General features: G+C 42.1%; 3 protein-coding genes and 2 non-coding genes across 19 annotated transcripts in view; 2 read left to right on the top strand and 3 right to left on the bottom strand.

Annotated features, from left to right (window-relative positions):
- The window catches only part of GPR1 (G protein-coupled receptor 1), a 49,816-nt gene extending 37,268 nt beyond the window's left edge, over positions 1-12,548 (top strand). For 7 of the 8 annotated variants that reach the window (XM_025404728.1, XM_025404725.1, XM_025404726.1 and 4 more), the window contains one exon: positions 10,605-12,548. In XM_025404728.1, the coding sequence (XP_025260513.1) occupies positions 10,633-11,700 (1,068 nt within the window). In that variant the 5' untranslated portion in view covers positions 10,605-10,632 and the 3' untranslated portion in view covers positions 11,701-12,548. Of the gene's footprint in view, positions 1-9,742; positions 9,809-10,604 lie in introns of those variants that run through there. The other variant, XM_025404731.1, reaches the window with a different exon arrangement.
- A 16,525-nt stretch (positions 12,549-29,073) lies between these two features.
- On the bottom strand, positions 29,074-32,417 carry EEF1B2 (eukaryotic translation elongation factor 1 beta 2). 3 transcript variants are annotated; one of them, XM_025405528.1, is made up of 7 exons: positions 32,326-32,417; positions 31,951-32,051; positions 31,300-31,422; positions 30,537-30,663; positions 29,906-29,972; positions 29,394-29,519; positions 29,074-29,274 (listed from the first exon to the last, which is right to left on the bottom strand). In XM_025405528.1, exons 2-7 carry the CDS (start codon positions 32,028-32,030, stop codon positions 29,120-29,122), a joined length of 678 nt encoding a protein of 225 aa, XP_025261313.1. In that variant the 5' UTR covers positions 32,031-32,051; positions 32,326-32,417; the 3' UTR covers positions 29,074-29,119. The 3 variants fall into 3 exon arrangements, 2 of the variants coding, with proteins under 2 accessions (XP_025261313.1, XP_025261312.1); XM_025405527.1 differs by having other exon boundaries at positions 31,951-32,097; positions 32,326-32,411; XR_003122225.1 differs by lacking the exon at positions 32,326-32,417 and adding an exon at positions 30,877-31,122 and having other exon boundaries at positions 29,202-29,274; positions 31,951-32,049.
- LOC112636808 lies at positions 29,650-29,779 on the bottom strand. Its single transcript, XR_003122282.1, has one exon. It is a non-coding gene; the product is annotated as a small nucleolar RNA SNORA41 (small nucleolar RNA).
- Positions 30,054-30,132, bottom strand: LOC112636806. Its single transcript, XR_003122280.1, has one exon. It is a non-coding gene; the product is annotated as a small nucleolar RNA SNORD51 (small nucleolar RNA).
- Positions 32,125-66,926, top strand: NDUFS1 (NADH:ubiquinone oxidoreductase core subunit S1). 6 transcript variants are annotated; one of them, XM_025405523.1, is made up of 19 exons: positions 32,408-32,670; positions 36,157-36,221; positions 37,294-37,385; positions 39,775-39,882; positions 40,903-40,979; positions 42,163-42,244; positions 42,336-42,466; positions 42,910-43,095; positions 45,285-45,419; positions 46,176-46,290; positions 47,482-47,627; positions 48,255-48,383; positions 51,402-51,531; positions 56,845-57,005; positions 59,867-60,021; positions 62,125-62,300; positions 63,237-63,371; positions 63,470-63,542; positions 65,773-66,926. In XM_025405523.1, the coding sequence occupies exons 2-19, from the start codon at positions 36,161-36,163 to the stop codon at positions 65,862-65,864; spliced, it is 2,184 nt and encodes a 727-aa protein (XP_025261308.1). In that variant the 5' UTR covers positions 32,408-32,670; positions 36,157-36,160; the 3' UTR covers positions 65,865-66,926. The 6 variants fall into 6 exon arrangements, with proteins under 6 accessions (XP_025261306.1, XP_025261308.1, XP_025261310.1 ...); XM_025405522.1 differs by lacking the exon at positions 32,408-32,670 and adding an exon at positions 32,823-32,914; XM_025405521.1 differs by lacking the exon at positions 36,157-36,221 and having other exon boundaries at positions 32,125-32,670.
- The last annotated feature ends 3,540 nt before the right edge of the window (positions 66,927-70,466 follow it).

Here is a 70,466-nt window from a genome sequence, read left to right as displayed (position 1 = left end):
TGAATCTGGGAGGTGGAGGTTGCAGTGAGCTGAGACTGCACCACTCCACTCCAGGCTGAATGACAGAAAGAGACTCTGTCTCAAAAATAAAAAAAAAACCTAATATCCACCTACTATCTGTCTTCATTTCTGATTACTGCCCACCACAGCCTCTTTCCATCGCCCAGGCATCCCTCCTATTTACCTCTGATCCTTCATTCACATCCTCCCATCAGCCCTCAAAAACGATTTGTATATATGCATATGTATATATGTGTGTGCATGTATATATGTATATCTTCACACGGCTAAATTGAGGAAAAATTTCCCCCATTTTCTTTTTGTGTCTCTTTTTGTCCTTTCTCTCTTATCCCACCAAAAATAAACAGGGAACTACAACACGACATGATTGATTATACAGTGTAATACGACTTTTTAATAATTTAAAGAAACATCTCTATAGGCCCTTTAAGTTGGCAGAAATGCTCAAGGTAGTAAGCTTTCTTTGTAAACACATTTTGCCTTTGAAAGCACCGATATTACTTTGAGATTGCATTATTACACAGTTCATTTTCACCCTCTAATCTCCACAGATTGGGTCTGTCAATTCCTACCTGTAAGCTGTGCTCTGCGCCAAAGTTACACTCATCCATGTTTCTAGTTCAAAGTATAACTTAGCAGACACCTCACCCACTTCTACTTCATTCTTTTTTTTATTTTATATTTTGAGATGGAGTCTCATTCTGTTGCCAGACTTGAGTGCAGTGGTATGATCTCAGCTCACTGCAACCTCCGCCTTACTGCACCGGGCTAATTTTTGTGTTTTTAGTAGAGACAGGGTTTTGCCATGTTGGCCAGCCTGGTCTCGAACTCCTGACTTCAAGTGATCTGCCCGTCTTGGCCTCCCAAAGTGCTAAGATTACAGGCATGAGCCACCAGGCTTGGCCTTCATTCTCTTTTCTGGAAAAAAATGTATTCTTATTTTCATAGAGGCAGGGTCTTCACTATGTTGCCCAGGCTGGTCTTGAACTCCTGGGCTCAAGCAGTGCCCTTGCCTCAGCCTCCAAAAGTGCTGGGATTACAGGTGTGGGCCCCTGTGCTTGGCCTACTTCATTCTCTAATCAGGGTAACTGGGTTACTGCCTAGTGAGCTATGATTCTGCCACTGCTCTCCAGTCTGGGTGACAGAGCAACACCCCTGTCTTTAAAAAAAAAAAAAAAAGGCAGCAGAAAAAAAGGCAGCAGAGTCTTACCAGCAGCACCTCTTTAACCTACCATAGTCAACTGCAAAACCTCCTTCATGTTAAGTCTTCATGGCTAAAAAGGGGATTTCCTAAATACCTCCCTAACCATTGCTGGGGTAAGAGTTCCTCCTCATAAGGCCAGCTTCTTTCCCTTTCTGTCCCCTCTAAGGGAAGCTCCCCTCTGCCTCCTCCAGTGAGCTTCTGAAGCCATAACCATTGTGAGAAATAGCTCCTACCTCAAAGACTTCTTATAACATCTTGTCACAGGAGGTGAGCACTGCCAGGGCTCCACCACAGTGTTCAAAGGCAGGGCCTAGAGAAGTTATATTAGTTAGGATACAGGTTCAGCTGCTTTAACAAAAGCCCATTCCAGCTGGGCGCAGTGGCTCAGGCCTGTAATCGCAGCACTTTGGGAGGCTGAGATGGGCGGATCATGAGGTCAGGAGATTGAGACCATCCTAGCTAACACAGTGAAACCCTGTCTCTACTAAAAATATAAAAAATTAGGTGGGCGTGGTGGTGGGCACCTGTAGTCCCTGCTACTCTGGAGGCTGAGGCAGGAGAATGGAATGAACCTGGGAGGCGGAGCTTGCAGTGAGCTGAGATTCGGCCACTGTACTCCAGCCTGGGTGACAGAGCGAGACTCCGTCTCAAAAAAAAAAAAAAAAGCCTGTTCCACAGACCCACTCAGTTTTGTAAGAAAAAAATAAATAGCCCAAAAGGATTCCAGGAGAATATTTTCACTTAGTAATCTAAAGGAAGTGGTCCAGAAAAGTAGGGCAGCTCTGTTCCATGAGGTCACCCAGGGGTCCAAACTTCTATAAATGAAAAACCATGTTTTCTTCATTTATATGGTGCAAGGTGGCTCATCACTGCATCTATATTCTAGCCCACGAGAAGAGGAGGAAAGGGGATGCAGAAGTCCTTGGACTCTGGTACAGAAGGCTCCAATGTCAGGGGTTATATTTGACTTCAAGAAAACTGTTGGTTCTATCTTCAAAATATACCTAGAATCTAATCATTTCCCATCACCTTCACTGCTACCACCTATTCCAAGCCACTGTCATCTCTGGCCAGGATTATTGCAATAATTTTCCATCTGGTCTGCCTATTTCTTACTTGTTTGCCCCACCATTATACCTAATAGTCTATTCTCAACAGAGCAGAAAGAGGGATCTTTCTATAATAAAAATCAGATTGCTTTTTCCCTTTGCAAAAATCCTTCAAAGGCTGACAAGCATCTATATGATGTAACCTCCTACGTTCTTGTTGAATTTTTTCCTTCTCATCTTCCTCTTGCTTGGTTTTCTCATTCTATCCTAGACAGACGGGCATCCTTATTGCTTCTAGAATATGTTAGACACACTTCTGCCATAGCAAGAGTGCCTGGAACACTCTTGCTGGAAATATCCACGACTAATTCCCTCACCTCCATCAAGCCTTTGCTGTTCTTTTCTCAACGAGTCCTTCTCAGACCACCTTATTGAAAATTAAAACCAGGCTGGGTGCAATGGCTCAAGCCTGTAATCCTAGCATTTGGGATGCTGAGGTAGGCAGATTACTTGAAGTCAGGAGTTTGAGACCAGCCTGGCCAACATGATGAAACCCATCTGTACTAAAAATATGAAAATTAGCTGGCTGTGGTGGCTCATGCCTGTAACCCCAGCTACTCGGAGGCCGAGGCAGGAGAATCACTGGAACCCAGGATGCGAAGGCTGCAGTGAGTTGAGATCATGCCACTGCACTCCAGCCTAGGCAACAGAGTAAGAATCTGTCTTAAAGAAAAGAAAGAAAGAAAGAAAGAAAGTTAAAACCACCTTCTAGTCCCTTTATCCTGTTCAATTTTTTCATCTTTCTATAGCACTTACCGTATTTTAATATACTATGTAATTTTAATTACTTTTTTACTGTCTATCCCTACCTGATAAATATAAAATCTAAGAGGGAAGAAATAGTTGTCTTATTTAGTGAAGTATCTCAGTAGAGTAGTGCCTGAACAATGTGAGCACACCAAATATTGACTGAATGAATGAGTGATCGGGATTCAAAAATGGTGGTTGCCACTCCTGAGTTAGTCTTATGGGTTGTATGGTAACTCTCCTCCCCCACCAAAAAAAGATATGTTGAAGTCCTAACCCCCATTATTTGAAATGGGGTCTAGGTTGGGCACAGTGGCTTATGCCTGTAATCCCAGCACTTTGGGAGGCTGAGGCAGCCAGATCACGAGGTCAGGAGTTCGAGACCAGCCTGGCCAACATAGTGAAACCCCATCTCTACTAAAAATATAAAAATTAGCCAGATGTGGTGGCGCACACCTATAGTCCCAGCTACTCAGGAGGCTGAGGCAGGAGAATCGCTTGAACCCAGGAGATGGAGGTTGCAGTGAGCCAAGATCATGCCACTGCACTCCAGCCTAGGCAACAAGAGTGAAACCCTGTCTAAAAAAATAAAAAATTAAAAAATATATAAAAATTTTAAAAAAGAGGGAGAGAGAAATGGGGTCTTTACAGAGGCAATAGAATAGAAAATAGAATGAGGTAAGGGTGGGCCCTAATCCAAAATGACTGCTGTCTTTATATAAAGGGGAGATTTAGACACAGAGTCACACAGGGAGAATGCTATGTGAAGATGTAGGCAGAGATCGGTGTAACATGTGTCCAAGCCAAGGAAAGCCAATGTTTGCCAGCAAACCACAAGAAGCTAGGCAAGAGGCATGGAAAAGATTTTCCAGGACAGCCCTCAGAAGGAAACAACCTTGATTTCAGACTTAGCCTCCAGACTGTGAGACAATACATTTCTGTTGTCTTAGGCCAAGCAGTTTCTGGTGCTTTGTTACTGCAGCCCTAGGAAATGAATACATTTAGTCTCTAGATATTTGGAAAGGTCTAAATGAGGTCTGGAAACTTACTTAGATCGGGAAGTACCTGAAAACTGTAAAGCAATAGCCAAACATAGTATAATAGGTAAACAAGAGTATGTCTTCAAAAGTTAACTGTGTCCACTCAAGGATTCAGTAGGACAGTTGCTAAGTTCTGCCTTCTCTCTTTTCTCCACTCTATCCCTACCCCTCACCATCACCATCACACAAAAACATCTGCTGTAAGTCTTGGGGGAATTCCTAAGCTCCTGTTTCCCATAAAAGATTCAGGTGAGCATCAACCAGCTGTTCTTGAAGCTTTTTCTCCAAGCCTGAACTACACCTTAAATCTAATGTATTCATCTGCTTCCTGGAAGATTAGAACCTCTCTGGTGCAGGGCTTTCTGTTTGAAGGTGTTCTGTTCAGATAGATCACTCATCCTCAAGGTATACGCACACACATGTAAACATACCACTATCCCACCCTCCAACCCCCTTCCCCAACAGAATGCAGAAGAAGATGTTTGCCTTCAACAGGCCCTGAGATGATCACACTGTCCCAGCAGGGTCAGTAATGACATTGGAAGGGGAGGCTCCTGACTTTTGGTGAGGATAGTGGTTAGAAGCTATTAGGGGTCTTCCATGGGCTTTTCTTTGTTTGGGGAATGAGATTCTGTTTAGGGTTTTATAAGGTGATTCAGACCACCCCATAGGCCATATGGCTTCTGAATTGCTAATAGCCTAAAGGAACAGATCATAGGTACCTGGAAGGTAAGGATGTCCTAGTACACAGAAAAGACAAAGTTTTAGACTAAGCTGGCAAGGATCTGACACTGGGGAGAGTCAGTCACCAGAAGGAGTGAGTGAGAGGGCAGAGCGAGATCCCAGGCCTGAAAGAACAGGGCACCACCACAGGAGCCAATTCTTGCTCACTGGAGTGGGACCCGCGAAGGAAGGGATTTGGTGTCGAGGAATAAGCCAAGATCCTGGTGATAGAACTGTGGGTTGGCCGGGCGCGGTGGCTCACTCCTGTAATCCCAGCACTTTGGGAGGCCGAGGCGGGTGGGTCACGAAGTCAGGAGTTCAAGACCAGCCTGGCCAAGATGGTGAAACTCTGTCTCTGCTAAAAATACAAAAAAAAAAAAAATTAGGCGGGCGCGGTGGCAGTTGTAATCCCAACTACTCGGGAGGCTGAGGCAGGAGAATCGCTTGAACTCGGGGGGCGATGGTTGCAGTGAGCCCAGATCACGCCACTGCACTCCAGCCTGGGTGACAGAGTGAGACTCCATCTCAAAAAAAAAAAAAAAAACAAAAAAAAAACAACCAGAACTGTGGATCAAGGTTACAGAGAGTCTGGCAGTGACACTGACGTAGGGGTGAACTCACAAAATCTCACTTAAAGTTTTAAAATTATCTTTGGTTTGGAATGGGAGCCAATCATTTATTAAGCATCTGTTAATCACCTGTGATATATTAAGATATACAAGGCACTGGGGGTACAGCAATGACAGTCCTTATTCTCAAAGAGTTCACAGTCTATTAGGGGAGAAATTAAAAATAAATTAATGGCAACATAATGTGTTAAGTGTGATAAGACAAGTATGACAGAAGAGGGGAATGCTGTCGTGGTTAAGAGCTCAGGCCATGGGTCCAACAGATCTGACTTTAGATCCTGACTCTGCAATTGCAGGTTGTGTGATCTTGAGTAAGTTACTAAGCTGCTATAAGCTTCAGTGTTGTTTCTTATAAATGAGACCAATAATAGTACAGTTGACCCTTGAACAACATGGGTTTCAACTGTGCAGATTCACTTAGGCATAGATTTTTTCCCTCTGCCCCTACCACCCCAAGACAGCAAGACCCACCCATCCTCTTCCTCATCTTCAACCTACTTGTTGTGAAGATGATGAGGATGAAGCCCTTTATGATGGTCTACTTGCACTTAATGATTAGTAAATACATGTTTTCTTCCTTGTGATTTCCTTTTTTTTTTTTTTTTTAATTGAGATAGAGTTTTGCTGTTGTTGCCCAGGCTGGAGTGCAATGGTACGATCTCGGCTCACTACAACCTCTACCTCCCAGGTTCAAGCAATTCTCCTGTCTCAGCCTCCCAAGCAGCTGGGATTACAGGCATGTACCACCATACTCAGCTAATTTTGTATGTTTAGTAGAGACAGGGTTTCATCATGTTGGTTAGGCTGGTCTCGAGCTTCTGACCTCAGGTGATCCACCCACCTCGGCCTCCCAAAGTGCTGGGATTATAGGCAAGAGCCACTGCTCTTAGCCCTTATGATTTCCTAATAACATTTTCTTTTCTCTAGCTTACTTTGTTGCAAGAATACAGTATATAATACATAAAACATACAAAATATGTGTTAATTGATGCTTTATGTCATTAGTAAGGCTTTTGATCAACAGAAGGCTATTAATAGTTAGGTTTTGGGGGAGTCAAAAGTTATATGCAAGTCAAGTTTGGTGGTGTGTTCCCGTAGTCTCAGCTACTGAGGAGGCTGAGTCAGGAAGAACCCTTGAGCTCAGGAATTTGAGTTCAGCCTGGGCAACATAGTGATACTCGTTTCTAAAAAAAAAGAAATAGGACCAGGCGTGGTGGCTCACGCCTGTAATTCCAGCCCTTTGGGAGGCTGAGATGGGCAGATTACTTGAGGTCAGGAGTTCAAGACCAGCCTGGCCAAGAAGGTGAAACCCCATCTCTACTATAAATATAAAAATTAGTAAGGCGCGGTGGCAGACATCTGTAATCCCAGCTACTAGGGAGGCTGAGGCAGGAGAATCACTTGAACCCGGGAGGCGGAGGTTACAGTGAGCTGAGATTGTGCCACTGCACTCCAGCTTGGGCAACAGGGCAAGACACTGTCTCCAAATAATAATAATAATAATAATAATAATAATAATAAATTATTAATAATAATTTATTATTATTATTATTATTATTATAGGCTGGGCACAGTGACTCACTCCTATAATTCCAGCACTTTGGGAGGCTAAGGCAAGAGAATCACTTAAGGCCAAGAGTTCAAGACCAGCCTGGGCAACATAACAAGACCCCATCTCTACAAAAATAAAAATATCAGCCAGGCATGGTGGTGTACTTCTGTAGTCCCAGCTACTTGGGAGGTTGAGGTGGGAGAATCACTTGAGCCTCAGAGTTTGAGGCTGCATTGAGCTATGATTGTGTCCCTGCACTCTGACCTGGGTGACAGCGGGAGACTATGTCTCAATAACGATGAAAAGCTTTATGTAAATTTTTTTACTGTGTGTGGGGTCAGCGCCTCTAGGTACCCCCCATGTTTTTCAAGGGTCACCTGTAGTTACCTACAATGTAAGATCTTTTTTTTTTTTTAAGAGACAGTTTCTCACTTTGTCGCCCAGGCTTGTCTCAAACTCCTAGGCTCAAGCAATCCTCCTGTCTTAGCCTCTCAAAGCACTGGGATTACAAGTGTATGTAGGATTCTTATGAGGATCAAATTAGATCATGCATGTCTGGCATCTAGTGAATTCGCAATAACATTGACTATTATTTTATTGTAAATTGTTTTAATAATAATAATAATTATTATTATTATTATTATCTGCAGGAATGTAAGTCAGAAAATTTTCTAAGAAAGGTGGCATTTGAATTGAATATTGAAGAACAAAAAGTTGCTGGGTTAGGGTTGGGAGGAAGGGAATAAATTGCTTTTGTTTTTTAATTATGCCCTGCTAGATTTCTCAGAAGGTTTTAGGTAGGATGATGAATTCAGTGATAGTCAAATTGAATTTGAGATGACTGTGAGCAACACAGGATGTTTTGACCTCTTTATACTATAATCTAAAATTTTATATATTTGCCTCATGTATGATTGTAGCTCCATGAAATGAATATAACTATTAATCTTTCTTCTGCTTGATCTTCAATACTGCAGATATAAATAGCACAAAATAAAATGGAAGAAGACAGAGTTGCACACAGTACACTTTTGTGCTGATTGAAAAACTGACATTCAAGTCTTCTTAACCCAGAAAATTGGCCTTGATGAGAAAAAAGGCAGAGGGGCTGGGTGGGGTGGCTTATTACTGTAATCGCAGCACTTTTGGAGGCCGAGGTGGGTGGATCACGAGGTCAAGAGATTGAGACCATCCTGGACAACATGGTGAAACCCTGTCTCTACTAAAAATACCTGGAGGCTGAGGCAGGAGAATCGCTTGAACCCGGGAGGTGGAGGTTGCAATGAGCCGAGATGGCATCACTGCACTCCAGCCTGGCAACAAGCAAGACTCTGTCTCAACAAAAAAAAAAAAAAAAAAAAAAAAAGGCCGCATGCAGTGGCTCATGCCTGTAATCCCAGCACTTTGAGAGGCAGAGGCGGGCGAATCACCTGAAGTTGGGAGTTCGACACCAGCCTGACCAACATGGAGAAACCGCGTCTCTACTAAAAATACAAGAATTAGCCGGGCATGGTGCCACATGCCTGTAATTCCAGCTACTCAGGAGGCTGAGGCAGGAGAATTGCTTGAACTTGGGAGGCGAGGTTGAGGTGAGCCGAGATCACGCCATTGCGCTCCAGCTTGGTCAACAAGAGCAAAACTCCGTCTCAAAAAAACAAAACAAAACAAAACAAAAACGGGCGGGGGGTGGGCACAAAATAAAACTTACTTTGGTAGAAATTCTAAGAGACAAAATTTGGTATGGGCAAAAATTAAAACTGATTAATAAATACAATCTTTGGCCGGACACTCTGGCTTACACCTGTAATCCCAGCACTTTGGGAGGCTGAGATGGGTGGATCACTTGAGATCAGGAGTTCGAGACCAGCCTGGTCAACATGGTGAAACCCTGTCTCTACCAAAAATACAAAAATTAGCCAGGAATGGTAGCAGGCATCTGTAATCCCAACTACTCAGGAGGCTGAAGCAGGAGAATTGCTTGAGCCCAGGAAGCAGAGGCTACAGTGAGCCGAGATCACGCCATGCACTCCAGCCTCGGTAACAGGAGGTTGTCTCAAAAAAAAAAAATAAATAAATAAAAAACAGGAGGCTGTCTCAAAAAAAAAAAAATCTAATCTTTGTCATAAATTATTATAGAAAAGAATTATTTCAATAAGGTAAAATTTTAAATAAAGCTTAATTGCATTCTGTAGAATTATATCTATCTATCTATCTATATATATATATATATAGAAATTAAGTGGTCATAATCAAATTTACTCCAAAAGCCACCTTTTGGATGAGAAGCCATCTATATTGATATAATTCTGATTACTATGTTTGCTTTCACAAACATGGACTCAAAACATCCTTGGATGCAAAATCTCAGGTCAAAATCTCCAGTGACCTGCAGGTAGATTGATTAGGAAGTAGTTGGAACTGTTTATCTAGAGTTTAAGTAGTCAGGGCAACAACAAATCCAGATTTTTCAGGAAAATTTTTTGTTTTGAGGTGGGGTCCTGCTCTGTTACCCAGGCTGGAGTGCAGTGGCTTGATCATAGCTCACTGCAGCCTCAAACTCCTGGGCTTATGCAATCCTCTTGCCTCAGCCTCCTGAGTTGGGACTACAGTATGAGCCACCAGACGTGGTTATTTAAAAAAAAATTTTTTTGTAGAGACAGATTTTTGCTATATTTTCCAGGCTGGTCTCGAGTGATCTCCCTGCCTCAGCCTCCCAAAGTGCTGGGATTACAGGTGTGAGTCACTGTGCCTGGCTGAAATACAGATTGTGAAGTTATCACTCTGTAAGTATTAATCTGTTTTCTTTTGCATTTGTCTGTAAGTATTAATCACTCTGTAAGTATTAATCTTACAGAGTGAAGTTATCACTCTGTAAATATTAATCTGTTTTCTTTTGTATTAATCTGTTTTCTTTTGCATAAAATCATAATGCATATAGGAATCTAATAAATGCTTGTTGAATGTTAGATTCTCTCTAGTCAGCCCTACAAGCATTACAAACAGAAGAATTATAACTGTAGTCTGTCATTTTAATTTACCAATTACTAAATAATTTACAGAAATGAACTGTCATGCTGGGAGAATGATAATCAGAGTGAAACTGAGGCTCACCAAGACTTGAACATATGAGTATAACCACAAGTCCTATCAAAAAATATACTGTGTTTGCTGGGCATAGTTGCTCATGCCTGTAATCCCAGCACTTTGGGAGGCTGAGGTAGAAGGATCACTTGAGCCCAGGAGTTCAAGACCAGCCTGGGCAACATAGTGAGACCTTGTCTCTAAAAAAATTTTAAAATTGGCTGGGCATGGTCGTGAGCACCTGTGGTCCTAGTTACTGGGGAAGCTGAGGTAGGAGGCACTTGAGCCTAGGAGGTCAAGGCTGCAGTGAGCCAAAATCATGCCATTGCACTCCAGCTTGGGCAACAGAGTGAGACCCTGTCCCAAAAAAAGGAAAAAAAAATACTATGTCTAGTCCATAACCTGAAATATTTTTATCTTCATGTTCCTTATCATTCACTGAACTTTTATTTTTCTTTAAACATTTTTTTTTCTTTCTTTTCAAATTTGCTTCTACAGATTTCTTCATTCTCCATTTAGCAAGGTCATGGAAGATTTGGAGGAAACATTATTTGAAGAATTTGAAAACTATTCCTATGCCCTAGACTATTACTCTCTGGAGTCTGATTTGGAGGAAAAAGTCCAGCTGGGAGTTGTTCACTGGGTCTCCCTGGTGTTATATTGTTTATCTTTTGTCCTGGGAATTCCAGGAAATGCCATTGTTATTTGGTTCATGGGGTTCAAGTGGAAGAAGACAGTCAGCACTCTGTGGTTCCTCAATCTAGCCATTGCGGATTTCATCTTTCTTCTCTTTCTGCCCCTGTACATCTCCTATGTGGTCATGAATTTCCACTGGCCCTTTGGCATCTGGCTGTGCAAAGCCAATTCCTTCACTGCCCAGTTGAACATGTTTGCCAGTGTTTTTTTCCTGACGGTGATCAGCCTGGACCACTATATCCACTTGATCCATCCTGTCTTATCTCATCGGCATCGAACCCTCAAGAACTCTCTGATTGTCATTATATTCATCTGGCTTTTGGCTTCTCTAATTGGCGGTCCTGCCCTATACTTCCGGGACACCGTGGAGTTCAATAATCATACTCTTTGCTATAACAATTTTCAGAAGCATGATCCTGACCTCACTGTGATCAGGCACCATGTTCTGACCTGGGTGAAATTTATTGTCGGCTATCTCTTCCCTTTGCTAACAATGAGTATTTGCTACTTGTGTCTCATCTTCAAGGTGAAGAAGCGAAGCATCCTGATCTCCAGTAGGCATTTCTGGACAATTCTGGCTGTGGTTGTGGCCTTTGTGGTTTGCTGGACTCCTTATCACCTGTTTAGCATTTGGGAGCTCACCATTCACCACAATAGCTATTCCCACCACGTGATGCAGGCTGGAATCCCTCTCTCCACTGGTTTGGCATTCCTCAATAGTTGCTTGAACCCCATCCTTTATGTCCTAATTAGTAAGAAGTTCCAAGCTCGCTTCCAGTCCTCAGTTGCTGAGATACTCAAGTACACACTGTGGGAAGTCAGCTGTTCTGGCACAGTGAGTGAACAGCTCAGGAACTCAGAAACCAAGAATCTGTGTCTCCTGGAAACAGCCCAATAAGTTATTACTTTTCCACAAATCAGGATATGGCTTTTTATGTGGGTCCTCTGACTGATGCTTTCAGATTAAAATTGTTTCCAAGATAGAGAGCTGACTCTACTTTTATTGTTATTGTTTCTGGTCACTATATAGGCATCACATTTTTGTGTGGATATGAAACTTAGGAAGGATCCTCTTGACTCCTTGTGATGTGGCAATAAAAATATTTTTAAAAAACTGAAAATACTTAGGAAGGATCCACATAATTTTTTCTGCAACTTAAATGAAATGCATCATTCTTGCTAATTATACCATGGTGAATTAATCACTTTTGAAGCAGTATCAGTTATTTTTTAAATAATAACTTTTCTAAAGCCTTAAGTCTTAATATTGAATATATGATTGGCCGGGCACGGTGGCTCACACCTGTAATCTCAGCACTTTGGGAGGGCAAGGCGGGCAGATCACTTGAGGTTGGGGGTTTGAGACCAGCCTGACCAACATGGAGAAACCCCGTCTCTACTAAAAATACAAAATTAGCCGGTCATGGTGGCACATGCCCGTAATCCCAGCTACTCGGGAGGCTGAGGCAGGAGAATCACTTGAACCTGGGAGACAGAGGTTGTGGTCAGCCGATATCATACCACTGCACTCTAGCCTGGGCAACAAGAGCAAAACTCTATCTCAAAAATAAATAAATATATGATTAACGAATTTTTAAAACATTACAATGTTTTCTTAAATTCATTTTAATTTTGTACAAATAACCTACAAGACACATTTTTAAAATGCAACATGTGTACTTAATTTCTTTATGTAATCTATGTATATACATTTATGAATTAAAGTAATTGTTGGTGATCTTAAAACATCTGTTTTAGTTAATGATTTGGGAGTTTTTTCTTCTTTCTCCCTCTCTCTCTCTCTTTGTTTTTTATAGTAGGAACAGCCTTTATTGGTTGCGATGGGAAGTGGAAGAGGAGGGGATATGACAGCTCGTGTTCCTGAGACGGTGTCCACAGATACTGTTGCTACACTCCAAAAACCCAGTTAACTAATGATGCTTAATAAACTCCTCCCAACCCTAGTTCTTAAAACAATTTATACTTGTGATATTATTCTCACAATTCTGAGGGTCAGGAATTCAAAGAAGTCAGAAGGGAGGTTCATCTCTCTCTGCTTTGCAATATCTGGAGCATCAGCTGGACTGAGATGATGCAAATCATAGCTGGAAGCTGCCTAAGACATCCCCTTCACTCCCTCCCTCTCCCCTCCCAACACAGCTATTCCACCATGGCACTTCAGGGTAGCCAGACTTCTTATGTGGCAATTCAGGGCTCCAAGAGGCCAAGGTGGACATTTCTAGTCCTCTTAAAGGCTATGACTGGTACAGGTACAGTATTACTTCTACTGTATTGTATTGGTCAAAGCAGGCATAGACCAGCTCAGGTTTAAGGGGAAGAGACACAGATCCCCACCTCTCAACAAGAAGAATGTCAAAAAAAAAATTACACTCCTCTTTAATCCTCTACAGTATCATTATAAACAGAAATGCTTTCAGAAAATTCTGTGTATCAGGTACCTATCAATGGTAGATTGAATAAAGAAAGTGTGGTACATCATGGACTGCTACACAGCCACAAAAAATGTCCTTTGCAGCAACATGGATGGAACTGGAGGCCATTACCCTAAGTAAATTAGTGCAGGAACAGAAAACCAAATACTGCATGTTCTCACTTGTAAGTGGGAGCTAAGGCTGGGCTTAGTGGCTAATGCCTGTAATCTCAGCACTTTGGGAGGCCGAGGTGGGCGGATCACCCGAGGTCAGGAGTTCAAGACCAGCCTGGTCAACAAGGTGAAACCCCATCTCTACTAAAAATACAAAATTTAGCCAGGTGCTAATCCCAGCTACTCGGGAGGCTGAGGCAGGAGAATCACTTGAACCTGGGAGGCGGAGATTGCAGTGAACCGAGATCACACCACTGCATTCCAGCCTGGGCAACAGAGTAAGATTCTGTTTCAAAAAAAAAAAAAAGGTCAGGTTCAGTGGCTCCCACTTGTAATTCCAGCACTTTGGGAGGCCGAGGGAGGGGAGATCACAAGATCAAGAATCAAGATCAGCCTGACCAACATGGTGAAACCCCGTCTCTACTAAAAATACAAAAAATTAGCTGGGCATGGTGGCACATGCCTGTAATCCCAGCTACTCAGGAGGCTAGGCAGAAGAATCACTTGAACCCGGGAGGTGGAGGTTGCAGTGAGCTGAGATCACACCACTGCACCAGAGTGAGACTCCATCTCAAAAAACAAAACAAACAAACAAAAAACCTGTTGCGTACTGTGCTCACTACCAGGGTGACAGGATTAATACTTCAAACCTCAGCATCATACAATATTCCCATGTAACGAATCTGCACATGTACCCCCCTAACTAAAATAAAAGTTGAAATTTTAAAAAAAGGGAATGGGTATGTAAACGTGTATAAACTAAGCGTATATATGAAAACACTGACATTCAGATGGCAAGCAGATTAGTCTAATTTCAGAATGATTTCAGAAAAATCATGGACATGTTGATATATTTCCACCTTCTATTCCTATATTTATATAGACACCACTGTAAGATCAATAAAGCATACCTTTAGGTCAGTGACCTCTTCATGGTGCAAATCTGTTGAATTTTAGACTACACATCCTTTCCAAATTATTTTTTCCCTAAGGTATATAAGCCCTGGGTCTTGGGGGTAATGGTGCAGGGATCCACCATCTTGTCTCACCACCATCCAAGACACAGATATGGCTTCTGTTCGTAAGTCTCTATCAGATGTTTCTTTCTGAGAAACTGGATATGTCAGCCTCTTTAGCCTCTCAGCTTCCTCAGACTTTGATGGTTGGTTTGCATAGACCTGCACAGCGTGGAATGGGTTTAGAAAGTGAGATTAAACCTGCATTAAAAATCCTAAAATAAGGTAGAAAATAATAAGTGCCATAACAGAGCCAAGGAGAAGTGCAGATTGTTCAGAGGAAAGAGATTGCATCCAACTGTGGAGGTGAAGAAACACTGGAAATCTATATCCTTGTCTTTGAGGTTTCCCAAAGATCCGCCTCTTATTCCAGTCACTGCTAGAGTCTGTCTTGTCTGACTCTGCTATTTGCTACAAGTATAAAACCATTTTTCAGTTTCTACAATTTCTCAATTTTCTTTTGAAAATTATGAAGGGAGCAGTCTTTTTGCCTGCCCCCATCCACAAAAGATGTGGCTTGCTCCTCCTTAACTTCCACCATGATTGTGAGGCCTCCCCAGTTATGTGGAACTGTGAGTCCAATTCAACCTCTTTCTTTTGTAAATTGCCCAGTCTCAGGTATGTCTTTATCAGCAGCGCAAAAACAGACAAATACAGTAAATTGGCACCAGTAGAGTGGGTCACTGCTGAAAAGGTACCTGAAAATGTGGAAGCGACATTGGAACTGGGTAACAGGCAGGGGTTGGAACAGTTTGGAGGGCTCAGAAGAAGACAGGAGAATGTGGGAAAGCTTGGAACTTCGTAGAGACTTGTTGAATGGCTTTGACAAAAATGCTGATAGTGATATGAACAATAAGGTCCAGGCTGAGGTGGTCTCAGCTGGAGATGAGGAACTTGTTGGGAACTGTAGCAAAGATGACTCTTGTTATGTTTTAGCAAAGAAACTGGTGGCATTTTGCCCCGCCCTAGAGATTTGTGAAACTTTGAACTTGAGAGAGAGGATTTAGGGTATCTGACTTGTAGCAGTCCGTTTTCAGGCTGCTGATGAACACATACCCATGACTGGGCAATTTACAAAAGAAAGAGATTTAATGGACTTATAGTTCCACTTGGCTGGGGAGGCCTCACAATCATGGTGGAAGGCGAAAGGCACGTCTCACATGGGGCAGGTGAGAGAAGAGAGCTTGCACAGGGAAACTCTCCTTTTTAAAACCGTCAGATCTTGTAAGACTTACTCGCGATCGTGAGAATAGCACGGGAAAGACCTGCCCCATGATTCCATTACCTCCTATTGGGTCCCTCCCACAACACATGAAAATTCAAGATGAGATTTGGGTGGGGACACAGCCAAACCATATCATTCCACCCCTGGCTCCTCCCAAATTTCATGTCCTCACATTTCAAACCCAATCATGCCTTCCTAACAGTCCTCCAAAGTCTCATTTGAGCATTAACTCAAAAGTCCACAGTCCAGGTCGGGCGCAGTGGCTCACACCTGTAATCCCAGCACTTTGGGAGGCCGAGGTGGGTGGATCACCTGAGATCAGGAGTTCGAAACCAGCCTGACCAACATGGAGAAACCCCGTCTCTACTACAAATACAAAATTAGCAGGGCATAGTGGCAATGTTCCAAAATGATCTCCTTTGACTCCATGTCTCACATCCAGGTCATGCTGATGCAAGAGGTAGTAGGTTACCATAGTCTTGGGCAGCTCCGCCTCTGTGGCTTTGCAGGGTACAGCTTCCCTCCTGGCTGCCTTCATAGGCTGACATTGAGTGCCTGAAGCTTTTCCAGGCGGAGGGTGTAAGCTGTCAGTGGATCTACCATTCTGGGGTCTGGAGGACAATGGCCCTCTTCTCACAGCTCCACTAGGCGACCTCAGTAGAAACTCTGTGTGGGGGCTCCCACTCCACATTTCCCTTCTGCACTACCCTGGCAGAGGTTCTCCATGAGAACCCTGCCCCTCCGCCTGGTTATCCAGGTGTTTCCATACATCTGAAATCTAGGCAGAGGTTCCCAAACTTCAATTCTTGATGTCTGTGCACTCGAAGGCTCAACACCATGTGGAAGCTGCCAAGGCTTGAGGCTTAAACCCTCTGAAGCCATGGCCCAAGCTCTACATTGGCCTCTTTCAGCCATGGCTGGAGCAGCTGGGACACAAGGCACCAAGTCCCTAGGCTGCACACAGCTCAGGGACCCTGGGCCCATCCCACGAAACCACTTTTTCTTCCTAGGTCTCCAGGCTTGTGATGGGAGGGGCTGCCATGAAGACCTCTGATGTGCCCTGGAGACATTTTCCCTTTGTCTGTTGTCTTGGTGATTAACATTCGGCTCCCTGTTACTTATGCAAATGTCTGCAGCTGGCTTGAATTTCTCCTCAGAAAATGGGATTTTCTTTTCTATTACATTGTCAGGCTGCAAATTTTCCAAACTTTTATGCTCTGCTTCCCTTATAAAACTGAATGCCTTTAACAGCACCCAAGTCACCTCTTGAATACTTTGCTGCTTAGAAATTTATTCCACCAGATACCCTAAATCATGAGTAAAACATACCCATGACTGCATATCATGAGAACAGCATGAGAAAGACCTGCCCCCATGATTCAATTACCTCCTGCCAGGTCCCTCCCACAACACATGGAAATTCAAGATGAGATTTGGATGGGGACACAGCCAAACCATATCATGGCAGAAGAAATTTCTTTTTCTTTTTTTTTTTTTGAGACAGAGTCTCACTCTGTCGCCTAGGCTGGATTGCAGTGGCATGATACAGAAGAAATTTCTAAGCAGCAAAGCATTCAAGGGGTGACCTGGGTGCTATTAAAGGCATTCAGTTTTACAAGGGATACAGAGCATAAAAGTTTGGAAAATTTGCAGCCTGACAATGCGATAGAAAAAGAAATCTCATTTTCTGAGGAGAAATCCAAGCTGGCTGCAGAAATTTACATAAGTAATGAGGAACCAAATGTTAATCACCAAGACAATGGGGAAAATGTCTCTAGGACATGTCAGAAAAACCTTTGAAGCAGCACCTCCCATCATAGGCCTGGAGGCATAGGAGGAAAAAGTGGTTTCATGGGCCGGGCCCGGGGTCTCCATACTGTGTGCAACATAGGGATTTGGTGCATTGCATCCCAGTCACTCCAGCCATGGTCGAAAGGGTCCAGCGTAGAGCTTGGGCCATGGCTTCAGAGGGTTCAAGCCACAAGCCTTGGCAGCTTCCATGTAGTGTTGAGCCTGTGAGTAGACAGACATCAATAATTGAGGTTTGAGAACCTCCACCTAGATTTCAGAAAATGTATGGAAATGCCTGAATACGCAGGCAGAAGTTTCCTGTAGCAGCAGAGGCAGGGTCCTCATGCAGAACCTCTGCTAGGGCAGTGCAGAAGGGAAATGTGGGGTGGGAGACCCCACACAGAGTCCCTACTGAGGCACCACCTAGTGGAGCTGTGAGAAGAGGGCCACTGTCCTCTAGACCCCAGAAAGGTAGATCACTGACAGCTTGCACCATGCACCTGGAAAAGCTGCAGACACTCAATGCCAGCCTGTGAAGGCAGCCAGGAGGGAGGATGTACCCTGCAAAGCCACAGGGGTGGAGCTGCCCAAGACTATGAGAACTTACTGCCTCTTGCATCAGCATGACCTGGATGTGAGACATGGAGTCAAAGGACATCATTTTGGAGCTTTAAGATTTGACTGCCCTGTGGATTCTGGACTTGCATGAGGCCTGTAGCCCCAAATTGTTTTGGCCAATTTCTCCCATTTGGAACAGCTATATTTACTTAATGCCTGTATCCCCATTGTATCTAGGAGGTGACTAACTTGCTTTTGATTTTGTAGGCTCATAGGCAGAAGTGACTTGCCTTGTCTCAGATAAGACTTTGGACTCTAGACTTTTGAGTTAATGCTGAAATGAGTTGAGACTTTGGGATACTGTTGGGAAGGCATGATTGGTTTTGAAATGTGAATATATAAGATTTGGAAGGGGCCAGGAGTGGAATGATATAGTCTGACTCTGTGACCCCATCCAAATCTCATCTTGTACCTCCCATAATTTCCATGTGTTGTGGAAGGGATCTGGTGGGAGATGACTGAATCACGGGGGTGGGTCTTTCTTGTACTGTTCTTGTGATAGTGAATGGGTCTCACGAGATCTGATGGTTTTAAAAGTGGTAGTTTCTCTGCACAAGAGAAACTCTTTTTGCCTGCCACCATTCACATAAGATGTGACTTGAGGCTGGGTGCAATGGCTCATGCCTGTAATCCTAGCACTTTGGGAGGCTGAGGCGGGTGGATCACGAGGTCAGGAGATCAAGACCATCTTGGCTAACACAGTGACACTCCATCTCTACTAAAAATACAAAAAATTAGCCAATCGTGGTGGCACGTGCCTGTAATCCCAGCTCCTCTGGAGGCTGAGGCGGGAGAATCGCTTGAACCTGGGAGGCGGAGGTTGCAGTGAGCTGAGATCACCCCACTGCACTCCAGCCTGGGTGACAGAGCAAGACTCCGTCTCAAAAAAGAAAAAAAAAAAGTGACTTGCTCCTCCTTACCTTCCACCATGAGTGAGGCCTCCCCAGCCATGTGGAACTGCAAGTCCAATTAAACCTCTTTTTTTTTGTAAATTGCTGAGTCTTGGGTATGTCTTCATCAGCAAATGGACTGATACACACAGTGTTATTTCTTGAATCAGTAACTTTTTTTTTTTTTTTTGTGGTGATGAAGTCTTGCTCTGTTGCCCAGACTGGAGTGCAGCGGCATGATCCTGGCTCACTGCAACCTCCGCCTCCTGGGTTCAAGCGATTCTCCTGCCTCAGCCTCCCGAGTAGCTGGGACTAAAGACGCGTGCCACTATGCCTGGATAATTTTTTGTATTTTTGGTAGAGACGGGGTTTCACCGTGTTAGCCAGGATGGTCTCCATCTCCTGACCTTGTGATACTCCCGCCTCGGCCTCCTAAAGTGCTGGGATTACAGCCATGAGCCATTGTGCCTGGCTGAATCAGTAACTTTAAAAATACATATATTTTCTTAGCTTCTTGTGAATGCTAACATTAGACCATGTAGTGGCTATGTTTTTAACTGTTAACCTCACGTGACAATCAAATCTGGCTTCAGACATTATTCAAAAAAAAAAAAAAATTGTGGCATCGCTCATCATTTCCTAAACATCTGTCATTCCCAAACTTCATGGTTTCTGCCATATCCAAAATAGGTGAAGGAAAAACAGGAAGAAAAAGGTCCATTTTGGTCAGGCTCAGTGGCTCACGCCTGTAATCCCAGCACTTTGGGAGGCCGAGGCAGGCAGATCACAAGGTCAGGAGATCCAGACCATCCTGGCTAACACGGTGAAACCCCGTTTGTACTAAAAACACAAAAAATTAGCCGGGCGTGGTGGCGGGCACCTGTAGTCCCAGCTACTCGGGAGGCTGAGGCAGGAGAATGGCGTGAACCCTGGAGGCGGAGCTTGCAGTGAGCCGAGATCGCGCCACTGCACTCCAGCCTGGGCGACAGAGCAAGACTGTCTCAAAAAAAAAAAAAAAAGTCCATTTTGAGCTTCCAGCCCTTTGTGCAGGCTTTAACCCTGCCTCCTCCACCACCAGCGTTTGAAATATTCCACTCTGGGGTTCCCAGGATCAGGAGAAAAGAAGATCCAAAAAAGCTTAGAATTATGTCAACTTATCCTTAGTTTGGGTAAAAGGAGAGACTCTCAAGGCCGTAGATGAAAGAGGAAGACTGAGGAGGAGGAAGGGAACTAAGCAACCAGAAGCAGAAGGGAATTATGCAGCAGGGGGTCTTCTGAAGGTAACACTCCAGGGACGTGCTTCCCAACCTTCATCAGAGCCACTTTTCCCATTAGACACTATGGGCACAGCACACACTATGGGCCTGTGGGCTTTCTAAGGACCTAAGAAAATGTTTGGGCTGGGCGCGGTGGCTCATGCTTGTAATAACAGCACTTTGGGAGGCCTAGGTGGGCAGATCACCTGAGGTCAGGAGTTTGAGACTAGCCTGGCCAACATGGTGAAACCCCGTCTCTACTAAAAATACAAAAAATTAGCCCGACATGGTGGTGTGCACCTGTAGTCCCAGCTAACCTCAGGAGGCTGAGACACGAGAATCGCTTGACCCTGGGAGGCGGAGGTTGTAGTGAGCTGAGCTGGTACCACTACACTACAGCCTGGGCGACATAGTGAGACTCTGCCTCCAAAAAAAAAAAAAAGAAAATGTTTGAGACCTTAAAAAATGTATTGGGATTGACATGTGTCTGCAGTCCCAGCTACTTGGGAGGCTGAGGCAGAAAGATCCCTTAAGCCCAGGAGTTTGAGTCTGCAGTGAGCTATGATTTTACCACTGCACTCCAGTCTGGGTGATAGAGCAAGACCCTGTCTCTAAAAAATTTTTAAAAAAACTAAACTATATATATGTGTGTGTGTGTGTATATATATATATATATATAGGCTCTAGAATACAAAAAGAAAACTTGAGAGTCAAAACTAATAAATCCTTAATCACATTTATAAAATATACCTTTATGTCAATTAATCAAACGAAGTACTTCATAATTACATAAAAATGTTTCAGTGTTTGATCTGAGCAGTGGAGCTTCCAAAAAGAAAAATGTCTTGCTACAAAAGTCTCAGAGGAATTCTGAATCCATTTGAGAATCTAATGAAAGTTATAGTTTGTTTCCCCAGAAAAATGCTTTTAAATAAACTTCAGGGAGTCCCTAGACCCCAGTTTAAGAACCCTAGTTTAGGTGGTTTTTGAAATAGCTAATAGTTGGGATATAACATGAATCCACCAGTGGAAAGTAGCAAATAGTGTAGGCACTTCTCAGCAGAAACAGGAGTTAATTTTTCAAATTCTCAGTTTAAGGAAAGATCCAAAGAGTAACATAAAACCCCAAGCTTGGACACAGGCTTGGGGACTCCAAGCCTCTTCCCTGGTGGTTGGAATCAGGTTATCGGTGAGGGAGGGAAAGGGATCTCCAGAGATCTAATGAAGAACAGGATGACTGACTGTTTATAGGACAGAGGGGCTGGAGAAGAGGCATACTTTCTACTGGGGCATAGAACTGATGAGACAGACTTGCCTCCCTCTCAATGAAAGGAAGTGCTTTGAAATAGAGGGTGAGTCCCAGGACCACAGAAGCAGGATATCTGGATTTGAGTTATGACTTAAACACATTCTAGTCCTGTGACCTTGGCTAAATTAATTCCAAGTTCTAGACCTCCATTTCCCCCATCTGGAAAATGGGGATAGGGTTACTGTGAAAATTAAATGAGTTAATGCAGGTAAAGCATTTAGAACAGTGTTTTAGCTCTAGAAATACTTGATAGATATACTAGCTGGGTTTGTTGTTATTGTGGTTTTTTTTTTCAAAGACAGAATTTCACTCTTGATGCCCAGGCTGGAGTGCAGTGGCGCGATTTCTGCTCACTGCAACCTCTGCCTCCCAGGTTCAAGCAATTCACCTTCCTCAGCCTCCCAAGTAGCTGGGATTACAGGCGCCTGCCACCATGCCTAGCTAATTTTTCTATTTTTAGTAGAGATGGGGTTTCACCATGTTGACCAGGCTGGTCTTGAACTCCTAACCTCAAGTGATCCACCTGCCTTGGCTTACCAAAGTGCTGGGATTACAGGCATGAGCCACTGTTCCCTGCGGGTGTTTTGTTTGTTTGTTTGTTTGCTTGTTTGTTTGAGACAGGGTGTTACTTTGTTGCCCAGGTTGGAATGCAGTGGTGTGATAATAGCTCACTGCAGCCTTGAGCTCCCGGGCTTAAGCAATCCTTGAGGCTTTTTTCTCTGCCTCAGCTTCCAGAGTAATAGCTGGTATTATACTTATTAAATGAAATGCCTGGCACCTTCTGACATAGTAACTGCTCAATAAATGTTAGATCACTTCCTCCTCTTGAATGACTGTAACAAGCTCACCAGAAGAATAAGGAAACCACACAAATAACTCTAAAACAAGAGTTATTATAAGTGCTACAAAAGAAGTATTATGTGCTAGCAAGCTGCAAGGGGTAGGGAAGGAGAGGAATGAAAGGCTTTTTGAAAGAGGTATCTGAAGGACATCTTGAAGAGTGCCAACAATGTTAACAAGTGCAGGTGAGAAAGGAGGATAGTTCAGGTAGGTGACACAGCAATAGCAAATGTTCAGAGATTGGAAACCATGGACTATGTTCAGAAAAAAGAGACTAGTCCCATTTTATAGGGACAGAGTGAGGATAGAAGATTCTGCCTGGCACAGTGGTTCATCATGTCTATAATCCTAGCACTTTGAGAGGCCAAGGTGGGAGGATTGCTTGAGGCCAAGAGTTTGAGACCAGCCTGGGCAACATAGTGAGACCTTGTCTCTACTAAAAATAAAAAAAATTAGCCAGGTGTGGTGGCACACACCTGTAATCCCAGCTACTTGGGAGGCTGAGGTAGGAGGATTGCTTGAGCCCAGGGTGTCAAAGCTGCAGTGAGACATGATCGTGCCACTACACTCCAGCCTGGGCAACAGAGTGAGATCCTGTCTCAAAAAAAAAAAAAAAAAAAAAAAGGCCAGGCATGGTGGCTCACACCTATAATCCCAGCACTCTGGAGGCTGAGGCAGATGGATCAACTTGAGGCCAGGAGTTGGCCAGCCTGGCCAACATGGCGAAACCCCATCTCTACTAAAAACACAAAAAATTAGCCAAGCGTGGTGGCGCATGCCTGTAATGCCAGCTAATTGGGAGGCTGAGGCACAAAAATTGCTTGAGCCTGGGAGGCAGAGGTTGCAGTGAGCCGAGATTGCACCACTGCACTCCAGTCTCAGCCACAGAGTGAGGCTCTGTCTCTAAATAAATAAATAAATAAATAAATAAGATTTACAAACTAGTGTCAGGTTTGAATAACTCTTCAGTACTCTTACATATGGGCAGTACTGTTCTTTGGGATGCATATTGAGAAGTCTATTTTGCTTTTATTTTTATTCTACCGAAAGCTATTCAGGCCTGCTAATAATATTCCAAATAACAGACCCTCAGTTAAGGACATTTCCTGGGCCGGGCGCGGTGGCTCACGCCTGTAATCCCAGCACTTTGGGAGGCTGAAGTAGGTGGATCACTTGAGGTCAGGAGTTCGAGACCAGCCTGGCCAACATGACGAAACCCCGTACTCTACTAAAAGTACAAAAATTAGCTGGGTGTGGTGGCGGGTGCCTGTAATCCCACCTACTCCGGAGGCTAAGGCAGAAGAATAGCTTGAACAAGGGAGGCAGAGGTTGCAGTGAGCCAAGATTGCGCCACTGTATTCCAGCCCGGGTGATAAAAGCAAGACTCTGTCTCAAAACGAAAAAAAAAAAAAGACATTTCCTGAATGCAACCATTATGATTCATACAGTGTATGTAATGAGAATGTCTATCAGTCTCAATTTTCACAAGGTTAAGTTTACTCTTATGTGATATTTTCTTATCCCTCACCTTAATTGAGAATATGAAACAAGGATTACACTGATGAAATAGGATTAAACTGTCTAAAAGCAGGGATGAAGAACCTTCCGTATTCTGTCACCAATACATCATCTGGCCTATGAAGACCCTGGTTTATGTTCCTCCTCTATCACTTACTTGTGACTTTGTATATTTACTGACTAATCATGGACAAATAATCTTTCAGAGTTCCATTTCCTCATCTGTAAATGGTGATAACAGTGTCTGCCTGGTTTATCTCAGGCTTATAAAGTAGGGTTGAAATTAGAAAATGTATATGAGGCACAGTTTTTATTCCACAAACAATTGCCATTGCCAAATTGCATTTGTTTGGAAAAAATTATACATATATTCTCAAACACTATTGTAACTCTTTTGTATTTATGCCTTTGTCCATAAGCATATCTTTTCATACTAATAGTCCATGAAATATCAAGCATTTCTCAATGTTGCTATAGACTTACTTTAAAAAAATAAAAAGTTTAGGCTGGCCGTGGTGGCTCACACCTGTAATCCCTGCACTTTGGGAGGCCGAGGTGGGTGGATCACTTGAGGTGAGGAGTTCAAGACCAGCCTGGCCAACATGGCGAAACTCCATCTCTACTAAAAATACAAAAATTAGCTGGGCATTGTGGCACACGCGTGTAATCCCGGCTACTTGGGAGGCTGAGGCAGGGGAATCACTTGAACCTGGAAGGTGGAGGTTGCAATGAGCTGACATCGCTCCATGGCACTCCAGCCTGGGCAACAGAGCGGGACTCCATCTCAAAAAAATAAAGTTTATAAAATATTTCATTGAATACATATGCCATAATTTAGACATTTCCATCTGTGAGAATTATAAGTCATTTGATCTCCTTGCTTTCGTTCACATCACCCCCAGATCAAAGCTGTCTTAATGTTAATATTCTCTGGTTTGGAAACCTCATATAACATGCCAGTCTGTAATTCAAATGTGTCTACAGGCTGGCCGCATCCTATCTTAAGATTCCAAACACACACTGCAAAATCTCATGAATTTGTCTAATTCCTTCCCAGATCTTTATATCCGATTCTTCCAAAAAACTTTTCATCAATTCTAGCCTTCTCTGACCTTCTGAACTTTTAGATTATTTGCTTAATCCGCAAACAAATGACTTTTATTTTTTAACAATTTTATGTTTGAATTGCCTGCCTATACTAATTTTCTTCTCTTCTTTTGTGTTTTTTTGTTTCATCTAACAAAGCAATATGGAAGGAATCAGTTTTGAGTTCCCACAGTGTGCCCAGCCCTCTGCTAGGGATGCTGAACATGAAAAATATTGTTTCAGGCTGGACACGGTGGCTCACACCTGTAATCCCAGTACTTTGGAAGGCCAAGGTGGAAAGATCACTTGAGTCCGGAAGTTCAAAGCCTGGGCAACATAGCAAGACCCCATCTCTAAAAAAATTTTTTTTTAATTAACTGGGTATGGCGGCATGTGCCTGTAGTCCCAGCTACTCAGGAGGCTGAGGTAGAATTGCTTAAGCCTAGGAGTTCAAGGCTGCAGTGAGCTGTGATCGTGCCACTGCACTCCAGCCTGGATGACAGATTCAGGAGACCCTGTTTCAAAAAAACAAAAAAAAAAGAAAAGAAAAACTTTCATAGTCATTATAATCATTTATGGGGAATGCAGAAAAAAAAGTAGGCTCTTTTTTATCTTTACTTCCTTCCATTCTAAAGCCAGAAACAGGAAAAGAAAAAAAAAAAAAAAAAAGGTCTGTCTCTTTGTAACCCAGTGCCTTCTGAGCTATTGGTTTAAAACAAGTTCACGGACTGGGCACAGTAGCTCACGCCTGTAATCCCAGCACTTTGGGAGGCCGAGGAGGGCGGATCACGAGGTCAGGAGTTCGAGATCAGCCTGGCCAACATGGTGAAACCCCATCAAACTAAAAATACAAAAAATTAGCTGGACATACTGCCGGGAGCCTGTAATCCCAGCTACTCGGGAGGCTGAGGCAAGAGAATCGCTTGAACCCGGGAGGCAGAGGTTGCAGTGAACTGAGATTGCGCCACTGCACTCCAGCCCAGGCAACAGAGTGAGACTCCACCTCAAAAAAACAAAACAAAACAAAACAATTCATTCAGTATATTGGCTCTCAAGAAAATGAGTATCAGGGTTTTCTACTGCAGCACTGCCCATAATAACAAAACATTAAAAGCAACCTAAGGATCCAATCAACAAGAGACTGTCTAAATGAACTATGAGAAAGTGAATTATGAAGTGAGAACATGAATTATGCATCTATTAAATAATGATGTACTATTAATGGGATATCCAAGGCATAATCTCCAAGGTGTTCATTTTCTTTTCTGGTTTTTTTTTTTTTTTTATTTTTAGTACAGACAGGGTTTCACCATGTTGGCCAGGCTGGTCTCGAACTCCTGACCTCGTGATCCACCCGCCTCTGGGATTACAGGCATGAGCCACTGAGCCTGGCCATTTTGTTTTTTTTTTCTTTGAGACAGAGTGCAGTGGTGAGATCTCAGTTCACTACAACCTCCGCCTCCTAGGTTCAGGTGATTCTCCTGCCTCAGCCTCCCAAGTGGCTGGGACTACAGGTGCGGACCACCATGCCCAGCTAATTTTTGTATTTTTAGTAGAGACAGGGTTTCACCATGTTGGCCAGGATTGTCTAGATCTCTTGACCTCATGATCTGCCCACCTTGGCCTCCGGAAGTGTTGGGATTACAGACGTGAGCCACCGCGCCCGGCCCCAAGGTGTTCATTTTCCTAAGGAAAATGAAAGGTGTAGAAGTCTATGTGGTATGTTACAATTAGTCTATGCATAAGCTTATGGTAGCTCTGGAAAGACCTAAGAACCTGATAATACTGCTTTGATGGAGTGGAACTGGAGGCCTAGGGGACAGGAGAGACTTCACTGTATTCGCTCTTGAATTTTGAACTGTTGGTATATTACCTATTTTTTTTTCTTTTGAGATGGAGTCTCGCTTCTGTCACCCAGGCTGGAGTGCAGTGGCGCGATCTCAGCTCACTGCAACCTCTGCGTCCTGGGTTCAAGCGATTCTCCTGCCTCAGCCTCCCAAATAGCTGGGACTACAGGCGCATGCCACCACACCTGGCAAATTTTTTGTATTTTTAGTGGAGACAGAGTTCCACTGTGTTATCCAGGATGGCCTAGATCTCCTGACCTCGTGATCCACCCGCCTCGGCCTCCCAAAGTGCCGGGAATACAAGTGTGAGCCACCGCTTCCAGCCATCTATTTTTTAAATATGAAGTTAAAAGATAATCATCAAAATATTTTTTATTCAAGGGTATGGAATCAAGATTTCAAAATGGTATGCTTCATCATTCATCACTGTAGGATTCTGAAGACATCTGTGGTTTGAAATGACCATTCTAAATTTTTTGACTACCTTTAAACAAATTATCTGCTGATACTTAACATTTTGGCCAAGCTATTTGGAACTCACCCCCTTCACCATGTCAATAATTGCAAATTCGTATTACCATTCACTTCAGTTTATTCACGGTTTGCGGTTTTTTTGGTATTTTTTTTTAAGGCGTTTTCAGAATTTCCAGGCTCTCTGGTTTTCCCTAAAATGTAGTGTTGCCCTCTGCTGGCTCTCATGATAATGACAACCTGAAAATGTCTCCCATGATTTTAGGCTGCTGGTTGGAGATATTGCTTAGAGATATTATTCAATGTATATATCTGTTAAATAAATCTTCCTTATAATATAGTTTCCCACAGTCATGGCAGTCAAAACATAAAATCAGACCGAGAGGAAATAGCACCATCTAGTTCTACTAAAAAATTGACCTAGGGGCCAGGCATGGTGGCTTATGCCTGTAATCCCAGCACTTTGGGAGGGCGAAGTGGGTGGATCACCTGAGGTCAGGAGTTCGAGACCAGCCTGACCAAAATGGTGAAACCCCATCTCTAATAAAAATATAAAAATTAGCCGGGCGTGGTGGCATATGCCTGTAATTCCAGCTACTCAGCGGGCTGAGTCAGGAGAATTGCTTGAACCTGGGAGGCGGAGGTTGCAGTGAGCCAAGATTGTGCCACTGCACTCCAGCCCGGGCGACAGAGCGAGACTTCGGTCCCCCCCAAAAAAAAAAAAAAAAATTGACCTAAAATTTTTTGATCATTTGAGATCAGCAATTCCCAAACACTGCTTTTGTAAAACTACTATTAAAAAAACAAAAAACAAACAAACAAAAAAACTATCAAATGTTAGCCAGACCTCAAATTCCCTGTCAAGATGAAGCTGTTTCCAATACTTGACTATCACTTTACTCAACATACTACCCTCATCCCAGTATTTACCTGCTGCATGAGGACCAATCAGATTTCCAAATCCAAGTAAAATATTCCACCTCCACAACCCAGCACCTATGAATCTTCACAGCAAAGTCGTTTTCCTGGGAAGCCTGGGAACCAGTTACCTTTATAATCCTCCTTCCAGGACACAGTGCTATACTCCAAATCACATTCCCAACACTTAAAAGATGGTTTATTTACAACATGAGTCATCATTTTAAATTTGTAACCTGTTAAGTAGTTACAATTCATGCCAAATTCTGGGAAGCCCTCCCTCCTCTGGGTTAGGTATTTTCTAGTAGCATCACACATCTCACATCTTCCAGTTCCCAATGCAAAGATGACAGGTTACAACAAATCACATCATCAGGCATTGCTAAGGACATCACAAATGGGTAAAGCTGCACTAGTTTTTTTTTCTTTTGACAGGACCTTGCTGTCAAAAGAGCCTTTTGGTTCTTTTGGTCTTTGGACCTTGCTCCACCCAGGCTGCAGTGCAGTCGCACAACCTTGGCTCACTGCAGTTCCAACCTCCTGGGCTCAAGCAATCCTCCCACCTCAATCTGCCAAATAGCTGGGAATACAGGGGTGCACCACCAAGCCCAGCTAATTTTTGTATTTTTTTGTAGGGGCAGGATCTCTCCTCATTGCCCAGGCTGGTATTAGCCTCCTGGTATCGATCCACCCACTTCAGCCTCCCAAATTGCTGGGATTACAGGCATGAACCACCACACCTGGCCTGCACTACAATTTTCTAACAACAAAGCCGAACCAAATTTTTATTATTTAGGAATCACATATTCATTTAATTCCTTCCCTCAAAATGAAAGGAATATATACACCACCCTCCTATGTAACATACTCAAGAGCCAAAGGTAATCTTTCAAGCTTTTATTTAAATGCCATGATCCAGGATGGATTTTAGATCTTGTTGAAAGCAGCCACATCCATGGACTGCACATAGTCCTCAAAAGCAGTGATCTGCTCCTCCAGCATATCTGTTCCAACTTTATCATCTTCAACCACACACTGTATTTGAAGTTTCTTAATGCCGTATCCCACTGGAACTAGTTTAGCTAAAAAGAGCATTAAGAAAAACCTTAGTTAGAAAAGTCGTAGAGGAAGGTTGAAGCTGTATACAAATTCCAGATGTCAGTTTCAAAAAAAAAAAAAAAAAGGCAAAGCCTAAACTCACATGAGCCCCAGACTAAGCCGTCTGCTTGAATGCTTCTGACGCACTCCTCTAATTTTGCCATATCTGTCTCATCATCCCAAGGTTTCACATCTAGTAAGATGGAAGACTTGGCAACAAGTGCAGGTTCTAAAAAAATAAACAGCATTATTCAAATAATGAACTGTATTTTTTTACCCTACTCCAAGACACAAACAAATCACCTCAATTTGTTTTGAGATTGACTATCTCCTTAGCCAAACAAAACTACAGATACATCTTGTGTCTGTCACACATATGCCCACTTTCTGTTTTGCTAAGAAAGAGGTGTTTGTGTTAACAGTTTCTTTCCCACAGAGGAATGCCACAACTGCTACCATAAGAACAGCTGCAGACCAGTAGCTGTGGAAGAACTTCTACAGGAGGTTTTAAAATATTGACCTGTTCAAGGAATGTGGAGGAAATTACTTAAAGGTCAAGCTTTGAAAAAGATTACTTACATTATCATGAAATGAAGTTAAAAACAAATGACCTACTTTTGGCTTTCTTTGATTCATATTGTGCAAGACGTTCTTCTCTTAGCCTCTTTGCTTCTTCACTTTCCTGTAAAGAAAAAAAAATTAATCCACTTCAGAAAGCCGGTTGTCCTCTGCTTAAAGCTAGTGGGGTCATCACAAAAAAGACTGGCTTAATCAGAAAAAAGCAAATCCATCACGAACTCAGCCGAAAGATGGTGATTTGATTTTATTCATCATGCAACCAGTCAGAATTTGAAAAAGGCATATAAGTTAAAGCCAGGATTCAAATCCAGGTAATTTGGCTTAACCACATTGATAAAATTGCTGATCGATGTATTCTTTTTTTTTTTTTGAGACGGAGTCTTGCTCTGTCGCCCAGGCTGGAGTGCAGTGGCATGATCTCAGCTTACTGCAACCTCCGCCTCCCAGGTTCAAGCAATTCTCTGCCTTAGCCTCCTGAGTAGCTGGGATTACAGACACCCGCCACATTTTTAAAAATTTTTAGAACAGACAGGGTTTCACCATCTTGGTCAGGCTGGTCTTGAACTCCTGACCTCGTGATCCACCCGCCTCAGCCTCCCAACATGCTAGGATTACAGGCATGAGCCACCGTGTCTGGCCGATATATTCTTTATAGAAGATGCCATACCTCCTCATCATCAGATCCAAAGAGATCAATATCATCATCATCTTTACTATCTGTAGCTCCACTTCCTGTAGTGTCTTCCACATCAGCAGGACCATACTTGCCCAAAGCTTTCTTCACTCCTGGCAGGCTTGAAAAACATTTAAATTCAACCACTATTGAGCTAGTATAACATACTTTTCCAGACAATACAAAATAACTTGTTTTAATCACTACTTATCACTAGATCCCTTTTGCAATAATAATTTACCCTTTCACATGCTCCCAGGTAAACACTATCATATGTTCAACTCCTCACCCGACAAGCATTAGTACCATGTGAGACATTATTTTCAATACTCACTATGATTTACTCTTTCAGTATGAACATTTCTGTTTGAGATTTCATTAAGTATGCTCAGTTCCATTCTTAGTGAACTGGAGTCCACTTCCCCAAACTTCCACCCTTGTTGGCAGTTTCAGAAGAATGGCCAAGGACTGAATGAATGAGCCACCCTCTCACCCCAGAGGTGGGCCCCCCAGGTCAAGGTCGAGGCACATTGGCAGGGCAGTGTGGGGAAAAGTTGAATTGCTGCTGTCCATGTTCTACCTGTTCTGTGAAAAAATGGAGGGCTTCAGTCTCTTGGCCTTCTCAGGTTACAGAAAAATTTAGCTTACAATACCCCAACAAAACTAAAGTAGCCTGGGTCTAGTTTTGTCATGTGAACATCCTGATAAAGCTTCGAGAGTAGTCTTATTCTTCAGCTACATACAAAGATGATTTTACCTGGCCTTTTCCTTTTCGTAGGACTTGATGTGATTATACCAACGTAGGGCATGACACAAGTCAGCAGGCGGTGGCCCGGACACGGCTTCAAATACTGCCACATCTGCTTGTGATGGCACATACCTGCCAATGACACAGAGACATTCACACACACCTTTGAAAAACAAACGCCAGCGAATAAATAATCAGTGCCTATGCATCACATTAATTAGTGGGCACTAACTCCGGTAGGGTTGCTTTAATGCTTTTCTTTTCTTATTATCTCCTTAAAATCAAACCATATGTTTGGGTCACCGCGCTATCCTGAGAAATGTCTGCCACTTAGTAGACCTCAAATACTGCAATCTCTAACGTTGCTCTATCTACAACCTAACATGTATTAACTGGGCAGCGATGCGGAAACACCTGGCTGAATTAAGTGTAAATAAAGCACATTTTAACCTTCCTTTGCTCGTGAGCCGCTCCCCGGAGGCCGGGCTCGCACCACACGAGGGCCTTGGGAGATGGCCACGGGGCGCTTTCCCGTCATCCTCGAAAGGGCCCTGGGGCCCGGTCTCCCTCCCTCCAGCGGCAGCCGACACGCTGCGCCACGTGGCCCCGGCCCCGGTCCCAGAAACCTCCCCACCACCCCGACACTGCCGGTCTGCTCACCCCTCGATGTAGCTCTTGTCCGCCAGGTAATCGTTGAGCACCTGGAGTCCGGCGGGGCTTTTCAGGTCTCCGAAACCCATGGTGTCGGCTGTACCCGAGAGCTGGGAAGCAGCAGAAAGAGAGCGCACAAGTTGTGGGCGCCCCGCGCTTAAGAGAGGAAAAAGGGCCCGCAGAAGCCGGAAAATTCCTTATATAGAGACGGAGGCGTTTCCCTCCACCACGCCGGACCGAAGGTTAAAGGTCAAAGTACGTTAGCATTCCCACTTCTCCACGTACGAATTGGGGGCCCTGAATTAAACGGCTCACAAATTGTCCCTGGACCTTTCGTTGCGTTTGGAAATAAATTAATAAAACGGGCATGTCTTAAGTTCGTACCTCCACGGCTCCCGAAGATGACGGGAACCGCCCCTAGAAGCGCCGGAGATGACCGAAGACGCTCGGCCTCGAGGCTGCCGGCCACTTCCGGCGGAACTGCGGGTCCAAGTTGTCCTTCCCGCCTCCGGGCTGGGCCGACCTCAGCTCCGCCCTCTGGTCGGCTGACGGAAATTGCCGACAAACTTATCGAATGCAAGGATTCTAGTCCCTCCGGGCTTTCCGTTCTCCAGGCCCGGCTGACAGAGTTAGCTGAGGCCGCCATATTGAGTAAGCGACCCGGCCTCCAAGGGGGTAGTTGTGGTCCAGACAGTTTAGCAGAACAGCCTCCGCGGCTCCGGGGAGAAGGTGAGGTCTTGTATGGATGGGAAGGGTGAGGTGCATGGGTCAGAGGCTTATTTATTGACGGGACTGTTTCCTTTGGCCCACGCGACTTAGTCTTCTCTTGTCCTTGACTGGGAGCCGCCTCCCGCCCCACCGCCTCGGAAGCCCCTGAGAGCCGGCAAGTGGGGGCTTTTAGCCACGGTCTCTGGTCTGATGGAGCAGAAAGGAAGATGAGGATCAGGGGGCCCTCGGGAGCGCTGGCCCGAATGCGGGCTTGTAGGTGACCTTCCCTCTGCAGGGAAAATTCAGGACATTCTCCTCTCAGAGGAGGCCGTTTTATTCCCCGGGAGAGGACCAGTGTCCGATGACTTAAGCCTTAATACTGAGCCTTTCCCCCCAGATTTTTACACGCCTGGTACAGTACATGATTGTTTGGTCGCTGTTGTGTTAGCAGTGGCTCACGCTTCTGTTGTCCTTATTTGTTTTGTCCATTGACCACGTTGGACAGAATTTTTTAATTCCTTTCACTAACGGGAAATTGAGAAAAATGACTTTTTGAAAAGTTAGCTCAGGGTTGCATTGCGAATAACAAAATATTGTTTACAAGTTATTGGGATCTATGCTTGTACTGTGAGGTCTTGGATCAGACACAACTTCACACACGAATTGACAGTATAGAAGTGTAACAATAACTTTTTGATGAATAAACAGGTTATTTTTGTTTTGCGGAATATTCTTGTTTTCACCGACTTAACGCTGCCAGAGCACCTGCACTTTTTAAATCCGGGAAAGTGGTCCCTACAAATTAACGACCAGAAATTAGAGATTCAGTTCACTTAACAGTTACTGAACGTTTACTACGAGCCAGAAATGAGTCCGTAAAGAAGAATAAAATGGGTGATATTCTGGGGAATCGTCAGGAAATGTTAGGCTGGTCAATGAAACTGAGAAAAGGCTTCGAAGCCAAGATTTGAAGGATAAGGAGGGGCCAGGGAAGAACATTTCAGTCCGAGGTCACTGCCAGTGGCAAGAGGGGAGGGGCTGTGTCGGAATAGTGTGGAAGCCTGGTGACCTGTTAAGAAGATATTGAAATACTCCAGGCAAGGAGTGATGGTGGATTGGGATAGGGTGGTACCTTGGAAGGCAGGAAGTAGATGGATGAATCCATGTTGGAGAACGTGGAATAGTATAGTCCCTATACGGAAAAGTATCCAGTCTACTTTTAGAAATGACATTTTAGTCATTAACATTTTTCCATCTAAAGATATAATTATTTCTATTGCTACTTGGTATATCAATGTTCAAAGCACATATCGAAGTGTTGCAAATCTGTATTTCTTACGTTGGACTATGCCTTGATGCTGGATGTCAACAGCCTAGTTCTAGTTGATTTCCTATCCAAAGTGAGTACTATTTTTATATCGTATTGGAGATAAGAAAGTATTAAAGTTTTAAAATTGTTGATTTCAAATCTGTCAGTGCTCTAATGGAGTAAGTTTAGGTTTACATTTATGCCATGAGTAGTTTTTAGTAGGACAGATGCTACTCTAGTTCTAGAACTTGGTGATAAGACTATTTGGTGGTTATTTTCATAAGGATACTGTGCTAGGTCTTCAAAAAAGGGAAATGTCTAAATGTCCTCAAGGAGCTTAGAGTCTGGTAGGTACTAAAATTGGTTACTAACCTACAGTTCAGTAAGTAGAACAATAAAAATATATACACAGTGTGTACTGCTACTAAAGAAAAAGAGCTCAAAGAAACTGATTGTCAGACGGGCGCGGTGGCTCATGCCTGTAATCCCAACACTTTGGGAGGTCGACGCGGGTGGATGACCTGAGGTCAGGAGTTCGAGATCAGTCTGACCAACATGGCGAAACCCCGTCTCTACTGAAAATACAAAAATTAGCCGGGCGTGGTGGCAGGCACGTGTAATCCCAGCCAGCTACTCAGGAGGCTGAGACAGGAGAATCTGCTTGAACCTGGGAGGCGGAGGTTGCAGTGAGCCGAGATCACGCCACTGCACTCCTGGGTAACAGAGTGAGGCTGCGTGACAGCAAGACTCCATCTCAAAAATGGATAAATAGGCTGGGCATGTTGGCTCATGCCTGTAATCCCAGCACTTTGGGAGCCTGAACCGGGCGGATAATGAGGTCAGGAGATGGAGACCATCATGGTTAACACGGTGAAACCCTGTCTTTACTAAAAATACAGAAAATTAGCCTGGCATGGTGGCACACACCTGTCCCAGCTACTCAGGAGGCCAAGGCAGGAGAATCGCTTGAACCTGGGAAGCAGAGGTTGCAGTGAGCTGAGATCGCACCACTGCACTCTAGCCTGGGCAACAGAGCAGAACTCCATCTCAATAAATAAGTAAATAAAATAAATAAATAATAAAAATACAAAAATTAGCCTGGCGTGGTCGTGCATGCCTGTAGTCTCAGCTACTCTGGAGGCTGAGGCAGGAGAATTGCTTTAACCTGGGCGGTGGAGGTTGCAGTGAGCCAAGATCGCACCAGTGCACTCCAGTCTGGGCAACAGGGTGAGACTCCATCTTAAAAACAAACAAACAAACAAACAAAAAATAAATTTTGGTAACTTTTCTGTTTTGTGTGTCTTTAAGTCTTGGTGTTTATATAATCCACCCCCATTTATTTCAATAATTCAGCAAGCCTTTTAGAGCAGTGTCTCAACTTCAGCACTGTTGACACTTTGGATAATTATCTTTATTGTGGGGACTGTCCTGTACATTGTAGAATAGCCGGCACCCTGTCCTCTACCCACTAGATGTCAGTAACTTCCCCTCGTTTGTGACTACAGTGTGTTCAGACATTGCTAAATATTCCCTGGGGAGCAAATGTCCTCAGGTGAGAGCCATTGTTTAAGAGCTTACTCTGTGCCAGCCTGGTGGATAGGTACGAAGATAGAAAAATTCAAGGAATTAATGCAGTGAGGGCAGAATGGGCTTATAAACACATAATTGGAAATCTGTAAGGTAAGTGTACTAGAAAATAGCAATCAAGACACCTCAAAGGCTTTTGGGCTGGTGAGCTATCTCAGAATATCTCATGAGTATTTAGTAGACAGCTATGCTTAGAACATGAAATGATAGAATGGGTATTGGTAGGAAATGAAAGCAGAAAAGATGACTTTATTTTACATAACCATTAATGATAAGCTCGCTGTTAGTCTTGCAGTTTATTTTACTGTGTGGTAGTGCTTTAAGTTTGATCCTTTCTATGTAATTTTTTTAAATGGCAAAACTGCTCTCTGCATAGAATTAGAAAGTCCAAATGTATACAATAGCTGCTGCTGGTTAGTTCTTTGGCATTGTACAAGTCAGTGTCTCTGAGACAGAGAATTCTCATCTACAGACTTGGAGGGAAAATATCAGAACCTATGAGTATTCAATGACATAATGTATGTGAAATAATTTAAAGCCATAAAACATTACCAAACAGTTGGTGATTGTTTTTTCCCCTACAATGATATAATTCTTTGTTTTATTTTTAGCAATATGTTGAGGATACCTGTAAGAAAGGCCTTAGTAGGCCTTTCTAAATCTCCTAAAGGATGTGGTGAGTAGTTTTTTAAATTTGTATTTGTGGATATTAGACCTTATTTTTGTAAATTTATAAGTCTGTGGAATAGTTTATCAAAGACCTAAACCCATACTTTTTAAAAATAAAAATAGCAACAGGCTGGGTGTGGTGGCTCATGCCTGTAATCCCAGCATTTTGGGAGGCTGAGGCAGGTGGATTGCTTGAAGCCAGGAATTCAAAATCAGCCTGGCCAACGTGGTGAAACCCCATCTCTAGTAAAAATATAAAAATCAGCTGGGCATGGTGGCGCACACCTGTAATCCCAGCTACTCGGGAGGCTGAGGCTCAAGAATTGCTTAAACCCGGGAGGTGGAGGTTGCATAGAGCCAAGATCGCGCCACTGCACTCCAGCCTGGGAGGCAGATCGAGACTCCATCTCAAAAAAAAAAAAAAAAAAGAAACAAATTATCTAAGTTGAATAATTTTCAAAATATAATTTTACTTTGAACAGCTTATGGGAATTATCATGGAATAGAAAGTATTAGGAACTACACACATCAGTGCCAAAATGGAAAAATCACATTGTTTTTGAAAATTGATCTTCCCATGAACATATTTTCAGTGGCATTAACAGTTTCAGTTTAAAGTTGGGTGCGGTGGCTCATGCCTGTAATCCCAGCACTTTGGGAGGCCAAGGCGGGAGGATTACTTGACGTCAGGAGTTTGAGACCAGCCTGGCCAATATGGTGAAACCCTGTCTCTACTAAAAATACAAAAATTAGCAGGCATTGTGGTGAGTGCCTGTAATCCCAGCTACTTCGGAGGCTGAGGCAGGAGAATCAGTTGAACCAGGGAGGTGGAGGTTGCAGTGAGCCAAGATTGTGCCACTGCCCTCCAGCCTGGGTGACAGAGCGAGACTCCCTCTCAAAAAAAAGAAGCAGTTTAAACTACTATCAAAAGTAGACAACCATTGGTTTGCATCCAGAGCAATACAGAGGAATAACAAGGAATGAAAAATTTAGGTTTGTAGTTAGAGTTAATTCATCCGTTATCATCTGCTATAATAAACTGTTAATTTGTTTTTCACTTCAATATCTTTGATGGTCAGTTCGAACAACTGCCACAGCAGCAAGCAACTTGATTGAAGTATTTGTTGATGGTCAGTCTGTCATGGTGGAACCGGGAACGACCGTCCTCCAAGTAGGCATACATTCTAACTATTTTGTGTGTGTGTTCTGATTTTTTAAAAAATACTAATTTATTTCCTTTATACTGATTATTAGTAAATAATTCCTTAAAATAACTATACATAGCAAAGTTATATTAAAATTATTTCATTTTATATCTTGGCACTTCAAAGTGAACTATCATTTATTTGTCTGTGACATTTTTAGTGAATTATGGTAGTTCTTTTGTTTCACTTCTACATTCCAAATGAATACCCATTAAGAAATTTGAAGGCCGAGCGCGGTGGCTCATGGCTATAATCCTAGCACTTTGGGAGACTGAGGCAGGCGGATCATTCAGGAGTTCTAGACCAGCCTGGCCAGCATGGTGAAATCCCGTCTCTACTAAAAATACAAAAAATTAGTTGCGCATCATGGCGCGCGCCTGTAATCCCAGCTACTCGGGAGGCTGAGGCGGGAGAATCGCTTGAACCCAGGAGGCGGAGGTTACAGTGAGCTGAGAGTGTGCCACTGCACTCCAGCCTCGGCAACAGAGCAAGACTCTCTCTCAAAAAAAAGAAATTTGAAGTAACTTAAATTGGTTACTATAGGTAAGTTTGTGAAAATATATCCTTCATTTGTTTTGGGCCTGCTTGATGCTTTTCATTTTCATATAACCTTTCTGTGATTAGTAATATTCATAGGAATATATCCTACAAAGCAGGTAAACGGAGGGTAGCATGTGCTTAAATTCATGCTCTAAATATTTCTTCATATTCCTCCAGAAATAATAAATTGGTCATAGAGAAGTGATGCTTCACTCCCATTTGTAAGTTGTCACAGATCTAAATGTTCTTTTTTCATTTTAGCAGTCATTTCTAGACTGTCTGCCAGTCACAGACATGAAAGCACAAAATATGATATATAATAAATGTATGTTCAAGGTACAGCAAAAAGTTGTGGCAGGGATAGGAGGTAGTAGAAAGAGATGTTGGGTGCCTCAGGTCATCCCTGAGGAGTATTAAAGGATGAATAGGTGTGTTCATATGTTTACAAGAAGGACATGCTTGCATTTCTTATGGTAAAAGTTAAGGCAGATAACTTGTCATGTTTTGAAAACTTCAGATAGTTTAATATTGATGAAACATAAGGTCTAAGTAGAAGATGAGATCACAGGAAGTCAAGTTATTGAGGAAGGGAAGGTCCAGTCATGAAATACAGTATCTGCTGTGCAGAAGAGTTTATATTTTGATCCATCAGGAGTTCTGTTGCCTATTTAAGCAGGGTGACAGTGACTGTAGAGGATGATCGTTTGGAGAATAGCAAGCCTGGAATAAGAGACAAGGAAAAAGCATTTTGTATTATTGGGACAGGATACTATGAAAAGCCCTAAAATAGATAGTGGCTATGAGAATGAAAGCAAGAGAGTAGATTCAAGGGAGAATGACATGTAGACAGGCCTTCAGGAATGATGAAGACCCGAGGAATTTTTTCCCCTGTTGTACAGAACTTCCCAATATTACTTTAACGGTGAGGAAAAAAAACCCCACAAAGTTTCAGTAGAGACACAGAGACAGATAGTTCTTTAGAATTCAAAGAGACCAGAGGAATTTTTGTGGTTTTCTGCATTTGTTAGGTTATTTTGGAGTGTATAGAGCGGAGAGAAATCATTGGAATTTAAGCTGTCTGTGGAACATACACATGCAAAGTCCTGTAAATCTGAAGCTTGGAGAAGTGCAGAACTAACACGGCTGCAGATGAAGGTTTGGACATAATCATCATAAGGAATGTCAGCTAGGATGAAGGCTGGGACACTGTCTGTCTTGTTCACTACTGTACCTGCATCCTGCACAAAGGAAACACTCAACACATTTTTGCTAACCAGTTTAAACATTGGAAATTGATGACATTGCTTTAGAACGAAGGCTGAGGATGGAGGAATTAACTCTAGAGGAAATTTGAACATAGTTATAACCTTCAGCCCAGTGGGAGGTGAGTCCTGGTTGAGATATAGGAGCCAAAGACAGATAGCCAGCTAGATAGTGTGTAGTGAAATCTCTAATCCAAAGGATGGGAGCTAGGCAAAGAAGAAGTCCAGGTATGAAACCACTGGGACAGAGTTTGAGGGGACATTGTGGACAATGGTTCAGAACGGATATGGGAAGTCAGGTCTTCAGCACAGTGGAAGGATACTTTATCCAGTTTCTTCCACATAAGGTGAAGTCATGCCAAGGATCCTGAGATCCTCTGAGGCAGCTTCAGAGGAGACAGGTTAGAATGAAAGGCAAAGAAAGGGACTGAAATAAGAATGAATTAAGATTATTATAGATAGTAGTAATAAGATGCCGTATGTGTGTGTTTCAGCAATAACAGCAGTGATGTCAGGTTATTCTCATGCATTTTTTTTTTTTTTTTACTTCTAGGCTTGTGAGAAGGTTGGCATGCAGATCCCTCGATTCTGTTATCATGAAAGGTTGTCTGTTGCTGGAAACTGCAGGATGTGCCTTGTTGAAATTGAGAAAGCCCCCAAGGTACTTGATACCTAAAATTCTACACCATGCTGTAGAAGATAGAAAACTTTCAATCTTGCAGCAAACTTTATTTAGAATTAATATTGTAGTGGAGAACCTAGCCCTCTTTACTTCTATCTATAAATTTAATTATTTTGTACAATTGACTCTCTTCATTTCAAAACTGGGAACACATAGATGGAAGTGCTTTATAAACACATGTGCCATATAATTGTAACATATCTAGAAATTAAAGGTGATTTATAACTGTCATTATTTCCGGATGGCTGTATAATATAAAACCAGGATGTAGAGTTGCCAAGTAGCACATTAAAAGTGCTGATGCCCTGCTATTTTTAGTAGAGAAAAGGGTTGCAGGGAAGAAGTTCACTTTCAGTAGTTTAATTTCATTTTGGTTATGCAATTTTTTTTTTTTCTTGAGACGGAATCTTGCTCTGTCACCCAGGCTGGAGTGCAGTGGCCGGATCTCAGCTCACTGCAAGCTCCGCCTCCCGGGTTTACGCCATTCTCCTGCCTCAGCCTCCTGAGTAGCTGGGACTACAGGCGCCCGCCACCTCGCCCGGCTAGTTTTTTTTGTATTTTTAGTAGAAACGGGGTTTCACCATGTTAGCCAGGGTGGTCTTGATCTCCTGACCTCGTGATCCGCCCGTCTCAGCCTCCCAAAGTGCTGAGATTACAGGCTTGAGCCACCACACCCGGCCGGTGTATGCAATTTTTTTATTCAATAGTGTCTGCTAGTCAAAGCAGTTTTTTGGTGTTCTGTTTCAGAGCAGAATAAAAAATTGCATTGACTATTAGAATAAACTTAAAAACCAGGATGTTTTATTTCTGGGATAAATGCAAAGTACCAGGTCATAGTATTATGAATAAAAATTCAGTTTTAAAAAATACCTTGTTCTTTGCCTGTTATCAAATATATAATTTAATGTTTTTATATAATTTAACATTTTTATATATTGAGTTGCTTATAATTACAAATAAATACAAATACACACTTTTTTTTTTTCATTGAAATCCCAGGTTGTAGCTGCTTGTGCCATGCCAGTAATGAAGGGCTGGAATATCCTAACAAACTCAGAAAAATCCAAGAAAGCCAGGTACTTTATTGTTATTCAACGTAGTACCCTTTCATAAAGCAGAAAGTTACACATTTTGGTATTTGGACCTTCCCATAGATTAAGAATTTAATATCAAACTCTGAAGAAGTTGGTGTGCTCAGCTTCTAGGAGCAGTAGAAGTGAGTACTACATAGTAGAGGAGGTCCAGTCAGGAGTTTATGGTATTGAGCCTTAGGATCAGCATTAAAAATCCTCGTTTAGTAACTTGCTCAACTTATGATGAAGGGTTAATCTGGACTTATTAAGCTATTGCTATATTGTACCGGGACTGCTTGTGTTTGGTTTTGTTTTGAATTAATGTGAATATTTTCTGAGGACCATTCAGCAACTTTTGATCATTCGGTGTTGTTAAAAGTTACAATTTTCTTTATTTTTTGCAATGAGGTCTCACTATATTGTCCAGGCTGGTCTCGAACTCCTGGCCTTAAGTGATCATCCTGCCTCAACCTCCCTCCCATAGTGCTGGGATTACAGACATGAGCTACCAAACCTGACCAAAAATCATAATTTTCTGTGTTCTCTAGTTATACTTTATTCTAGGCTCCTCTAAGCATTTGCCAGATTGTGTATTTAATACTACCAGAATGATACTCAGGAGGATCACTTGAGCCCAGAAGCTCAAGGCCAGCCTGTGCAACATAGCAAGACCCCGTCGCTTAAAAAAATATTACCAGAATGATAGATAGTTGGCATTTCTGATACTAAATGTAAAATTACTATTAATTGTATAAAAAAAAAATACATCTAGGTAGGTTGTTTAAATGGCCTATAGGTGGTCCTGGCAAAGTGGCTCACGCCTGCAATTCTAGCACTTTGGGATGCCAGGGCAGGAGGATCACTTGAGGTCAGAAGTTCGAGACTAGCCTGACCAACATGATGAAACCCTGCCTCTATAGAAAATTCAAAAATTAGCCAGGTGGGTTGGTGGGCACCTGTAATCCTAGATACTTGGGAGACTGAGGCAAGAGAATCACTTAAACCCGAGAGGCAGAGACTGGAGGCTGCAGTGAGCCAAGATCGTGCTATTGCACTCCAGCCTGAGCAACAGAGGGAGACACCATTTCAAAAAAAAGTAAAGTCTGTAGGTCATTTTGAGTGACAGCAGTTTATGTCAGTGTGTGTATATTTGAGAGTCGTTTTATATGTTACAACTTTCATACAGGGAAGGTGTGATGGAGTTCTTATTAGCAAATCACCCACTGGACTGTCCTATTTGTGACCAGGGAGGTGAATGTGATCTGCAGGTATGTAGTAGAATTCTGTCAATCTTTTTGGTTGTCTCAGATTTTAATTTTACTAGCAGCATTCGATTGACTCTTTAATAATCTACTTAAGGACCAGTCCATGATGTTTGGAAATGATAGGAGTCGATTTTTAGAGGGGAAGCGTGCTGTGGAAGACAAGAACATTGGGCCATTGGTAAAGACCATCATGACAAGATGTATACAGTGTACTCGCTGCATCAGGTAACTTTTTTTCCTTTTTTCTTCTATTATAGAATATAATTGTATACTTAATAGTCATAATTTGATGAATAATAACATTGGAAAGAATGGCTACTTTTGTTGGGTGGGAGAAGAGGGATGCTGTATTTGATATACCAATAAAATAAGTTCACTTTCATTTAGTACCAACTTCAGGTGGATTTAAAAATTAAAATATATAAGCATTTGCTTTCACTCATAACTTGCTGAGTTGTACACATATGATTTGTACAAGTTTCTGCATGTGAGTTACACCTCAATTAAATGTAAACATTTCATTATTTTTTATTCTAGGACTGTGCTAACCTTTGAAAATATACTCATTTCTTTTTAGTGTTTTGGAAGTCATCTCTTTGTGATCATGAATAAGAAAGGAAATAATTTGACTGGACTTAACCATTGATGGCACATTTTTTATCTTGTAGGTTTGCAAGTGAGATTGCAGGAGTAGATGATTTGGGAACAACAGGCAGAGGAAATGATATGCAAGTTGGCACATACATTGAAAAGATGTTCATGTCTGAACTGTCTGGGAATATCATTGATATCTGCCCTGTAGGTGCCCTAACCTCTAAGCCCTATGCCTTTACTGCCCGGCCTTGGGAAACAAGGTATCTTTGTATTTTATGACAATTTGTTTTTTGTCCTTAATTCATTGCTATTCAGAAGGTTCATTTTCTTCCTGAGTTTCAGTTGTTTTGGTCTGTTGACTTTTTGTTTAAGTAAAACCCTTTAAATAGAAGGTAAGTAGTTAGAATGGATCGAACCTGTGCAAATTAACTGTAGTTTTCTTGGAAATTAATTCTAAAGTACTCAACCACAAAATTATTTTTTTATGTGTTCTTCCAAGGAGTTTAATAGTGTTGATATTTTAAATTTATAGTCTCCCATGTTGTTGTTTATTAAGTTTTCAACTATGAGGAATGTCATGTTCTTTAACCAGTTTCTGCTGATAGACATTTAGCTTGTATATTTCTTTATGATTACAAATCTGTAAAAAACATTGCTGTTTATAAATTTCTGTGTATATCTCTCATTCTCCTGATTAAACCGAGAAATGGAGTAGATAGATGCAAGAGGTGTGAATATTTTTAAGGTTCTTAAAGCATAACAAATTATCTTTCCATTTTAAACTTTATGTTTTTCAACTTTGGGATTTGGGTTTTTGTTTCCATATAATTTCTGTGTCCTTACTGAGAATCTCTACTTGCTAATTCGTGGTTGTCATACATCCCTTCCAGTTTTTAAACATTATTTTCTTTGGTTCTTTGAACGTATTTTAATATTCTTGGTTTTATTTTTAAGTGAGGCTTCTGGGGGCCGGGCGCGGTGGCTCAAGCCTGTAATCCCAGCACTTTGGGAGGCCGAAACGGGTGGATCACGAGGTCAGGAGATCGAGACCATCCTGGCTAACATGGTGAAACCCCGTCTCTATTAAAAAATACAAAAAACTAGCCTGGCAAGGTAGCGGGCGCCTGTAGTCCCAGCTACTCGGGAGGCTGAGGCAGGAGAACGGCGTGAACCCGGGAAGCGGAGCTTGCAGTGAGCTGAGATCCGGCCACTGCACTCCAGCCTGGGTCACAGAGCGAGACTCCGTCTCAAAAAAAAAAAAAAAAAAAAAAAAAAGTGAGGCTTCTTAGGAGTTCCCCTGTGTCTACATAGTTTAGTAATCAGGTATAATTATACTTCAGACACCTCGACCTAATACGAGTTAGTTCTTTGCCAGTGAATCTGTATGTGGATGGAGGAGCATATTCAAAGTTCAGGCTGTTTTCAAGTCTGCCCAGCTATTACTTTGCACTGGGCCCTATGGGTCTCAGTGTTATCCAGGAGTTTGTGAATAGATTGAGCCGTCTCTGGTTTCACCTGCACATGTGGCAGCCGCTGCTAGGAATGCTGGCCGCAATTACCACTACAAACTTAGGCTAGTAAAATCTTGGCTATCCTCAGCTACAATGACCTCCAAAGCGTCACCTCCACAGACAAGTTTGCCTGTTGCTCCAAATTAAGTGAGTTGTCTCCATCTGTACCAAAGAAGTTCTCGTCTTCACAGCCTGCCCCAGCCTCGAAGAAATTCCATTTTGAGGGGGTAGAGAGGAGCATAGGAGCAGCACTGAGCCCAGCCACCAGTTTTTCAGTGCATAAAAGCTTAACACATTCTTGTATGCATTTACATTTCTAAACTGCTGAAATGGTGGGTTTTGCCATTTTTGTCCAGCTTTACTTTTGCTTTTCAGTGGGAAGGTTTTTTGAGCTCCTTAACCTCCCATAGACAGAAATCCTGCCCCTCTTTTTGAATCGTCCCAGATTTGGCTAGTTGGAGCCCCTTCAAACTAGCTTCTGTGTCAGATAATAGTTTTAAAGCCTTCCTTACTGTGCCAGGAATTTACGTGTTCAAATATGGGTGTGCCAGGAGCAGTGGCTCACGCCTATAATTCCAGCATTTTAGGAGGCCAAGGTGGAGGATTGTTTGAGACCAGGAGTTCAAGACCAGCCTGGTCAACATAATGAGACACTGCCTCTACAAAAAATTTTTAAAATGTGGTGAGAGGATAGTTTGAGCCCAGGAGTTCTAGGCTGCAGTGATCATGCCACTCTAGCCTGGGCAACAGAGTGAGACCCCATGGCAAAAAAAAAGTGGGGGGGGGGTTCTTTTATTTAATTGCAATTCCTCTGAGCTTCATTTTTTAAAGTAATTCAGAAAGGGAATTAGTTGTAAAATTTGTTTTTGGTAAACCAGGTAACAGAAACTTTCTTTATTCTCAAAAGCACCATAGTAAACACCATATATGTTTCTCAGAAAGACAGAATCCATTGATGTAATGGATGCAGTTGGAAGTAATATTGTGGTTAGCACAAGAACTGGAGAAGTGATGAGGATTTTGCCACGTATGCATGAGGACATCAATGAAGAGTGGATCTCTGATAAAACCAGGTATATGCTATATTGTTTTCCTTAACTTTTGCAGTTTATTTAAAGGAAATTTTATGATAATTTTAAAGAATTATCTTTTATATTTGCAAATTAGTTACTGAATATAGACTACTGGAATCTGAGCTGCTTATATAACATAATACTGACTTTAATAGTCCTAGGTCAATCCCTGGATATTGTGTTTACTCTGAGAAAGATACTTTTCCATCCCACATGGAGAAATTGAAGTAGATCGATACATTCTCAACTTATTTCACTTTATTCCTTAGAGAAAAGAAGCTAGGCTGGGCGTGGTGACTCACACCTGTAATCCCAGCACTTTGGGAGGCCAAGGCGGGATGATTGCTTGAGAAAGAAGCTAAATATAAGAGTTTGCACAATGTAATTTTGACAAAATATTTAGAGATACTCATGTTTTGTAAACAAAAATGATTTGCCTTTTTTAGCTGTCAGATTTTTTTGTGTTGTAATTTTAAGATTGTTCAGTTAGCTAAAAGTATAAGAAACCAAACTTTTTTTGTATGTATTTAAGGGAAGAAATCAAACTTTCAGATGGTATTTTAGTTTTAGGTGAAGTTCTTAAAATCTATTAGTTCATCTCTAAAAATATCTAAAATAATTACTTCCATCTAGGTGTTTAGATATTTGACACTTTAACCAGTACTATATTTGAATAACATTTCTCGTTGATTTAACTTGAAAATTATAGTTACTTCTTTAGCAAGATTCCACAATCATGTAATTTCTGTTTTCTAGATTTGCCTATGATGGGCTAAAACGTCAAAGACTTACCGAGCCGATGATCAGAAATGAAAAAGGGCTTTTAACCTATACGTCTTGGGAGGATGCACTCTCTCGTGTAGCTGGAATGGTAAAAATTGAAATAAATAGTGTTAAATAGTGTTTGTGATTATCAAGAAACATCTTTGCCATGAAGAGGGGGGATGTATGTTTCTTCCCTTTTTTCCTTTTGCCAAGATTATGATTTAATCTTCCATTTTACAGACATCTGTTGAGGACATATGCTAGATATTATGCTAGATTAAGGGATATAAAGACCACGGACATGTCATTCCTGCATCCTACAATCTTGTACTGGAGAAAGTTGCACAATTCAGCAATTATTATATGCAGCTATGAGTAATTATATAGGGAGTAGTATTGAGTGAGAGCATGTAGGAGGAATGCCTAACTAGGACAGGCAAATCAAGATGACTTCCTTGGAGGTTGCAGTGAGCCGAGACCGCACCACTGCACTCCAGTCTGAGTGACACAGCGAGACTCCATCTCAAAAAAAAAAAAAAAAAAAAAAAAAAAAGATGCCTTCCTACAGAAGGTGATTCTTAAAGAATCTGAGAATTAATATGAGCTTGCCAGAGTACGAGTGGAGGGAATAGTTTTCTTGTTAGAGAAAGACAACATAAAGCACTAGAGGGAAAGGCAGATACTTCAGAGGAGGTTGCATTTAAGGTAACTATAGTTCCACTTCAGACCTCATTTTGAGGTGCCTTTGTTCCTAAATGTAAAACAGCTTTGTTCCAAGCTGATGTTATTAGCTGTGGTCCCACATGACACCTCTGCAGCTTTTCACTTTAGATTAATTAATAATTGTTGTACAACTTTTTTTGTTTTTTTGAGGTGGAGTTTCACTGTTGTCGCCCAGGCTGAAGTGCAGTGGCGTGATCTCGATCTTGGTCACTGCAGCCTCTGCCTCCGTGGTTCAAGCAGTTCTCCTGCCTCAGCCTCCAGAGTAGCTGGGAATACAGGCATATGCCACCACGCCTAGCTAATTTTTGTATTATTGGTAGAGATGGGGTTTTACCATGTTGGCCAGGCTGGTCTCGAACTCCTAACTGCAGGTGATCCCCCCATTTCAGCCTCCCAAAGTGCTGGGATTACAGGCATGAGCCACCGTGCCTGGCCGTGTTGTAAACCTTTTTAATCAGAAGTCTGTTAATTTTTTCTATACTTGAAAACAATTACCATTTTATTTTCTGAACATTTCACTGTGGTCTTTGCTGCATATAGGTTTCTTGATGATGCCCTTTTCATCTGTTTCTAGTTGCAGAGTTTTCAAGGCAAAGATGTGGCAGCAATTGCAGGTGGTTTGGTGGATGCTGAAGCCCTAGTAGCTCTCAAAGATTTACTTAATAGAGTGGACTCTGACACCTTATGCACTGAAGAGGTCTTCCCCACTGCAGGAGCTGGGTGAGAAATACGAAGCTAGGATCTAGGCTTTTCTTTCTTCTTTTAGTTAGAAGTTATGTATAACATGTGACAATCTGGATTCTCCAACATATCCCCCAGTTTATTTTCACATATAGACCAAGATCAAACCAGAAGTTGTAGGAAATAGAGGAATCCATTTATCACTAAGTATCTCAGGCCGGGCATGGTGGCTCATGCATGTAATCCCAGCACTCTGGGAGGCTGAGGCAGGCAGATCGCCTGAGTGCAGGAGTTCGAGACCAGCCTGGCCAACATGGCGAAACCCCGTCTCTACTAAAAGTACGAAAAAATTAGCCGGGCGTGGTGGTGTGCGCCTGTAATCCCAGCTACTCGGGAGGCTGAGGCAGGAGAATCGCTTGAATCTGGGAGGTGGAGGTTGCAGTGAACCAAGATCACACCACTGCATTCCAGAGTAGGCGACAGAGTAAGACTCTGTCTAAAAAAAAAAAAAAAAAAAAAAAGTATCTGAAATGTTTATTTAATTTAGAAATACTTCATAAAATCTTTTGTTTGGAAATGCAATGGGTTTGATGATAGACTATTTCATGGATTCTCTGTATGTATTAATTTTAAAGTAAATTTGCATTTTATATATTGTATTTCTAGCACAGATTTGCGTTCCAATTATCTTCTTAATACTACAATTGCTGGTGTGGAAGAGGCAGATGTTGTACTTCTGGTTGGTACAAATCCACGTTTTGAGGCACCACTGTTTAATGCTAGAATTCGAAAGAGGTTGGTAATAGTATTTATTCAAGGTTTAAAAATATTTACGTAATTTTTTTGTTTTATATGTGAAAAATGACATCTTCCTAATAGGTTAGTTAGTGGTAGTGAGACTCCAAAAGATAACTGGAAGACAATTTTTTTTTTTTTTTTTTTGGAGAGGGATGGAGTCTCACTGTCACCCAGGTTGGAAGTGCAGTGGCGCGATCTCGGCTCTGCAAGCTCCACCTCGAGACAGGGTTTCACCATGTTAGCCAAGATGGTCTTGTTCTCCTGACCTCGTGATCCGCTCACCTTGACCTCCCAAAGTGCTGGGATTACAGGTGTGAGCCACTGTGCCCAGTCTTTTTTTTTTTTTTTTAAATTTTAAAAATTTTTTAGAGATGGTGCCTTGCCATGTTGCCAGGCTAGTCTCGAACTCCTGGGTTCAGGCCATCCTCCCACCTTGGCCTCCCAAAGTACTGGGATTACAGGTGTGAAGTGCCACGCCCAGTTTCTGCGATGTCTAATAGGTCCATTTTCTCCTCTCCTTACCAGTTTTTAAATTTATTTTGTTAGCTTTTTATTTTGAAATAATTCAAGACGCTTGAGATGGTCTTTGTATACATTTTGTATATTGTTCACGTAGATTAACTAATGTTAACGTCTTGCCATGTTTGTATTATGATTCTCAGTGTCTGTGTGTGTGTATATATAGTGTGTGTGTGTGTGTATACATACACTACATATGTATATATATAGATATGTGTGAATCTAATTTTCTGAGTCATTTGGAAGTTTCTCGTGGACATAGTGCCCTTTTATACCTAAATTCTCAGTGTGGATTTCTTGAGAACAAGGAGCATTCTCTTAAATAATGAAGAAATTTAGGCTGGGCGCAGTGGCTCACACCTGTAATCCCACCACTTGGGAGGCCGAGGCAGGCGGATCACCTGAGGTTGGGAGTTTGAGACCAACCTGACCAACATGGAGAAACCCATCTCTACTAAAAATACAAAATTAGCCGGGCGTGGTGACGCATGCCTGTAATCCCAGCTGCTCAGGAGGCCGAGGCAGAAGAATTGCTTGAACCTGGGAGGCGAAAGTTATGGCGAGCCAAGATTGCGCCATTGTACTCCAGCCGGGGCAACAAGAGCAAAACTCCATCTCAAAAGAAATAAATTTAGTTTTTTCGGTTTTTGAGATCTCGATCTCGGGTCACTGCATCCTCTGCCTCCTGGGTTCAAGCAATTTTCCTGCTTCAGCTTCCCGAGTAGCTGGGAATACAGGCGTATGCCAACATGCTCAGCTAGTATTTGTATTAGGGGTCTTGCTCTGTCACAGAGGCTAAGGTATATTAGCATGATTGCAGCTCACTGCAGCCTTAACCTCCTGGGCTCAAATGATGCTCCTACCACAACCTCCTGAGTAGCTGGGACTGCAGGCATGTACCAACATGCCCAGCTAATTTTTTAAAATACCTTTTGTAGAGATGGGATCTGCCTATGTTGCCCAGGCTGGTCTTGAACTCCTGAGCTCAAGTGTTCCTCCTGCCTCGGCCTCTGAAAATGCTGGGAGTAATAGACATAAGCCACTGCATCCAGCCAGAAATTTAGTTTTGATACAGTATTATTTCATAAGTCACTGTTTATATTTAAATTTCTTTTTTTTTTCATAATTTCTTTCATAGCAGTTTTTTTCTTTCCTCAGGATCCATTCTGGAGTCATATATGACAATTAGTTTTAATTTTTTTTATTAGTTTACAATTAGTTTCATGACTCTTCTGGTCCCTTTTTTGACTTTTTTCTTTTTTTTTAAGAACACAAACCAGTTATTTTGTAGCATGCTTTCTGTCTTTTAAATTTACATCTTAGAGATAAAGAGGGTAGCCATATAGTTTTTGTCTGAACTAGGGGAGTGAAAGAGGGAATTAATAATTATATCAGGATAACAGGTAAAAACAGCACTATCTCAGAGAAACCAGACTATATAGTTACTGCACTTACAATTTTTTTGAAGAACTGGAGCTATAGTTCCCTGCTGTAGAGAATAAATCTGAATAACATAGTATATTTTCATGAATTATGAAAATGTTTAAATATCCTTAATGGATAATTAAGAGATAATTGACCTTGCCATGTAAATACTGCAAAATAAAAATTACAGATTAATTCTAAAATTAAAATTTTTTTTTAGACTGGGTGCAGTGGCTCACATCTATAATCCCAGCCTTTGGGAAGCTGAGGCAGGTGGATCATCTGAGGTCAGGAGTTCAAGACCAGCCTGGCCAACATGGTGAAAGCTTGCCTTCCACTAAAAATACAAAAATTAGCTGGGCCTAGTGGCAGGCACCTGTAATCCCAGCTACTCAGGAGGCTGAGGCAGGAAAATTGCTTGAACTCGGGAGGCAGAGGTTTGCAGTGAGCTGAGATCGCGCCATAGCACTCCAGCCTGGGCGACAGAGTGAGACTTTGTCTCTCAAAAAGAAAAATAAATAAATAACTTTTATAGCTGGCTTAATAGCTTTTTTTTTTTTTTTTTTTTTTTTTTTTGAGATGGAGTTTTGCTCTTGTTGCCCAGGCTGGAGTGCAGTGGCCCAATCTCAGCTCACTGCAACCTCTGCCTCCTGGGTTCAAGAGATTCTCCTGCCTCAGCCTCCCAAGTAGCTGGGACTACAGGCATGTGCCACCACGCCCAGCTAATACTGTATTTTTAGAAGAGACAGGGTTTCACCATGTTGGTCAGGCTGGTTTCGAACTCCTGACCTCAAGTAATCCACCCGCCTCAGCCTCCTAAAGTGTTGGGATTACAAGTGTGAGCCACTGTGCCTGGTCTAGATAGCATTTCTACACAGCAAATTAATGCATTGAATTGCCTTGGCATGCATTTTTGTAACACTGTTTTGAAAGGTACATAGTAGATCATATCTGTTAAATGTATTGTCTGTGCTTTTAACATTTTGTAAACAGATGTATCACTTAGGATCAATGAGACCAGCAACTGCTTAGCTTAGTTGTTTACTTCTAAAAATGTTGTTTTTATTTCAGCTGGCTGCATAATGACTTAAAAGTGGCCCTTATAGGCAGTCCAGTGGACCTCACTTACAGATATGACCACCTGGGAGACTCCCCCAAAATTCTTCAAGACATTGCTTCGGGAAGTCATCCATTTAGCCAGGTGCTCTCAACTTATATGTATCTACTCTTGTTGATTTATTATTATTATTATTTAAACAACTGTTTTTGTAATAATCCTATGTGAGTGTTTTGGTGTTTTTTTTTTTGAGACAGAATCTCGCTCTGTCGCCCAGGCTGGAGTGTGGTGGTGCGATCTCGGCTCACTGCAAGCTCCGCCTCCCAGGTTCACGCCATTCTCCTGCCTCAGCCTCCCGAGTAGCTGGGACTACAGGCGCCCGCCACTGCGCCCAGCTAATTTTTTGTATTTTTAGTAGAGATGGGGTTTCACCATGTTAGCCAGGATGGTCTCGATCTCCTGACCTCGTGATCTGCCCGTCTCGGCCTCCCAAAGTGCTGGGATTACAGGTGTGAGCCACCGCGCCCGGCTTATGTGAGTGTTAAAACGTACACCAGGCTGGGCGCAGTGGCTCACGCCTGTAATCCCAGCTCTTTGGGAGTCCAAGGCAGGCGGATCACCTGAGGTCAGGAGTTCAAGACCAGACTGGGCAACATGGTGAAACCCTGTCTCTACTAAAATACAGAAAAAAGTTAGCCGGGCGTGTCGGCATGCGCCTGTAGTACCAGCTACTTGGGAGGCTGAAGCAGGAGAATTGCTTGAACCCAGGAGGCGGAGGTTGCAGTGAGCCAAGATCGCGCCACTGCACTTCAGCCTGGGAGACAGAATGAGACTCCGTCCCACCCCCCAAAAAACTTATACCAATACAGAAAAGAACATGAGGAAGAAAGTATAACATTACCTAAAATCCCACTACCCCAAAACAGGTATTGATAAAGCATAATCATCTCTCCGTTTATACAGAGAGCAAAGCAAGATGGCTGAATAGTCAAACAAAAATGAGATCATACTGTACATGCAGTTTTTATTTACCAGAGTTTAATTTTCTTGAAATTAGCTGAAAAGAAATCAAAGCAAAACTGGAAGAATTGCACTTTTAACTTCAATTAAATCTTTCTTTACTACAAAAGGAGTTATTCCTTAACATTTTACCAGTCCTTCAATTTTCATTTCTGAGGTAATGTTTTTTTCATTTGAGTTCTTTCTTTAATTCATTTTGTTGTCGCCTTTATTGTTTTGCTTTTCCCAAAGGTGGCTCATGGGTGCCTGTATTCCTTGAGTTCTTGCTTGCTTGAGAATGTTTGTTCCTGAAGAGACAGCTTACCAGGATGTGAAATTCCAGGGTCAGACTTTTTTTTCCCCCCTTTCTGAGTTTTATAGGTCAGTGAAGAAGCATGTAAACTTTATTCCTCCGCCCTGCCCCATACCCTGTCCTGATTATCTTCTTTGTTTTTTTCGTTGGTGGGGAGATGAAGTCTTGCTCTGTCACCCAGGCTGGAGTGCAGTGGCATGATCTTGGCTCATTTCAACCTCTGCCTCCCCGGTTCATTCTCCTGCCTCAGCCTCCCGAGTAGCTGGGACTACAGGCATGCACCACCACACCTGGCTAATTTTTGTATTTTTAGTAGAGATGGGGTTTCACCATATTGGCCAGGCCGGTCTCCAACTCCTAACTTTGTGATCCACCCACCTCAGCCTCCCAAAGTGCTGGGGTTCTGATTATCATTCTTGAAATTCAGTAACTTCAACAAAATATGTCTTAAAGGTGAAGACCTCACTGTGAGACTATAAGACAGAATGTACTTTCAGTCTAAAGATACAAGGTTCTCTTTATTTTAGAATATATGTGTAGTGGTGGAGGTGATTAAAAAACTAAGGAGCTGGCCGGGCATGGTGGCTTACATCTGTAGTCCCAGCACTTTGGGAGGCCGAGGCAGGTGGATCACCCGAGGTTGGGAGTTTGAGACCAGCCTGACCAACATGGAGAAACCCAGTCTCTATTAAAAATACATAATTAGCTGGGCGTGGTGGCGCATGCCTGTAATCCCAGCTACTCAGGAGGCTGAGGCAGAGGAATCCCTTGAACCTGGGAGGCGGAGGTTGTGGTGAGCCGAGATTGCGCCATTGCACTCCAGCCTGGGCAACAGGAGCGAAACTCTGTCTCAAAAAAAAACACAAAAAAACAAAACTAAATTGTTTCTGGCCAGGTGCGGTGGCTCACGCCTATAATCCTAACACTTGGGGAGGCCGAGGTGGGCAGATCACCTGACGTCAGGAGTTTGAGACCAGCCTGGCCGACATGGCGAAACCCCATCTCTACTAAAAATACAAAAATTAGCTGTGTGTGGTGGTGGGTGCCTGTAATCCCAGCTTCTCGGGAGGCTGAGGCTGGAGAATTGCTTGAACCCAGGAGACAGAGGTTGNCCCGGCCTTTTTTTTTTTTTTTTTTTGAGACAGAGTCTCACTCTGTCACCCAGGCTGGAGTGCACTGGCCGGATCTCAGCTCACTGAGCTCCGCCTCCCGGGTTCACGCCATTCTCCTGCCTCAGCCTCCCGAGTAGCTGGGACTACGGGCGCCCGTCACCACGCCTGGCTAATTTTTCGATGTGGGCCGGGCGCGGTGGCTCACGCCTGTAATCTCAGCGCTTTGGGAGGCCGAGACGGGCGGATCGCGAGGTCAGGAGATTGAGACCATCCTGGCCAACATGGTGAAACCCCCGTCTCTACTAAAAAATAAAAAAAAATTAGCTGGGCGTAGTGGCGGGCGCCTGTAGTCCCAGCTACTCGGGAGGCTGAGGCAGGAGAATGGTGTGAACCCGGCAGGCAGAGCTTGCAGTGAGCCAAGATCGTGCCACTGCACTCCAGCTCGGGCGACTGAGCGAGACTCTGTCTCAAAAAAAAAAAAAACAAAAAAGGCCGGGCGCGGTGGCTCAAGCCTGTAATCCCAGCACTTTGGGAGGCCGAGACGGGTGGATCACGAGGTCAGGAGATCAAGACCATCCTGGCTAACACAGTGAAACCCCGTCTCTACTAAAAAATACGAAAAACCAGCCGGGCGATGTGGCGGACGCCTGTAGTCCCAGCTACTCGGGAGGCTGAGGCAGGAGAATGGCGTGAACCCGGGAGGCGGAGCTTACAGTGAGCTGAGATCCGGCCACTGCACTCCAGCCTGGGCGACAGAGCCAGACTCCGTCTCAAAAAAAAAAAAAAACAAACAAAAAAGAACTCTTAATGTGGTGGCTCACGCCTGTAATCCCAGCACTTTGGGAGCCCAAGGCAGGCAAATCACCTGAAGTCAGGAGCAAGACCAGCCTGGGCAACACGGTGAAACCCTGTCTCCACTAAAAAATACAAAAAAAAAAAACGAACTAGCTGGGCATGGTGGCACGTGCCAGTAATCCCAGCTACTCGGGAGGCTGAGGCAAAATAATAGCTTGAACCTGGGAGGTGGAGGCTACAGTGAACTGAGATCATGCCACTGTGCTCCAGCCTGGGCAACAGAGTAAGTGTCTGTCTAAAAAGAAAAAAAAAAAGAACTCTTAACAATGCAGATGTTGAATCTTCTTTTCTATATATATATTTTTAAGGTCTCACTCTATTGCCTAGGCTGTAGTGCAATGGCAGAATTGTAGCTGACTGTAGCCTTAAACTCCTGGGCTTAAGCAGTCCTCCCACCTAAGCCTCCCCTGTAGCTGGGTCTGCATGCCTACACCACCGTGCCCAGCTAATTTTTATATTTTTTTGTATAGATGGGGCTTATTGTGATGCCCAGTCTGGCCTCAAACTCCTGGCCTCAAGTGATTCTCCCACCTCAGCCTCCTAAAGTGTTGGGATTACAAGCATGAGCCAACCTTGCCTGGCTTTTCGTATCTGTGTTTTTTTTCTTTTTCCATTTATTTTGTATCCTGTACCCTGTCTTTCCTGTCCCTGTATTTAATCATGTTTTCTTTCTTTTCCTTTCTTTTTGTTTTTTGTTTTTTTGTTTTTTGTTTTTGAGATGGTCTGGCTATCACCCATGCTGGAGTGCAATGGTGCTGTCTTGGCTCACTGCAGCCGCCTCTGGGACCACAGGTGCACACCACCATGCCTGGCCAATTTTTTGTAGAGACGAGGTTTTGCCACGTTGCCCAGGCTGCACTTGAACCCATGGACTCAAGTCATCCACCCACTTTGTCCTCCCAAAGTGTTGCGATTACAAGCGTGAGCCACTGCACCTGGCCTATTTAGTTTTTTATTGTTTCTGGACTGGTATTTATCTCTATTATTTGTTTCTCTTCCAGTTCTTTCCTGAATTCGGTGATGAAAATCTCCTTACGATATAATATTCTCTATAGTGTTGCTTCTTTGAGTTTTTAAGTGAGAAAGAGTGTGTTATATTTCAGTATCTTTGAGACTATTAAAAACTATTTCTCTCAACTATTCACATTTCCTTGGCAAGTTCCTATTAATGTATTCCTCTTTATAATATCTCAGCATAATTTCCATGCTGATTCTTTGTGGCCAGCTATTTACTGAAGAGTGACACAAAGGATGAGTGGGAAAATGAGATGTGTATTCTATAACTCTACACGTTTTGTTTTGTTTCGTCAACAGTCTCACTCTGTTGCCCAGGCTGGAGCACAATGGCACAATCTTGGCTCACTACAGCCTCCGTCTCCCAGGTTCAAGCAATTATCGTGCCTCAGCCTCCTGAGTAGCTGGGGCTACAGGTACATACCACCGCACCTGGTAAATTTTTTTGTATTTTTAGTAGAGACGGGGTTTCGCCATGTTGGCCAGGCTGGTCTCAAACTCCTGTCCTCAAGTGATCCACCCACCTCAGCCTCCCAAAGTGTTGGGATTACAGGCGTGAACCACCGCACCCAACCTATAACTTTACATCTTATTTGCCATCTTCTGTGAAATCTGTAGTTTCCTTTACTCTTGGGATGCATTCTCCCAGTTTTTGTCGTTCAGAGTTACTGTGGTTTAAAACAAAGGCTTAAAATTGTAGGTATTTAACATTGTGCTCTAGTGATCATTGCTTTCCCTGCCTCCTCCTCCCTGTCTGTGGCATGGTAAGTAGATGGAAGATAGTAGACGTGATATTAAGCATGGTTTTTCCTATTCTTTAATACCATCTGAATCTCTGAAGAGAAGTTCCCCAATTTTTCTGGAACCTGCCCATAGTTATTCTGACCACAGGATAATTTGCTAAGCTTTTTATTTTGAATAATTACTTTTAGAAAACATGTCTTAGCTGATACTCAGGCATTTCACAGTAGCATTGGCAAGATGCTTTGGATTAAACTAAATCTGGTTGTATATGTGTGTCTATATGTTGGGCTAGCAAATTGAAAACCTTCATGTTAGACCTAAGAATTAGGACAACGTATATTGTTGAGGCAAATGTGGTTAGATGTTCAGCTTACTTGTAATATTTTAAAATCAAAGTTTTTTTTTTTTTTTTTTTAATAGGTTCTAAAGGAAGCTAAAAAACCAATGGTGGTTTTAGGCAGTTCTGCACTCCAAAGAAATGATGGAGCAGCAATTCTTGGAGCTGTCTCTAGCATTGCACAAAAGATTCGGATGACTAGTGGTGTTACTGGCGATTGGAAAGTTATGAATATCCTTCATAGGTTTGTTGAGTAATTGCTTTATATACTATAAATTCAAGTAATTTTGTATATATGTATGTGTTCCTGATACACTGTTAAATTTAATTTACAAACAACATTTAGCAACATTATCCCAGTTACACATGTGAAATATAGACCTTTACTCTGTGAGAAGAGCCCAAGATGATAAGAAATATTAAAAATATTTGAAATAGAGTAAGTGTTGAGAAAAAAAGTGAAGTACTTTAAAAATTGTTATATTAGTTATACCTTGGTTCAAAAATGACAACAGGTTCTTTAATTAAATGATAAAAATGTAAGCTAATATGAGAATTCAGCTGAAGGATTTCTCTTTTTTTTCTTTTTAATTATTTGTTTTTTTGTTTTGAGACAGGGTCTCAGTGCAGTGGCGTATTCATAGTCCACTGTAGCCCTGACTTCCTGAGTTCCAGTGATCCTCCCACCCCTGCCTCCCAAGTATTAAATGGCTAAAACTACAGGTGCATGCTGCACACTCAGCTAATTTTTTGTTTTTGTAGAGATGAGGTCTCACTATGTTGCCTAGGTTGATCTCAAACTCCTGGGCTCAGGCGCTCCTTCTGCCTCAGCCTCCCAAACTGCTGGGATTATAAGCGTGAGGCACTGTACCTGGCCTTTATTTCTAACCACATCAATAATGCAGGCTTAATTTAGGTAAGTTGAAAAGAGACAAACGTGCAGAAATGGAGCTGATCCTTATTCTACAATGTGTAGATAATTATTATTGCTATTTTCATTCATTTTCTTCTAGTTTTTCTTTTTACCCTATGTAATATTTTATTTTATTTTTTTGAGACCAGAGTCTCACTCTGTTGCCCAGGCTGAAGTACAGTGGCACGATCTTGGCTCGCTGCAGCCTCCACCTCCCAGGTTCAAGTGATCCGTCTGCCTCAGCCTCCCAAGTAGCTGGGATTATTGGCATGTGCCACCACACCTGGCTAATTTTTTAATTTATTATTATTATTATTATTATTTTTGAGATGGAGTATTGCTCTGTCGCCCAGGCTGGAATGCAATGGCACGATCTTGGCTTACTGCAACCTCCACCTCCCAAGTTCAAGCAATTCTCCTGCCTCAGCCTCCTGAGTATCTGGGACTATAGGCACGTGCCACTATGCCAGGCTAAATTTTGTATTTTTAATAGAGACGGGGTTTCACCATGTTCGCCAGGCTGGTCTCAAACTCCTGACCTCAGGTGATCGCCCCCTCCTTGGCCTCTCAAAGTGCTAGGATTACAGATATGAGCCACTGTGCCTAGCAGCTATGTAATATTTTTTAGTTACATAGGTGAAATTATACTGTGGATACAATTTTGTATCCTGGTTTTAATAGGTTTTCGTTGCCAAATAAGAATTTCCTACTATGGTCAGAAGTTTTTTTCTAGAAATTGTTTGTAAATAAAAAACGATAATAGCTGATTGATATCATGAATATACTATAAAATTTTTTAGCCATTTTCTTCTTTTTAACATGTATGTTGATGGTAGTTTTTTTTTTTTTTTTTTTTTTTTGAGACGGAGTCTCGCGCTGTGTCACCCAGGCTGGAGTGCAGTGGTGCGATCTCGGCTCACTGCAAGCTCCGCCTCCCAGGTTCAGGCCATTCTCCTGCCTCAGCCTCCGAGTAGCTGGGACTACAGGCGCCCGCCACCACGCCCGGCTAGTTTTTTGTATTTTTAGTAGAGACGGGGTTTCACCATGTTAGCCAGGATGGTCTCGATCTCCTGACCTCGTGATCCGCCCGCCTCGGCCTCCCAAAGTGCTGGGATTACAGGCTTGAGCCACTGCGCCCGGCCGATGGTAGTTTTTAACTTCTTAGATAATACAGTGATACACAGATACATTTGCACTTGAAATTATCTTCGTAGGAAATATTTCTAGAAGTAAAACTGTTGGGGCACACAGGATACATTCCTGAGCCTTTCAAAGCATGCTTCCAACTTGTTTTAGGTCTTCAGAATGGCTACTATTTCTAGATAGTTATTTAGCAAGCTATACCAAAACAACAATTTTGCTATTCAAAGTATATTTATTCTAGACCTCTTCTTTAAAAAATTATTTTCTGCTTATAAGAGTAATGTATATCATAGAAAAAATTTCCGTAAGGTTTTGGTTTTCTCATTATGGTTTTCTCTGAATTATAGTTTAATGAGTGGTTTTTCAATTTCTCCCTTTTGATTTTTGAAATCATCTGATTTTTCTCTTATGAATATGTATGGCTTATCATGTTTTATGTCTTACTGTACTGAATAGGAATCAGACTTAAAGCAATTACAGTTGGCATAAAATTTCTAGAATTATTTCATTCAATGCTATGTCATGGAGAGACAGAGTGTCCTAAGAATCTGACATTTCTTTGGTTGCCATTTGCAAAACAGTAAAAGACTGCTGTTTCTGGTTTTGGCATCTATTTTAAATGGGTAAAAGTGGGATTTTTTGGCCAGGTGTGGTGGCTCATGCCTGTAATCCCAGCACTTTGGGAGGCCAAGGTGGGTGGATCACCTGAGGTCAAGAGTTCAAGACCAGCCTGGCCAACATGATGAAACCCCATTCTCTACTGAAAATACAAAAATTAGCTGGGTGTGGTGGCACGTGCCTATAGTCCCAGCAACTTGGGAGTGTGAGGAAGGAGAATCGCTTGAATCCAGGAGGCAGAGGTTACAGTGAGCCAAGATCATGCCACTGCACTCCAGCCTGGGCAACAAAGTGAGACTCTATCTCCGATAAAAAAATAAAATAAAATGGGTTTTTTGACATTGTTGAAAGGAAATTATTCCAAGAATCACATTTAATTTTTTACATTGAAAACACTGCAGTTATGGTAAAATTCCGTAATTGTTTTGCAGGATTGCAAGTCAAGTAGCTGCTTTGGACCTTGGCTATAAACCTGGGGTGGAAGCAATTCGGAAGAACCCTCCCAAGGTGCTGTTTCTCCTGGGAGCAGATGGAGGTTGTATCACACGACAGGATTTGCCAAAGGATTGTTTCATTATTTATCAAGGTAAGTATCACCTGTGACACTGGAAACAAAAGAGGGTAGTACATTGTGTATGTTAGAAACCATTTAGTAATATATTTAGTGAATTGAATGTTTTCCATTTGAGAATTTTGCCTCCCCCTACTCCCCCTTCTTTTTTTTTTAAACAAACCGCAAGTATTATTAGTTACATAATTGATACTGCTTTTAAGAATTATTACCTGCTGGGTGCGGTGGCTCATACCTGTAATCCCAGCACCTTGGGAGGCCAAGGCGGGTGGATCACCTGAAGTCAGGAGTTCAATACCAGCCTGACCAACATGGTAAAACTCTGTCTCTACTAAAAATATAAAAATTAGCCAAGCGTGGTGGCGGGTGCCTATAATCCCAGCTACTCGGGAGGCTGAGACAGGAGAACTGCTTGAACCTGGGAGGCAGAGATTGCAGTCAGCCAAGATCATGCCATTGTACTCCACCCTAGGCAATAAGAGTGAAACGTCCTCTCAAAAAAAAAAAAAAAAGTTAAACCAAAATATATGAACTGAATCCTGTTCCTTGGGTGCTGTGGCTCATGCTGTAATCCCAGCACTTTGCGAGGTTGAGGCAGGAGGATTCGTTGAGCCAAGGAGTTCTAGACCAGTCTGGGCAACATAGGGAGACCCTGTTTCTACAAAAAATTAAAAATTAGCTAGGCATAATGCTGCATGTCTATGATCCCAGCTACTTAGGAGGTTGAAGTGGGATGATCACTTGAGCTCAGCAGGTTGAGGCTGCAGTGAGCCATGATCACGCCACTGTGCTCCAGCCTGGGTGATAGAGCAACAAAAAAAAATAAACAAACTAAAATCCTGTTTTTAGTCCTTTAAGAAATAATCATTGATGACAATTTTGATATACGTACTTCATAACATCTTCATACGCATACACAAATGTGCACAAATTATATTAAACTATGTATTATTCTACAACTTTCTTACATTTGATTCAGATGTTTCTAAAGGTCTTCTTTTCTGAATAAAATAACTTCTTTCTTCTGCTAGTTGTTATTAATGGGTGGTAGTGTTTCCAAATTTTTCTGTAATTTTTTATGCCTTTTTCAGTATTACTGTCATATTCCTGTCTTTGCATCCCCCCCCCCCCCCATTTCAGTCTACTTTACCAGATTTCACAAACTGGTAGATCTGAGCAGTTCTACTTTGCAAGCATTTCTACTTTGTAAGCATCAGTATACTTATTTGCCTATTTTATATGTGTGTATGATATTATACATGTTTGTATTTGCATAAAATAGTCTGAGAAGATTTTTTTTTTCTTTTTAAAAGAATTTTTTTTGAGACAGAGTCTCACTCTGTCACCCAGGCTGGAGTGCAGTGGCGTGATCTCGGCTCACTGCAGCTTCTGCCTCATGGGTTCAAATGATTCTCCTGCCTCAGCCTCTTGAGTAGCTGGGATTACAGGCACACACCACCTCATTGGGCTAATTTTTTTGTATTTTTAGTAGAGATGGAGTTTCACCATGTTGGCCAGGCTGGTCACAAACTCCTAGCCTCAAGTCATCTGCCCGCCTTGGCCTCCCAAAGTGCCGGGATCACAGGCATGAGCCACCACGCCTGGCCCCCCAAATGCTTTAACAATAATTTTCTTTGGGGCTCATGCCTGTAATCCCAGCACTTTGGGAGACTGAGGTGGGCGGATCACGAGGTCAGGAGATCAAGACCATCTTGGTTAACATGGTGAAACCCCATCTCTGCTAAAAATACAAAAAATTAGCTGGGCGTGGTGGCGGGCACCTGTAGTCCCCACTACTCGGGAGGCTGAGGCAGGAGAATGGCGTGAACCCAGGAGGCGGAGCTTGCAGTGTGCTGAGATTGCACCACTGCACTTCAGCTTGGGCCACAGAGCGAGACTTCATCTCAAAATAATAATAATAATTTTATTTGGGAAAGAAGTTGAATTAGGAGTGAGGTGGGCTTTAATTTTTTTTTACTTCAGTACTGCTTTATTTTAGTTTTAAAAACTTTTGTGACTTTACAAAATGGGATTTAAAATGATATATACTGTCTTCATGTACAGCAGAAAATCAGTTTTTAATAAAATTTTGGTTTGCCATTTTCCATCTTTGTACAGGACATCATGGTGATGTTGGGGCTCCCATAGCTGATGTTATTCTCCCAGGAGCTGCTTACACAGAGAAGTCTGCTACATATGTCAACACTGAGGGTAGAGCTCAGCAGACTAAGGTAGCAGTGACACCTCCTGGCTTGGCAAGAGAAGACTGGAAAATTATAAGAGCACTGTCTGAGGTATAATTTCTGAGTCATTTCTTAGTGGTGCTACTAAAGGGATATTTGATATTTTAGCCTGTGAGAATGATTTTCAAAGTCAAGGAAGATGCCTATCTGAAATGCAGAGATGATTTGAATAATTTCTATAGGAAACATGTATTCAGAAACAGGAATTCCAAGGTTACAGTGAGCTCTCATTGCATCGCTGCACTCCAGCCTGAGGGACAGAGTAGGACCCTGTCTCTTAAAAAATAAAGGAATTTGAAATCGGTGCCTTTATTTTATTTTATTTTATTTATTTTTGAGACAGTTTTCCTCTATTGCCCAGGCTGGAGTGCAGTGGCGTGATCTCAGCTTACTGCAACCTCCATCTCCCGGTGTCAAGCAATTCTTCTGCCTCAACTTCCCGAGTAACTGGGATTACAGACATGTACCACCAAGCCCTGCTAATTTTTGTATTTTTAGTAGAGATGGGGTTTCGCCATGTTGGCCAGGCTGGTCTCGAACTCCTGGCCTCAAGCAGTCCTCCCACCTTGGTCTCCCAAAGTGTTGGGATTACAGGTGTGAACCACTGCACCTGGCCTGAAATTGGTGATTTTATTGTTGAAAATTGTTGACTTGTCTTTTGCCTGAAAATAGGTCTGTTCTATATTGATGTAAAAGTAAGCATCCTGACTTTTAAAATAATAATACATCGTAAACTTTGTGTATTGTTAATAACAGGTTAGCAGAAACATTTGGATTTAGCATAGCATTGTCTCTTTAATCATTTCATAGAGTCACTAATTTGTGTTCCCTGTTTAACTGCTTCCTTCATAAATGTATGTCTATTAATGGACACCAATAGGTTTTTCAGTAGTGCTGCATTATTTCACCATAGTTACGGTTATCTATTATTTGACATTTTTAAGTATTAAAGCTTTTTGTTGTTTTTGGGGACCTGACATGTTGTAGATTGCTGGAATAACTCTTCCATATGATACTCTGGATCAAGTAAGGAACAGATTGGAAGAAGTCTCTCCTAATCTTGTTCGATATGATGATATTGAAGGGGCTAATTACTTCCAGCAAGCAAATGAGCTCTCAAAGGTAACAGCTTGCCTATGAGCAGTTTTCATAATGTTGTGTCTACTGGTGTAACAGTACTAGTTTTTCACATTATTGTTGGTCTCTTGTTTTTTGTGCAGCTAGTGAACCAGCAGCTTCTTGCTGACCCACTTGTTCCACCTCAGCTAACTATAAAAGACTTCTACATGACAGGTATGTAATTGTCAACATGACTCTGCCAAATATGAAAGGTAAGGAGTAATCAGATCACCTCATTTGGTGTTATAATTCCAATTTGTGATTGATAGTGTTTGCAATTCTTAATCTTTGAAGGTTTTTAAACATTGGAACTAACGTAAGCATGTTTTCTGATTCTACTCTAGTTTTTTTGTTTCTGAAATGTAAGCAAAGTTTGAAAATCCAAACAATTAATAGATTTTAAATATAAAATTTTGCTGTTGTAAGGAAAGTCACTGTGTAGCAATTTAGGGTGAATTTTCCAAAGTGGCACATACCTGAAGGTTTTTCGGAGAATTATAGGTGGAAGAATCAAAACATTTAAATGTGAAACATGTTAAACACTGCTCCTGATGTAAAGTGTTAGGAATGTTTTTAAGGAACGCAGACAAACTGAAACTTGTTTATTGCAGATTCTTAGAACAGTTGATATAGCATCTAGGCTATGAGGTATTTAATAGTTGATAGATTATTTTAACTAATTTTCTAAAAGCACATAGAACTCTTTTAATGTTTTTATATAGTTTGTATCTAAGATTTTTTTAATAGATATTTTAGTTAGATGATAAAGATTACCTTCATTGTAAAATAATAGCTATGCTCAAAAGCACAACAAAAAATCACTTCTATAATACTTATCTGCAAACTTATGAACACAAAGAAGGAAACAACAGACACTGTAGTCAACATGAGGATGGAGAGTGGGAGGAGGGAGAGGTGCAGAAAAGATAAGTCTTGGGTACTGGGCGTAATTCCTCGGTGATGAAATATTCTGTACAACAAATCCCCGTGACATGAGTTTACCTGTGTAAAAAACCTTCATATGTACCCCTGAACCTAAAAGCTTAAAAAAAAAAAAAAAAAAAAAAATCACTACGTTCCCACTATCAAGAAATAACTATAATTTTTTTAACATTTTAGTCACTCTTCCTCCAGGGACATACATATACATTATATACATATAATAGTATATTAATAATTATATATTGTTATTTATATGTAATTATTACTATATACGTGTACATGTGTATGTGTATGTATAATTTTTGAGATGACATTTTATTCTGTCACCCAGGCTGGAGAGCAGTGGCGCAATCTTGGCTCACTGCAACCGTTGCCTCCTGGGCTGAAGCGATCCTCCCACCTCAGCCTCCTGAGTAGCTAGGACTGTAGGCGCATACCACCACATCCAGCTACTTTTTGTATTTTTTGTAGAGACAGGGTTTCGCCATGTTACCCAGGCAGATCTCAAACTCCTGGACTCAAGCAGTCCACCCACCTCAGCCTCCCAAAGTGCTGGGACAACAGGCGTGAGCCACCACCCCTGGCCTATATATTTTTTATTTAAACAAAAAGTGAGATTAGGCCAGGTGCAGTGGCTCATGCCTGTAATTCCAGCATTTTGGGAGGCTGAGGGGGGCAGATGGCTTGAATCCAGGAGTTTCAGACCAGGCTGGAAGTGAGATTATTCACTTGGGGGTTCGGGTTGATAGCTTCATTAAAATATAATTCACATACCCTAAAATTTACTCATGAAGTGCACAATTCAATGTATTTTAGTACCTATGCTGTTTTGTAACCTTTTTTCAATTATAGTATTGTACATATTTTTCCTATATTTTATTTATTTATTTTTTATTTTTTTGAGACAGAATCTTGCTGTGTCACCCAGGCTGGAGTGCAGTGGTGCGATCTCGGCTCACTGCAAGCTCCGCCTCCCGAGTTCACGCCATTCTCATGCCTCAGCCTCCCGAGTAGCTGGGACTATAGGCGCCCGCCACCACGCCCGGCAAATTTTTTGTTTTTAGTAGAGATGGGATTTCACCATATTAGCCAGGATGGTCTCGATCTCCTTACCTCGTGATCTGCCCGCCTCGGCCTCCCAAAGTGCTGGGATTACAGGCCTGAGCCACCATGCCCGGCCCTTCCTATGTTTTTAATACTTTTTAATAATTTTTTAATGGCTGCATACTGGTGCACTGTCTAGCTGTTCTATAGTTATTTGATTGTTTCCAGGGATAGTTATTGAAAGCATTTGGCCAGTAAGGGGTTTATCGTTGGAATCTGTTGGTTACATATAATTATATATACTTGCATAGGGCCTTATAATCATTTTTTCCTCCTGAATATGTGCAGCATTAAAGTTTTAGTATGTGCCTTTTAAAAAGTTGTATTATTGAAATGGCATTTTATTAATATCTTTCAGATTCAATTAGCAGAGCCTCACAGACAATGGCCAAATGTGTCAAAGCTGTCACAGAGGGTGCCCAGGCAGTAGAGGAACCATCCATATGCTGAAGTATCTACTAGGATCCCAGTTTTGCCGCAGATAATTGATGAACAACTATAGTGCAGTGATCCTTTACAGGTTTATTTCTTTGTAAAAAAAAAAAAATCTGAATCATGTAATATTTAAGGTTATACTATGCCTATTTGAAAATGATATTAGTTATCAACTTTGCAGTTTGAAAAACATGTATTGTGTGTAAAGGTTAAATAATAAAACTTTATGCAGATGCTCTTAAAAGCATTGATAACCTTTGTGATGCATATAAAGAAATCCTTAAAGTATGAGTTGTTGACTTATCTTCGTAAATAATTAAAATGGATGAAATGAAAAGAGTTCCAGTTAAAACCCACTTTTTTCTAGTGCTTAAGAAAAGATTTAAGCACTTTGTCAAGCTGTGTAAATAGGAAAAATATATAATCATGCTCAGACATGTATCTGGGATAATTTAATAATAATCATAGTAACAATGGCTAATGATAATTTAGCTTTATGATGTTTGCTGAGCACTCTGGTTTTACACGTATTATCTTCTTTTGTTCTTGCTACAGCCCTGTGAGATAGTAATATTATCTCATTTTTCTGATGAAGACTGAAGCCTGGGTATATTAAATAGCTTGCCCAAGGCCAAGCAGCAAAAGTCACTGACTGAAACCTACTTCTTATTTACTCCAAAGTCTGTTGTTCTTAACTGCAGCGTATTATTTCCTCTCATTAATATTGATTCTATAGGTTGTTACTTCTAAAAATTAGTATTGAGTTTAATGGTGAACACATTTTTCTATTTTCTCTTGAATCTGCTTCTGTAATGTTATGGTGATTTATGTGGCTTTTTTTTTTTTTGTATAAGTTATACATGTATGCATGTATACTTATGAGATCTCCTTTGGAATGAGGGAGGTCTCAAGAGACATAATTTAGATTCTCATTGATGTTCTGTTTTCATTATCCTAACACCATCTGTAGTGTTAAATCAACTAAATTATTTCAGTAATAGGAGACAAAACAACCAGCTTTCATAAGTTTTAATTGTCAAAACGAAAAGGAATCAGAATAAGGATCACTGAGAATTTTTTTTTTTAAAGGAAGTAAAAATTTTACAATTAGATAATTAAAGGTAGATTTTTTTTTTTTTAATCTAAGGCTGGGTGTGGTGGGCTCACGCCTGTAATCCCAACACTTTGGGGGACCGAGGTGGGTGGATTGCTTGAGCCCAGGAGTTGGAGACCAGTCTGGGCAACATGGTAAAACCCATCTCTAGAAAAATTACAAAAATTAGCTGGGTATGGTGGTGTACACCTATAGTCTCAGCTACTTGGAAGGCTGAGGTGGGAGGATCACCTGACCCAGGAGGTTGAGGCTACAGTGAGCCGTGATTGTGCTGCTGCATTCCAGCCTGGGCAACACAGCAAGATTTTGTCTCCAACAAACAAAAGTATGTTCACAATTTTTTGTTTTGTAATCCTTATTCTTTTCTGCTTTCATTAAAGACTCAGCCCAAATATAGGATGCCCTTTTCCCTTTGTTTTCTTTTTGAGATGGAGTCTTACTCTGTCACCCAAGGCTGGAATGCAGTGGCATGATCTTGGCTCACTGCAATCACCACCTCCCTGATTCAAGCGATTCTCCTGCCTCAGCCTCCCCGGTAGCTGGGATTACAAGCACCTGCCACCACACCCGGCTAATTTTTGTATTTTTAGTAGAGACGGGGTTTCACCATGTTGGCCAGGCTGGTCTTGAACTCCTGACCTCAGGTGATTTACCCACCTCGGCTTCTCAAAGTGCTAGGATTACAGGCGTGAGCGCCCAGTCTAGGATGTCGTTTTTCTGATACAACAAAGGATAAGGTTTTAGAATAATAGTATGTCACAATATCTTTAAAAACAGAAGGTCCAGTGGCTCACACCTGTAAGCCCAGCATTTTGGGGGTTCAAGGCAGGAGGATCAGTTGAGGCCAGGAGTTCAAGACCAGACTGGACTGCATAGCAAGATCCTATTTCTAAAAAAAAATGTAAAACTTAAAATTGCACAAAATGTGTCACCTGTACCAGCTTTTAGAACTGTTTATCTTTTCCTCCTTAGTGATACATTATGAAGTTGTGTGCTTTGCCTAAAATGTCCAGTTGCCTGAAGTTGTATAAATTCTTGCCAAAAGTGTTTGCACTTAATACAAACTTCCCATCTCTTACCTCTTAGCACTGTGCTTATCTTGAGGGGACATAGTCCCAGTTTTGTATTTTACATAATACTCTTAGTGAGTATGTGTAGACTTCATATGGTTGTGGGTAAGAGAATACTGCATTGAGATAGAAAAGATGATATATGGCTAAGTTGATCCAGGATTCTTCGGCTACCTGCTAGGCAGCTTGCGGTGAACAATCATAATCTCTAAAAAATACCTGGTCTGGGCTGGGCTTAGTGGCTCACACCTGTAATCCCAGCACTTTGGGAGGCTGAGGTGGGCAGATCACTTGAGGTCAGGAGTTTGAGACCAGCCTGGCCAACATGGTGAAACCCTGTCTCTACTAAAAATACAAAAATTAGCTAGGCATGGTGGCACATGGCTGTAATCCCAGCTACTGGGGAAGCCGAAGCAGGAAAATCACTTGAACCGAGAGTCGAGACAGAGGTCGTGGTAAGCTGAGATCACACCATTGCACTCCAGCCTGGGTGAAGAAGCAAGCCTATATCTCAAAAATAAATAGAAAATACCTTGTCTGTGATAAGTAGTGCTCTGTCTGTCTCATGGGCACATATTAGTGTCATAATGCCAAATACTAAGGTTATTATAAGCATAAACATTGAAGATAATTGCTAGAGAAAAACAGACTGAAAAAGAGTCCTCAGATAAAAGAAAAATACATGTAGATGAGAGTAACCTGTCTGGTGAATCATGATATTCTAAGCAATGAAGGAATCACCAATGAGAAAATCTACAAAGGCTCAAGATCAAGTCTCTTTAGGTGAATGAGGCAATCTAGAAAGACCTTGGAATAATAATACCATTTCCTGAGGACCTTCTAAATAAATGCTATTAAAGCTTTAAGTACATTATGGCTCTTCACAAAATCTCTGCTAATGGTAGGTATTAATTGAGACTTAAGAAATATCAAATAACTTATTTACGGTTACACAGATACTAATGGCAAAAGTGTTTAATTAGAAGTACTTTTAATATCCTAGGTTGACTCAAATGAAAACATTTTTGACAGCAATATAAGGTGAATAGCTGAGCATAATGGCACAAGCTATAGCCCCAGCTACTTGGGAGGCTGAGGCACAAGGATTCCTTGAGCAAATGAGTTTGAGTCCGGCATGGGCAACTGTATTCCTGCAGTTTGCTTGTATTCCTCTCCTCAAAGTGCTTTTTCCTTCTCTGCTACATGACTAGCCTGTGAATTTTCTCAACTTTTATGTTCTGCTTCCGTTTTAAATATAAGTTCCAACTTTAAGTTATTTCTTTGCTTCCATATCTGATTGTAGGCTGCTAGCATCAGCCAGGCCACATCTTAAACACTTTGCTGCTTAGAAATTTCTTCTGCCAGATACCCTAAGTCATCACTCTTAAGTTCAAACTTACACAGATTCCTAGGGCCTGGACACAATGCACCCAAGTTATTTGCTAAAGCATGACATGGGTGTACCTTTGTTCCTGTTCCCAATAACTTCCTCATTTCCATCTGAGACCTCATCACCCTGGACTTCACTATATGTCTATCAGCATTTTGGTCACAACCACTGAACAAGTCTCTAAGTTCCAAACTTTCCCTCATCTTCCTGTCTTCTGAGCCCTCCAGATTCTTCCAACCTCTGCCCAGTTCCAAAGCTGCTTCTACATTTTCCAGTATGTATAGCAGTGCCCCGCCGTCACTACTAATCTGTTTTAGTCTGTTTGCGTTACTATAAAGGAATATCTGAGACTAGGTAATTCATAAAGAAGAGAGATTTAATTGGCTTACCGTTCTGCAGGCTGTACACAAAGCATGGCACCAGCAGCTGCTTCTGATGAGGGCCTCAGGAAGCTTACAATTGTGGCAGAAGGCAAAATGGGAGCAAGCATGTAACATGGTGAGAGAAGCAGCAGGAGAGAGAAGGAGGAGGTCCCAGACTCTAAACAAGTAGATTTCACGTGAACTAAGAACTCACTCATCACCAAGGTGATGGTGCCAAGCCATTCATGAAGGATTTGCTCCATGGTTCAATACCTCCCACTAGGCCCTACCTCCAACATTGGGGATTACATTTCAACGTGAGATTTGGAAGTGACAGACATCCAAACCATATCAGTAACATAGCAAGACCCCCATCTCTTAAAAGAATATCTTCAACTCCATGTGGAAAGCCTCCTTCCTCAAATTTGTAGTAAATTGTATTATAATGAATACATTAATTAAAAATATACTTGGCCTGGCACAGTGGCTCAAGCCTGTAATCCCAGCACTTTGGGAGGCCAAGGCGGGCGGATCACCTGAGGTCAGGAGTTTGAGACCAGCGTGCCCAACATGATGAAACCCTGTCTCTACTAAAAATACAAAATTAGCCAGGTGTGGTGGCGGGTGCCTATAATCTCAGCTACTCACTTGGGAGGCTGAGGCAGGAGAATCAGTTAAATC

Source organism: Theropithecus gelada, chromosome 12 (assembly GCF_003255815.1).
Source record: "Theropithecus gelada isolate Dixy chromosome 12, Tgel_1.0, whole genome shotgun sequence".
Taxonomy (NCBI): domain Eukaryota; kingdom Metazoa; phylum Chordata; class Mammalia; order Primates; family Cercopithecidae; genus Theropithecus; species Theropithecus gelada.
The sequence above is the reverse complement of the archived record's forward strand: the minus strand, read 5'-3'. Positions and strand labels throughout refer to the sequence as shown.

What these genes read in the sequence shown, in the direction of transcription:
- NDUFS1 (XM_025405521.1), top strand. Translation starts at nt 32,343, where the DNA reads ATGACGGGAACCGCCCCTAGAAGCGCCGGAGATGACCGAAGACGCTCG. An exon ending in AAATTGAGAAAGCCCCCAAG is followed by an intron (nt 39,883 to 40,902) that starts GTACTTGATACC and finishes TTGAAATCCCAG; the next exon opens with GTTGTAGCTGCTTGTGCCAT. An exon ending in GAAAAATCCAAGAAAGCCAG is followed by an intron (nt 40,980 to 42,162) that starts GTACTTTATTGT and finishes ACTTTCATACAG; the next exon opens with GGAAGGTGTGATGGAGTTCT.
- EEF1B2 (XM_025405528.1), bottom strand. Translation starts at nt 32,030, where the DNA reads ATGGGTTTCGGAGACCTGAAAAGCCCCGCCGGACTCCAGGTGCTCAAC. An exon ending in GACAAGAGCTACATCGAGGG is followed by an intron (nt 31,423 to 31,950) that starts GTGAGCAGACCG and finishes TGTCATTGGCAG; the next exon opens with GTATGTGCCATCACAAGCAG. An exon ending in CGGCTTAGTCTGGGGCTCAT is followed by an intron (nt 29,275 to 29,393) that starts GTGAGTTTAGGC and finishes TGCTCTTTTTAG; the next exon opens with CTAAACTAGTTCCAGTGGGA.